At 48.4% G+C, this 71,461-nt stretch overlaps 3 protein-coding genes across 5 annotated transcripts; all 3 read right to left on the bottom strand.

Moving 5' to 3' along the window:
* Positions 1–1,795: 1,795 nt before the first annotated feature.
* LOC119951231 (zinc finger protein 239-like) lies at positions 1,796–4,891 on the bottom strand. Its single transcript, XM_038774282.1, has 2 exons — positions 4,734–4,891; positions 1,796–3,186 (listed from the first exon to the last, which is right to left on the bottom strand). Exon 2 carries the CDS (start codon positions 2,828–2,830, stop codon positions 1,991–1,993), a length of 840 nt encoding a protein of 279 aa, XP_038630210.1. The 5' UTR covers positions 2,831–3,186; positions 4,734–4,891; the 3' UTR covers positions 1,796–1,990.
* A 33,006-nt stretch (positions 4,892–37,897) lies between these two features.
* On the bottom strand, positions 37,898–39,509 carry LOC119951255 (zinc finger protein 239-like). The gene has a single exon (XM_038774314.1). The coding sequence runs from the start codon at positions 39,420–39,422 to the stop codon at positions 38,913–38,915; it is 510 nt and encodes a 169-aa protein (XP_038630242.1). The 5' UTR covers positions 39,423–39,509; the 3' UTR covers positions 37,898–38,912.
* A 15,564-nt stretch (positions 39,510–55,073) lies between these two features.
* Positions 55,074–58,969, bottom strand: LOC119951206 (zinc finger protein 135-like). Of its 3 annotated transcripts, none has more exons than XM_038774235.1 (2): positions 58,710–58,969; positions 55,074–57,469 (listed from the first exon to the last, which is right to left on the bottom strand). In XM_038774235.1, exon 2 carries the CDS (start codon positions 57,342–57,344, stop codon positions 55,998–56,000), a length of 1,347 nt encoding a protein of 448 aa, XP_038630163.1. In that variant the 5' UTR covers positions 57,345–57,469; positions 58,710–58,969; the 3' UTR covers positions 55,074–55,997. The 3 variants fall into 3 exon arrangements, 2 of the variants coding, with proteins under 2 accessions (XP_038630163.1, XP_038630164.1); XM_038774236.1 differs by lacking the exon at positions 58,710–58,969 and adding an exon at positions 58,104–58,674; XR_005457542.1 differs by lacking the exon at positions 55,074–57,469 and adding an exon at positions 57,902–58,114 and having other exon boundaries at positions 58,710–58,842.
* Positions 58,970–71,461: the final 12,492 nt, after the last annotated feature.

Here is a 71,461-nt window from a genome sequence, read left to right as displayed (position 1 = left end):
CATAGCTCCTTGTAGGTGGAGTTGCAGGTGGACAGGGCGGTGAAGAAGGCAGTCAGTATGCTCAGTTTTATTGGTTAGAATATTGAATACAGGAGTTGGGATGTCTTATTGAAGTTGGACAAGATATTGGTAAAACCGCACATGGAATTCTGTGTTCAGTTCTGGTCACCCGATTCTGGGAAGAATATTGTTAAACTAGAAAGAGCGCAGAGATTTACCAGGATGCTGCCAGGACTTGATGGTCTGAGTTATACGGAGAGGCTGGGTGGGCTGGGACTTTTTTCCCTGGAGCGTAGGGGGTTAGGGATGATCCTATAGAGGTCCATAAAATAATGAGAAGCATAGATAAGGTATATAGTTGACATCTTTTCCCAAAGGTAGAGGAATCTAGAACTAGAGGGCATAGGTTTACGGTGAGAGGAGAGAGATACAAAAGAGAGCATAGGGTAAATTTCTTCACAAAGAGGGTGGTGAGCATCTGGAATGGTTGCCAGAGGCAGTGGTAGAGGCGGGTACAATTTTGTCCTTTAAAAAGCAGTTAGACAGTTACATGGGCAGGGTGGGTATAGAGGGATATGGGCTAAATCCTGTCAAGTGGGACTAGCTTAGTGATAGAAACTGGGCGGCATGGACAAGCTGGGCCGAAGGGCCTGGTTCCATGCTGTAAACATCTATGACTCCTTAAATGCTAGTGATTACCTGTCTATCATCAGACGTTTTATTGCAATTTCCCAATCTGCCACAGACAACTTGCCCCTCGACAGTTTCCTTCTGTGTGATAAATTAAACAAAAGAACCACATAACCACCAGGAGTATCTCCATGGCAACATGGCATTCATTGGGGTGTTGCAACAGAAATGTGGACTAAATATCTTCAAACTTCCAAAGACTCTTTCACGCTGTGATCCTTGTGAAATTTGAAACCAGGTATTTGCAACAAGGCTCAAAGAGCATCAGCCCACTGGAGGCAAAGTCATGAGACCGGCCAGTCCAGCAGAAAGAAACCCTCCCACCATCCCCATTGACCAACTGACAGAATGGACACAATGCAGTCCTGGGGGGAACGGAGAGCAGAAACAATAACAGCAGAATATGTAGCCATCTAAGATGGCCACCTACAAAGGACCATGGGAATTATGGCTAACCCAGGACTCACACAGATACAGAGCTTAGGTGTATGTGAGACACAGGTAACCAGACCTGATCGAAACCCCCGCTCGTTTGCATTCTAATGGCCCATTTTCCCAGGACAATAGAACTTCAATCAAGAAACTGGTACAGCTACAGATTGATCGGCACCACTCCCCTTACTCAGAGAGCCCAACTGCCAAGGTCAATGACCGCGAAGGACCCGCCCAGGTGCAAGGCACCCGCCCCTTTACTGGCCGAAATCAAAGGCAGTGATCGAAGCCCTGACGAATTATTTGGTCCAAGATTAAGGACCGCCCCAAAGAGCGCAAAATCCCAGAGGGATAAAAAGAGACACAGCCATGTGTTCTGCCGCTTTTGGATCCGGCCTGTGCCAGCCCAACTGCAGCAGAACAACCAGACAGCCAAGTTCAAGACCAACAATCGCTACCTGATGGATGAGCCCAGCAGAGACAGAGCCGCCTCTTCAAACCAGCCACGTGATCAAGATAAAGGCCTTATCCACTTGCACAGTGCCGCTCGCTTGAAGTTAAGTACAGGTTAATGTAGTTGATAGGTGTAGTTTAACTTGTAGTACATTGTGCTTGCATGTCGAAGTAACCCTTGTGAGTAAATAAACCATCTTTGAACTTGAACTGACTAACTGGTTGTGTGATCATTTGACCGATATACGGGAAAGCCTTGTGGTTCAGTGAGAGAAATAGAAACACCCACAGTACTGGCGACGCTGTTGGGACATAACATCATATTATAAATAGAACATATCATGAAGAGCAACATTATTGACGACTCAGGCAGGATAGTATTCCATTAAATTGGCAACAAATCCAACCCCTGCAATCAATTGTGAATTTGTTGGTGACTCAGAAGATGTGATGAATCACGAAATCGCTTCCCACACTGAGAGCAGATGAATGGCTTCTCCCCAGTGTGGACTCGCTGGTGTCTCCGCAGGTGGGATGTACTACTGAATCCCTTCCCACATGCAGAGCAGCTGAATGGCCGCTCCCCAGTGTGAACCCGCCGGTGTGTTCGCAGGCTGGATGAAACACTGAATCCTTTACCACAATCAGAGCAAGTGAATGGCCTCTCCCCGGTGTGAACCCTCCGGTGTGTCCTCAGACTGGATGAATCGCTGAATCCTTTACCACAATCAGAGCAGGTGAATGGCCTCTCCCCAGTGTGAACACGCCGGTGTGTCCGCAAGGTGGTTGAATCACCGAATCCTTTACCACATAGAGAGCAGGAGAACGGCCTCTCCCCAGTGTGAACTCGTTGGTGCCTCCGCAGGGAGGTTGAATCACGGAATCCCTTGTCACACTCAGAGCATATAAATGGCTTTTCCCCAGTGTGAACGCGCTGGTGTGTCTGCAGGTTGAATGACTGAATAAATCCCTTCCCACACTGAGAGCAGGTGAATGGCTTCTTCCCCGTGTGAATTCGCTGATGTCTCAACAGGTGGGATACGCGAGTGAATCCGTTCCCACACTGAGAGCAGGTGAACGGCCTCTCCCCAGTGTGAACTCGCTGGTGTATCTGCAGGGTGGATGAATCACGAAATCCCTTCCCGCACTGAGAGCAGGTGAACGGCCTCTCCCCAGTGTGAAGGCGTCGGTGAGTTTCCAGCTCTGACGGGGACCTGTATCTCTTCCCACAGTCCTCACATTTCCATGGTTTCATTGTGTTTTACGTCTCCCCGTATCTCAGGGGAAGATCAGTTGAAGCCTCATTCACACACAGAACACGTGTACGGTCTCTCCCTGCTGTGAATGGTGTGATGTTTTTTCAGGCTGTGTAACTGGTTAAAGCTCTTTCCACAGTCAGTGCCCTGGAACACTCTCACTCGGGTGTGTGTGTCTCGGTGCTTTTCCAGTCACACTGATGTTTAAAATCTTTTGAAGCCGACAGAAAAGACAAACATTTCTCCTTCTAGATTCAAAGGCTGATGATATTCAGTTCCAAGGAATTGAGAGACGCAGTCAGATTGAGACGTGACATTTGAGATTTCTGTCTCTAATTCCTCTTCTTCTAATATCCTGTAAAAACAATTTACAAAAGACATCACTGTCAGTACAGGATAGAAATTCAGAACAGACAATTTGAGTTTGTATGGAGCATTCTTTCATAGAATCATAGAACTTACAGTGTGGAAGGAGGACATTCGGCCCATCGAGTCTGCATCAGCCCTTGAAAAGAGAACCCTACCTAAGCCTATACTTCACCCTATCCCCACACCTCTATCCTATCCCCGTAACCCCTCCCAACCCTTTTTGGACACTAAGGGCAATTTAGCACATCCAATCCGCCTAACCTGCATTTTTGGCTGTAAGAGGAAACCAGAGCACCCGGAGGAAACCCACACAGACATGGGGAGAATGTGCAGCTTCCGAACAGACAGTGACCCAAGCCGGGAATCGAACCTGGGGCCCTGGAGCTGTCAAGCAACTGTGCTAGCCACTTTGCCATAGTGCTGCCCCTAACATTTCCTCTCACATTCCCCAAAAGCTGTAAATCCCCATCCCACACACTCTCCCTCCAATCTCACTCTGCTGTATCTAATATTCACCCTCCCAATTCTGAAGGTGCTGATTCAGGCTGATTGACAGATCCATGCTCAGTTCTTCCTGTGCTGAACACAGTGGCCATAACAAATCAGAGCTGCAGTCAGCCATTCGGCCCATCAAGCTTGTTCAAGCATTCAGTGAGATCATTGGCCTATCTACCTCAGCACGCTTTTCTCATACTATCCCCCATATCCCTTAATATCTGCTAGTCTAGAAACCTATCAATTTCTGTCTTGAAAATATTTGATGACTGAGGCGCCACAGTTCTCTCGTGTTGAGGATTCCAAAGTTTCACCACATCCTCGAGTGAGGAAATCCCTCCCCATCTCAGCTTACTCTCCAATTTCCTGCCGATTCCCCATAACCCTCGACTCCCTTGCCAATCAGAAATCTGTCCAACACATCCGTGAATATATTCAGTGACTCCCAGACTCCGTAACAATCTCCCCGAACAGGCGCCGGAATGTGGCGACTAGGGGATTTTCACAGTAACTTCATTTGAAGCCTACTCATGACAATAAGCGATTTTCATTTTCATTTCATTTCACTGGTCCCTGTGGAAGAAAAATCCAGAGACTAACAACCCTCTGAGGGAGGAGATGACTGGAAATATACAACATAGCTACAGCACAATATTACACAACTGGAAATAATAAATCTTCCTTTCAGAACCATCAATAATATATCTAATATGTATCATATAACAACACAAGCCATATCTCTGTCCGATCTTAAATTTACCATCCCCTTAAATGTCAGCCATCTCCTGGATAAAGCAGCCTGTTAATTGTGAACATTAGGAAAGAGACCATTCTTTTAGCCAGACAAATAAATGAGTCAAGCTGAGGGAACAAAGGATGTCAATGTCTTTAAGAGAGAGAGAGACCTGGGCCAAGCTTTCCAGAGTCTGCACCCTCCCTGGATTCACTTCCTTTCCCTTCAGTTGCTGCAAGTGACCAATTGAAGGTGAGAATGAGAAAAGAAATGGAAAGGGGGAGAAAAGAAAGTGTTTTACTCACAGATGTTGGAGACAGGAGGAAGTTTCAGATTGTGTGAAGCTCAATCTTCATTCACACAAAGCCCGCGCTCTGATTGGCTGGAGGATACGAGTCCTTCCGGTGCTCCAATTCTACTCATTGGTCAACACTTCAACCGGAAGGTTAGGGGGCGGGCTCTTCTTCGCACATGCGCTGGTTTCGGTGTTTGGAGCATGCGCATTGGCATTGATGCTCGTTTTGGAGAAGCAGAGGGAAAGTCAGGAGTTGGGTGCTGGGATTTTAAAACGCTTGGTGGGCCCCCAGACCCTCAAGAATAATTGTCAGCTGCCTGGTCCGCAACTGCGGGGCTTCTCGCTCCCGGGACCAGGACCAGATGAACGACCGCCATCTTGGTTGCCCGAGCTGGGATGAAAACAAACAATGCCGGTAAGCTCCGCCCCCTGTTCACTCCGATTGGCTGTCACAGTACTCCAGCCCCGCCCCCTCCGTCCCATTGGTGCAGATTGGGAACGGGAACGACCAACCAGAACGGACGCCGCCCCTCATTCACTCTGATTGGCTGGAGGACCAGGTGCCTGTCTCAGTCCTCCGGCTCCGCCCCCCATTGTTCCGGATGGGGGAGGGGAACAATGTATCAGAGGTTCCACTTTGGGTTCACGTTAATGAGGATTTTTTGAATTAAGAGAACCCAATTTTTTTTTCAATTAAGGGGCAATTTAGCGTGGCCAATCTACCTAACCTTGCACATCTTTGGGTTGTGGGTGTGGGACCCACGCACACGGGGAGAATGTACAAACTCCACACGGACAGCGACCCAGAGCCGGTATCGAACCTGGGACTTGTGAGGTAGCAGTGCTAACCCACTGTGCCACCGTGCTGCCTATCAATGAGGAATCTGATCTCTGGGAAGGAAGGAAACCCTGGGAGGTGGGCGGGGAGGTATCACAGACACCCGCTCGACTCACACCCACAAACTCTCCAATTAGATGGTAGCCATGATGTGGAGATGCCGGCGTTGGATTGGGGTGAGCATAGTAGGAAGTCTTACAACACCAGGTTACAGTCCAACAGGGCAGTGCGTGAAACAAACCTGTTGGACTTTAACCTGGTGTAAGACTTCTTACTGTCCCAATTAGAGTCATTGCTTTTATTGTCAGTTTACAGGCAGAAGCTGGAGAACTCAGGGAGGGAGGGAGAAAACTGGGAGTGGAGGAAGGAGATGGTGAGATGAGTTTGGATTTCAGCCCAGGGAGGACGGAGAGTGTGGGATGAAGATTTATAGCTTTGGGGGAAAAGAGGAAAAATGTTCCATCGAAAGTAGAATTGTCAGTTCTGAATTTCAATATGGGACAGCAATGATTTTTGTAAACTCCTTTTACAGGATATTACAAGGGGAAGATTTACAGATGGAAAACTCAAATCAAATCTCTCATCAACATTTAACAGATTCACTCCTTCATCACAACCTGAATATTATTGGCCTGTAAATGTGAAAGGAGAAATTTTTTTGTCTGTGTGAAAGATTTTAAATATTCGTGTGGCTGGAAAAGTACCGAGACACTCACACCAGAGTGAGTGTTTCAGAGCACTGACTGGAAAGAGCGTTAACCAGTTACACAGCCTGAAAAAACATCACACCATTCACAGCGGGGAGTGACCATTGACATGTTTTGTGTGTGGACAAGATTTTAACTGATTGTCAAATCTGTAGAGACACAAGGACACCACCAACATGCTGAAACTGGAAATGTGGGGACTGTGGGAAGGGATTCAGCTCCCCACGTGAACTGGTGATTCATCACCATAGTCACACTGATGAGAGACCATTCACCTGTTCTGAGTCTGGGAAGGGATTCGCTCAGTTATCCATCCTGCAAAACCACCAGCGAGTTCACAACAGAGACAGGCCGCTTTCCTACTCAGAGTGTGGGAAGATGTTCAGTGATTCATCAGCCCTATGGAAACACCAGAGAGTTCAGACAGGCAATAGGCTATTCACCTGTACTGAGTATAGGAAGGGGTTCACTCAGTCACCCAACTTGCTGAGACACCAGCGCAGTCACGCCAATGAGAAACCTTTCAGTGCTGATTGTGGTGGTGTCTTTGAAACCTCCATGGATCTCATGATCCACCAGTGCATTCACACAAGGGAGAGGCTTTTCAGCTGTTCATATTGTCCCAAGAGGTTTAGAAGGTCATCCCACCTACTGACACACCAGCGAGTTCACAAATGATTACAGGGATTGGATTAAACATAGAACATAGAACAGTACAGCACAGAACAGGCCCTTCGGCCCTCAATGTTGTGCCGAGCCATGATCACCCTACTCAAACCCACGTATCCACCCTACACCCGTAAATGATCCACAAAGGCTGAGAAAAGACATTTATTTTATCCTGGATAGTAAATAGTGTTTTTCTACCTCTGCAGGTTGATCTAAAATAATACATTTGTCTCTGTTCCATTGAGTCTACAGCACAGGGCCAGGCCAGTCGGCTCAATTGGTCTCTGTCAGTATTTATGCTCCACATGAGCCTCCACCCACCCCTCTTCATCTCCCTCCATCAGCATCTCCTTCTGTTCCTTTCTCCCTCATGTCTGTATCCAGCTTCCCCTTCAATGTATTCATGCTGTTCACCTCAACCACTCGCTGTGGGAGTGAGTTCCACATTCTCACCACTCACTGGGTAAAGAGGTTACTCATCAAATCCCTATTGGATTATTGAACCCCTTCATCATCTTAAAGACTTCCCTCAGGTCACCCTTCAGTCTTCTCTTTTCTAGAGAAAAGCAGCCCCAGCCTTTCCTGGTTCTGAACAAGTTGAACACAACCTGCCTGCTTTTCAATTCTATCCCTCTAGCTTGGAACCCTATATATGGGCCCCACACTTCAGGAGAAATGTGAAGTTGTCAGAGAGGGTGCGGGGGAGATTTACAAGAATGGTACCAGGGATGAGGGACCTCAGTGAGTTGAAGAACCTGGAGCAACTGAAATTGTTCACTTTCGATCAGAGTAATCAGGTCAGAAAAGGAGGCCATTCAGCCCATCAATTCCCTGTTGGCTGGGTCAACCAGTCAGTCCCAGTGCCCCGTTCTATTCCTCTAGCCCTGCAATTTAGTTCCCTCAAATGCCGATCCAATTTCCGTTCAAAATCCTCCATTGTCTTCATTTCCACCTCCCACACAGGCAGCGAGTTCCAGGTCATTACCATTCGCTGGATCAAAATGTTCCCCCTCACTGCGATCCCCCCCTCGTCTCTCACCCAAATCCTGAAATCTGTGACCCCCTCGTCCTTGTCCCATCAGCGAATGGGAACAGCTTTTCTTTATCCATCTTACCTAAACCTGTCATAATCTTGTCCACCTCTCTCAAATCTCCCCTTGACCTCCTTTGCTCCAAGGTGAACAATCCCAGCCTGACCTGAAGAAACAAACAGAATATGTTAATACCTGGGATCGGACGGGAATGTTTAATTTCTGTTTGAAAGATACTGGGAATATTGTCCTGGACAATAAATGATTGGAATATTTACCTTGGGTGTGGTTGAATGGAATATATCAATCTGGTATCCACCTACGTTCTAGTGAAAGTCTGGAATGTGTAGATAGGATGAATAAATTGATCACTTTCTCTTGGACATATTTACATCCTGGCCCATCTACTTTGTTGCAAAGAATTCCACATTTGAAAGCTCGGCCACGACATTAAATATCAGCACCATAACAGGGCAGATAAGACAGACACTCACTTTGATCTTTTCATCTGAGAGTTAAGAATATGTGACATGACTTTGGGATCCCGGTGTGGGTGTGCAGTTGTGATTTGTTACATGTGAAAAATAACAAGCCTAAATTCATGGTGAAATGGACTGAAGGCCGGGTCCCAAACACACACAGCTACTGGAGACACAGCAGGAGATGAAATGGTTAATGTGGCCAGGGGATTGAGACACCATTGTGACATCATCAAGACATTGACACACACTCCAGAGAGAAACTGACTTTAAAATAGAATTTTTGTTGTGATTATGCTCTTACTCCATAACGCCACCTAACCTTCGGATTTGGATTAGATTTATTGTCACGTGTACCGAGGTACAGTGAAAAGAATTGTTCTGCGTACAGTCCAGACAGATCGTTCCATACATAAATACACAATGTAAATACATAGACACAAGCATCAAGTGAAGCACACGGAGTGCAGTACTACACAGTAGAGAAGATGTGTGGAGAGATCAGTTCAGTCCATAAGAGGGTCATTCAGGAGTCTGATAACAGCAGGAAAGAAACTGTTTTTGAATCTGTTAGTGCGTGTTCTCAGACTTTTGTATCTCTTGCCCGATAGAAGAGGTTGGAAGAGAGAATAATCCATGTGGGAGGGGTCTTTGATTCTGCTGCCTGCTTTCCCAAGGCAGCTGGAGGTGTAGACCGAGTCAATGGATGGGATGTGGTTTTGCGCGATGGACTGGGCTGTGTTCACTACTCTCTAGTTCCTTACAGTCTTGGGCTGTGCAGTTGCCATTCCAGGCTGTGATGCAGCCAGATAGGATGCTTTCTATGGTGCATCTATAAAAATTGGGAAGAGTCAGTGTGGACATGCCAAATTTCCTTAGTTTTCTGAGAGAGTATAGGAGCTGTTGTGCTTTCTTGGTCGCAGCATCGATGTGGGTGGACCAGGACAGATTGTTGGTGATGTGCACACCTAGGAATTTGAAGCTGTCAAACATCTCCACCTGAGACACCATTGATGCAGACAGGGGTGTGGACGATACTTTGCTTCCTGAACTCAATGACCAGCTCTTTAGTTTTGCTGACATTGAGGGAGAGATTGTTGTTGTTGTACCACACCACAAAGTTATCTATCTTCCTCCTGTATTCTGACTCGTCGTTATTCGAGATCCGACGCACTACGGTTGTGTCATCAGCAAACTTGTAGATGGAGCTGGAGCCAAATTTTTCCACACAGTTATGTGAGTATAGGGAGTATAGTAGGGGGCTAAGTATGGAGCCTTGTGTGGCCCCAGTATTTGGGGATTATCGTGGAGGAGATGTGATTGTTTATCCTTACTGATTATGGTCTATGGGTCAGGAAGCCGAGGATCCAGTTGCAGAGGGAGGAGCCAAGTCTTAGGTTTTAGAGTTTTGATATGAGCTTGGATGGGATTATGGAGTTGAAGGCGGAGCTGTAGTCAATGAATAGGAGTCTGACGTAGGAGTCCTTGTTGTCGAGTAGGGTGAGGGCAATGGCGTCTTCTGTGGACTGGTTGTGGCAGTATGCAAATTGCAGTGGATCTAGGCATTCTGGAAGCATGGAGTTGATGTATCTCATGGCCAACCTCTCGAAGCATTTCATAATGATCCATGTCAAGGCCACTGGATGGTAGTCATTGAGGCACGTTGCCAGGTTCTTCTTTGGCACCATATGATGGTGGTCTTCTTGAAGCAGGTGGGAACCTAGGAATGGACTAGGGAGAGGTTGAAGATGGCCGTGAACATATCGGACAGCTGGTCTGCGCAGCATCTGAGTGGACGACCAGGGACTCCGTCAGGACCTGTTGCTTTCTGAGGGTTCAATCTTAAGACGGCCGATCTGACTTCAGAAGCTGTGACGGTGGGTATGGGTGTGTCCGAGGCTGTGGGGCAGTTGACAGCGGTTTGATAGTTTCCTGTTCGAAACGGGCATCGCATGGATTGAGTTGATCAGTTAGGGGTGCACTGCTGTCGGAGAGTCTACACGGCTTTGCCTTGCAGCCCGTTATGTTGTTTAAGCCTCGCCACAACAGGGCAGCATGTTGGCACAGTGCTTAGCACTGTACCTCACGGCGCTGATGACACGGGTTCGATAATGGCCCTGGGTCATTTTCCCTGTGGTGTTTGCACATTCTCACCCTGTCAGCGTGGGTTTCACCTAAGATGTGACGGGTAGGTGGATTGACCATGCTAAGTTGCCCCTTGATTCGGAAAATAAAAGAATTGGGCACTTTAAAGTTATTGAACGTTTTTCTTAAAAAGCTTTGCCATAACCGACGAGAGTCCGTGTCGTTGGTCTGTGACTCTTAGCTTCCCTGGTGGCTTTGCAGAGGTCATACCTGGATTTCTTGTATAGGTCAGGGTCACCTGTCTTGAACTCCTCACACCTGGCCTTCAGTACGGAGTGAATCTGATTAAACCATGGTTTCTGGACACGAAGGGGCAATTTAGTATGGCCAATCCACCTAACCCAATGTTTCCAAACTTTTTTGCCCGGGACCCATTTTTACCAACTGGCCGTGCTTCGTGACCCATGCCATCTGACCTTCGCGACCCACCATTCGCACTGACCTTGAATGTGACAGGTGAGCCTGCTTGGTCCTCCCGATCCCACTTGCTTTGTTGTTCAATGCTACGTTCCTGACAATGACTTCAGCTGGCGATTTAAGATCTCACAGCATCCGTTGAAAAAAATAAAGAGATTTGCCCTCAAACTCACCATGTTTAATGTTCAAATATCTTTGAAGTTTTGAGGCATTTAAACCTCCATTGTTTCTCTTGGAGTGAATTCGGGCCGTGCAGACCCTCCTGCATGATTTTTCCCTTGGCCCTGTCATGACTCATGGCCCAGCTTTGTTCCTATCCGAGATGATGGCAGCACGGTAGCATTGTGGATAGCACAATCGCTTCGCAGCTCCACGGTCCCAGGTTCGATTCCGGCTTGGGTCACTGTCTGTGTGGAGTCTGCACGTCCTCCCCGTGTGTGCGTGGGTTTCCTCCGGGTGCTCCGGTTTCCTCCCACAGTCCAAAGATGTGCAGGTTAGGTGGATTGGCCATGATAAATTGCCCTTAGTGTCCAAAATTGCCCTTAGTGTTGGGTGAGGTTACTGGGTTATTGGGATAGGGTGGAGGTGTTAACCTTGGGTAGGGTGCTCTTTCCAAGAGCCGGTGCAGACTCGATGGGCCGAATGGCCTCTGCGCTGTAAATTCTATGTAATGAGCCTGGGGGTTGTATATTCTGCTGTTTGTGTGAAGACATGGTTTCTGCACAGCATTTGTCCTTTGAAAATGGAATATATCCTTTCCAATTCTTGTCCAGATTGTTCCATTTTTTTCGTTCGGCTGATGAGTTGCAATAACTTACATTATAAGTTAATGTAATGACTTGTGCGAAACTCGTATCTCCCTCCCCTGAACAGGCGCCGGAATGTGGCCACTAGGGGCTTTTCACAGTATCTTCATTGAAGCCTACTTGTGACAATAAGCGATTATTATTATTAGGTGCTTCCCTTCATATAACACACATGAACTTTGAATCCTTATTCGCAGTGGAACAATTATTGACTCACACCTCAAGTATTCATCTTTATGCTGATTTGTTCCTGTTTTCAGTTCCTTCTTCATGGGTTGTTCACCAGAGGCCCTGGAGTTCACACCAGCACTGCTGGCAGCTACACGGGGCACGTGACCAGCTCTCTGCTACTGCTCTCGGTGGGTGGACTCGGTCATTTTCTGAAAAAAACTATCCCTGGACAACGCGCTGTTGCTAGGAGGAGGCGATCCACCTCACTAGGCTCCGGGCCTACGCACTGCTTGATCCAACATGCACATGTGGGAAGACCAGCAATCTCAAAGGCCCATTGCTGCCAGCATTTGTAAAGGCCGATCGCGGCTGTCGGGCGTTCCTCCCGCATTCAGGAATGCCGTGGCCAAGCGCTGCCACCCTCCTGATACCCGCCCGCGACCCACCCACGGGTCGTGACCCTGTGTTTGAGAACCGCTGACCTAACCTGCACATCTCAAAATGAGATGAAAATCACTTATTGTCACCAGTAGGCTTCAAATGAAGTTACTGTGAAACGTCCCAAGTCACCACATTCCGGAGCCTGTTCGGGGGGGCTGGTACGGGAATTGAACCCACGCTGCTGGCCTGCCTTGGAAAGCCAGCTATTTAGCCCGGTGCTAAACCAGCCCCTTCTTTGGACTGCGGGAGGAAACAAGAGCTCCCGGAGGAAACCCACGGAGACACGGGGAGAACATGCAAACTCCACACTGTGATCTGGGGCAGCACGGTAGCATGGTGGTTAGCATAAATGCTTCACAGCTCCAGGGTCCCAGGTTCGGTTCCCGGCTGGGTCACTGTCCGTGCGGAGTCTGCACGTCCTCCCCGTGTGTGCGTGGGTTTCCTCCGGGTGCTCCGGTTTCCTCCCACAGTCCAAAGATGTGCGGGTTAGGTGGATTGGCCATGCTAAATTGCCCGTAGTGTCCTAAAAAGTAAGGTTAAGGGGGGGGTTGTTGGGTTACGGGTATAGGGTGGATACGTGGGTTTGAGTAGGGTGATCATGGCTCGGCACAACATCGAGGGCGGAAGGGCCTGTTCTGTGCTGTACTGTTCTATGTTCTATGTTCTATGATCGGAGATCGGGAATCAAACCCAGGTCCCTGGCGCTGTGAGACAGCAGCGCTAAGCACTGTGCCACCGTGCCACCCCGATTTCAAACAGTGACCCTTAGTTCTAGTCTCTGCCACAAGGGGAAACATCCTCAGCATCTCCCTGTCAATTCCATTCGGGATCTCGTGTGTTTCAACAAGATAATTTCTCATTGACTTCTGAGGGCGGCCGTGGAGTGAGTGGTCGCACATTGGGCAGCTCCAGCTCAAAGGCATTGATTTGAGCCTTTTTTTTACCCAAAAGCGGGGGGATTTCAACAGGAAAGTGTAGCTGAAGAAGTTCTGGAGGAGAAGTGCCCCCCCCCCCCCCCCCCCCCCCCCCCCCCCCCCCGGGAGTGGCATATCTGCTGGTTATCAGAAGGTTCAAGGAACTGGCCAAGGAATTGGAGGAGATATGTGGTGCAATAGCAACTGGGCAGCTGATGAAGGGGGAAGGGTTGTCGTAAGCTGGAAACCTCCAGATGGAGTAGCGGATGGCGTTCTCGAGGGAAGAGTTCCACCAGCAGTGGAAATGCACGAGGATGGGTCGAAGGCCATCGAGGGAGTGGGAAGGCCCCTGAAAGGGTTGATGGAGAGAGTGGAGAAATGCCTGGAGGCACAGGGCTCGCAGATCCGGGAGATGGAGAAGTTGATGGTCTGACCATTGTAATCGGGTGATGGCATTGGAGGCGGAGATGGGGCTCCTGGGGGGCCCTTTGCAAGTCGCTAAGGGCAAAGATAGAGGAGCAGGAGAACAGATCCAGAAGGCCGAACCTGAGCATCGTTGGCTTGCCCGAGGGTGTGGAATGAAAATGAAAATCGCTTGTTGTAGACTTCAAATGAAGTTACTGTGAAAAGTCCCTAGTCGTGACATTCCGGTGCCTGTCCGGGGAGGCTGGTACGGGAATTGAACCGTGCTGCGGGCCTGCCTGGGTCTGCTTTCAAAGCCAGCGATTTAGCCCAGTGTGCCAAACCAGCCCCAGGAAGGCACCAGTGCCACGAGATACGTCTCGAGGATGGTGGCAGGGCTGGTGGTGGAAGGGGTGCTGGACAAGGTCCCGGAGGTGGATAGGGCCCACAGTGCCCCAAGGCAGAAGGTGACAATGGGGATGCTGCCGCTGGCGGTGATTGTGAGGCTCCATATGTTTGGAGAGAAAGAGAAGAGATCCTGTGGTGGGCCAGGGAGGGGAATAAGGTCCGAACATATTGGGGCAGCACGGTAGCATGGTGGTTAGCATAAATGCTTCACAGCTCCAGGGTCCCAGGTTCGGTTCCCGGCTGGGTCACTGTCTGTGTGGAGTCTGCACGTCCTCCCCGTGTCTGCGTGGGTTTCCTCCGGGTGCTCCGGTTTCCTCCCACAGTCCAAAGATGTGCGGGTTAGGTGGATTGGCCATGCTAAATTGCCCGTAGTGTCCTAAAAAAAAAAGTAAGGTTGAGGGGGTGTTGTTGGGTTACGGGTATAGGGTGGATACGTGGGTTTGAGTAGGGTGATCATTGCTCGGCAGAACATCGAGGGCCGAAGGGCCTGTTCTGTGCTGTACTGTTCTATGTTCTATGTTCTATATCAGGGCGTTGGAGCAGAGCTGCCGAAAAGGCCCGCCAGGTTCAACAAGACCAAAATGGTTCTATACTGAAGACGGATCCGGTTTGGGGTGCTGTAGCCGGCAAAACTGTGGGTGACTTTTGAAGGCCGGGAGGACTATTTTGAAACCCCAGAGGAGGCCGATGACTTCATCAGAGATCATAAACTGGGGAAGAACTGAATGCTGATGGGGGGAGGAGGAGCTGGAACAACAGAGATTGGAAGATGCGGGTACTGTGGGGGGCTGGAGGGTGGGGGGCTTTCTCTCGGGTGGGATGATTTTAAATGTACTTTATTCCAAATATGTATAAACATGAACAATAATAAATCCAGAAAAACAATCAACAACATACAGTTTGTACAATTTTAGCTCGTTTTACCCGTAACCCGCTCCCTCCTCCTCCCCCGCATGTTCTTCAAACATTGCCAGGAACAATCCCCACCGTGTCTCGAATCCTTCCTCCGACCCCCTTCAGTCAAATTTGATCTTTTCCAAACGTAGAAAGTCATACAGGCCCCCAAGCCAGGCTGCCACTCCTGGTGGCGTTTCTACCTTCCAATTTGGCGAAATCCTCCACCGGGTGTTTAGAGAAGCAAAGGCAATAACATCGACCCTTTTCCCTTCCATCAGCTCCGGTACCCCCAATGTCACGATATGCAGACACATAATGATACACAGAGAAGCAGCTAATGGACACAGAGAACAAGACATGACCAATAAGCAGGCAGAACACTCGGGGGTGGGATCTGACTATAAAAGACACGTGGCGCTCACACTCCGCCTCTTTCCACTGATGAACATCTAAAGAGTCAGTCAAGGGTGTTGTTACAATCTCACACCTCCACCACGTGGCTAAGAGCTAGTCTGGTTCAGTCAGACAGAGTAACCACACTTCAGTTAGCAGAGAGTCGAACTCACAGAGAACTGTGCTATCTGTGCTATTAGTTCAATAAACCTGATTGAACTAACTTCAAGATCTGGGGTATCTTTCTGATCTAAGCTGCATCCAGTTGCAGCCAGTGTTAGACCAGTGTCACGAACACGACACCCGAGACTCCAAAAATCGCCGCCATTGGGTCTGGCCTGACCTCTACTCCTATAATTTTGGGGAACGTCCCCAGCACCACTTGCTAGTACCTTGCCAGCTTCTCGCACCTCCCCAGAACATGTGCACGTGGTTCGCTGAGCCTCGCTCACATTTTTCACACCCGCCAATCACCCCACGAAAGAAGCCGCTCAGTCGTGCGCAAGTCATAGAACATATAGAACAGTACAGCACAGAACAGGCCCTTCGGCCCTCGATGTTGTGCCGAGCAATGATCACCCTACTCAAACTCACGTATCCACCCTATACCCGTAACCCAACAACCCCCCCTTAACCTTACATTTTAGGACACTACGGGCAATTTAGCATGGCCAATCCACCCAACCCGCACATCTTTGGACTGTGGGAGGAAACCGGAGCACCCGGAGGAAACCCACGCACACACGGGGAGGATGTGCAGACTCCGCACAGACAGTGACCCAAGCCGGAATCGAACCTGGGACCCTGGAGCTGTGAAGCCATTGTGCTATCCACAATGCTACCCTGCTGCCAGAAATGGTGTTTACCCTATGCTTAGCTTCGCACCACAGACCCCAATCTATTTCCTCCACCACCTCCTCCTCTCACACACCATTTAATCTTCAACACTTGCAACCCATATGTGTCCCCAATCTTGCCCTTCCAGGCTCGTCTGCGAGTATCAATTGCTCCAGCAGAGTACACCCAGGCAGCATGAGGAACACCCTCCACTCTTTTCTTACAAAGTCCCGTACCTGCATGTACCTAAACTCACTCCCTCTTGGCAACCCAAACCTTTCCCTTGACTCATCTAAACTGGTGAATTGCCCATCCAGGTACAGGTCCCTCACCTTCTCCAGTCCCACCTCCCTCTATCTTCTGTACATCCTGCCGTGTTAGGCACATTAATCCCACTTTTCGGGATTAATGTCATCAGCATTTGTGTTAATATCTCCGGTAGCTCTCCCTTCTCCACAACGCCATTAAACATCCCCAACAAGTGTGGAGCCAATTCTGTCACAAACTCCTTGTAGAACTCCGTTGGAAAGCCATCAGGCCCCCGGTTCTTTCCCTGACTTCATTCCCCTAATACTTTCAAACACCTCTCTCAGGCTCAATGGCTGTTCCAATGTTTGCCTCTTCTCCCCCTCCAGCCTCGGGAATTCCAAACTATCTAGGAAATTTCCCATGTCCCCTCCCGTTCCATCTGCTGCTGCCCTATATAATTTTCCGTAGTATCTCCGGAACGCATCATTTATTTCCCCCGGTTCTGATACTCCCTCCCCCACTGCTGTTCTTGCTTTTGAGATTTCTCTGGACACAGCCTGTTTCCTTAGCTGGTGGGCCAGCATACGGCTCACCTTCTCCCCATACTCGTACCGCACCCCACTCGCCCTTCATAAGAACATAAGAACTAGGAGCAGGAGTAGGCCATCTGGCCCCTCGAGCCTGCTCCGCCATTCAATTAGATCATGGCTGATCTTTTGTGGACTCAGCTCCACTTTCCGGCCCGAACACCATAACCCTTAATCCCTTTATTCTTCAAAAAACTATCTATCTTTACCTTAAAAACATTTAATGAAGGAGCCTCAACTGCTTCACTGGGCAAGGAATTCCATAGATTCACAACCCTTTGGGTGAAGAAGTTCCTCCTAAACTCAGTCCTAAATCTACTTCCCCTTATTTTGAGGCTATGCCCCCTAGTTCTGCTGTCACCCGCCAGTGGAAACAACCTGCCCGCATCTATCCTATCTATTCCCTTCATAATTTTAAATGTTTCTATAAGATCCCCCCTCATCCTTCTAAATTCCAACGAGTACAGTCCCAGTCTACTCAACCTCTCCTCATAATCCAACCGCTTCAGCTCTGGGATTAACCTAGTGAATCTCCTCTGCACACCCTCCAGTGCCAGTACGTCCTTTCTCAAGTAAGGAGACCAAAACTGAACACAATACTCCAGGTGTGGCCGCAATAACACCTTATACAGTTGCAACATAACCTCCCTAGTCTTAAACTCCATCCCTCTAGCAATGAAGGACAAAATTCCATTTGCCTTCTTAATCACCTGTTGCACTTGTAAACCAACCTTCTGTGACTCATGCACTAGCACACCCAAGTCTCTCTGAACAGCGGCATGCTTTAATATTTTATCGTTTAAATAATAATCCCGTTTGCTGTTATTCCTACCAAAATGGATAACCTCACATTTGTCAACATTGTATTCCATCTGCCAGACCCGAGCCCATTCACTTAACCTATCCAAATCCCTCTGCAGACTTCCAGTATCCTCTGCACTTTTCGCTTTACCACTCATCTTAGTGTCATCTGCAAACTTGGACACATTGCCCTTGGTCCCCAACTCCAAATCATCAATGTAAATTGTGAACAATTGTGGGCCCAACACGGATCCCTGAGGGACACCACTAGCTACTGATTGCCAACCAGAGAAACACCCATTTATCCCAACTCTTTGCTTTCTATTAATTAACCAATCCTCTATCCATGCTACTACTTTACCCTTAATGCCATGCATCTTTATCTTATGCAGCAACCTTTTGTGTGGCACCTTGTCAAAGGCTTTCTGGAAATCCAGATATACCACATCCATCGGCTCCCCGTTATCTACTGCACTGGTAATGTCCTCAAAAAATTCCACTAAATTAGTTAGGCATGACCTGCCTTTAACGAACCCATGCTGCGTCTGCCCAATGGGACAATTTCTATCCAGATGCCTCGCAATTTCTTCCTTGATGATAGATTCCAGCATCTTCCCTATTACCGAAGTTAAACTCACTGGCCTATAATTTCCTGCTTTCTGCCTACCTCCTTTTTTAAACAGTGGCGTCACGTTTGCTAATTTCCAATCCACCGGGACCACCCCAGAGTCTAGTGAATTTCGGTAAATTATCACTAGTGCATCTGCAATTTCCCTAGCCATCTCTTTTAGCACTCTGGGATGCATTCCATCAGGGCCAGGAGACTTGTCTACCTTTAGCCCCATTAGCTTGCCCATCACTCCCTCCTTAGTGATAATCCTCTCAAAGTCCTCACCTGTCATAGCCTCATTTCTATCAGTCGCTGGCATGTTATTTGTGTCTTCCACTGTGAAGACCGACCCAAAAAACCTGTTCAGTTCCTCAGCCATTTCCTCATTTCCCATTATTAAAACTCCCTTCTCATCCTCTAAAGGACCAATATTTACCTTAGCCACTCTTTTTTGTCTTATATATTTGTAAAAACTTTTACTGTCTGTTTTTATATTCTGAGCAAGTTTACTCTCATACTCTATCTTACTCTTCTTTATAGCTTTTTTAGTAGCTTTCTGTTGCCCCCTAAAGATTTCCCAGTCCTCTAATCTCCCAGCAATCTTTGCCACTTTATATGCTTTTTCCTTCAATTTGATACTCTCCCTTATTTCCTTAGATATCCACGGTCGATTTTCCCTCTTTCTTCCGTCCTTCCTTTTTGTTGGTATAAACCTTTGCTGAGCACTGTGAAAAATCGCTTGGAAGGTTCTCCACTGTTCCTCAACTGTTCCACCATAAAGTCTTAGCTCCCAGTCTACCTTAGCTAGTTCTTCTCTCATCCCCTTGTAATCTCCTTTGTTTAAACACAAAACACTAGTATTTGATTTTACTTTCTCACCCTCCATCTGTATTTTAAATTCCACCATATTGTGATCACTCCTTCTGAGAGGATCCCTAACTATGAGATCATGAATCAATCCTGTCTCATTACACAGGACAAGATCTAGGACCGCTTGTTCCCTCGTAGGTTCCATTACATACTGTTCTAGGAAACTATCGCGGATACATTCTATAAACTCCTCCTCACGGTTGCCTTGACCGACCTGGTTAAACCAATCGACATGTAGATTAAAATCCCCCATGATAACTGCTGTACCATTTCTACATGCATCAGTTATTTCTTTGTTTATTGCCTGCCCCACCATCTCGTTACTATTTGGTGGCCGATAGACTACTCCTATCAGTGACTTTTTCGCCTTACTATTCCTGATTTCCACCCAAATGGATTCAACCTTATCCTCCATAGCACCGATGTCATCCCTTACTATTGCCCGGATGTCATCCTTAAATAACAGAGCAACACCACCTCCCTTACCATCCACTCTGTCCTTCCGAATAGTTTGATACCCTCGGATATTTAACTCCCAGTCGTGACCATCCTTTAACCATGTTTCAGTAATGGCCACTAAATCATAGTCATTTACGATGATTTGTGCCACCAACTCATTTACTTTATTCCGAATACTACGAGCATTCAGGTAAAGTACACTTATGTTGGTTTTTTTACCTCTGTTTTGAATCTTAACATCTCCAGTTTTATTCCTTTTGTTATTACTGGGCCTATTCACTGTGCTCCCCTCAGTCACTGTACCTTGTACTGTCACCCTTATGGATTTCTGACTATGTCTTCTCTGCCTTGCACTTTTCCCCTTACTTCCTTTTGTTTCTGTCCCTGTTTTACTACCTTCCAACTTCCAGCATTGATTCCCACCCCCCTTCTTAACTGCCCGACTCCCTTCCCCATCATCAGCGCATCAAACTTCCCCTGAAACCTCTTTTTCACTGCCAGCAGCTCCTTTGTGGGGCCCTTGCAAATCTCTTGTCCACCTCAACTATCTCCTCCAACAACCGTCCATACCCTTCCCTCCGCCTCCTGTCCCTGTGAGCTTCAAATTAAATAACCTCTCCTCGGACCACTGCCTTCCACACCTTCCAAAATGTGGCCGCTGACACCTCCCCCATTCTGGCTAACACTCCTCAATCGCCGGCCTCCCCTTCTCACAAAAACCCTTGTTTGCCAAAAGCCTCGAGTCAAACCTCCAACCAGGCCTCTGCACTCGCCTCTCACTGAGTCTCACCTCCATCCAGTGTGGCGCATGGTCGGATATAATGATCCCCGCATACTCCACCTCCACCATCCCCAACAACACCGCCCGGCTCACCACAGAGAAATCAATCCTCCCGTATGCCTGACGTGCGCGTGAGAAGAAGGGATACAAAGGTCAACCATTCCCATTCGTTCCATAAACCCTCCCAGCTCCTTTGCCATCTTCAGCTTTTCCATTGTCTTGGGGCACGGCCTGCCCACCCTCGGCTCCCTCACACAATTGGAATCTCTGCCCAGAATAAATTGGCGTGTATCTAGGTTTATGATCACACCCAGCAGGCTCCTCATAAACTCCACAACATCCCAATTTGGTGCATATACGTCAACTAGCACCGCTGACATCCCCTCCACCATTCCACTCACTATTATATACCTCCCACCCGGGTCCTGTATCCCCCTAGCTCCCATAAACCCCATTCTCTCATTTATCAAAATGGCCTCCCCACCCCCTCCCCCGTGCCTTCGAGTCAAACCCCGCATGGAATACTTGTCCCATGCATCCCTTCCTCAGCCTAATCTGATCCTTAACTCGGAGGTGTGTCTTCTGTAGGAAGATCACCTCTGTCTTCAAACTCCTCAAAGAACAAAGAAAAGTACAGCACAGGAACAGGCCCTTCGGCCCTCCAAGCCCGTGCCGACCATGCTGCCCGTCTAAACTAAAATCTTCTACACTTCCTGGGTCCATATCCCTCTATTCCCATTCTATTCATGTATTTGTCAAGATGCCCCTTAAATGTCACTATCGCCCCTGCTTCCACCACCTCCTCTGGCAGCGAGTTCCAGGCACCCACTACCCTCTGTGTAAAAAAACTTGCCTCGTACATCTCCTCTAAACCTTGCCCCTCGCACCTTAAACCTATGCCCCCTAGTAATTGACCCCACTACCCTGGGAAAAGGCCTCTGACTATCCACTCTGTCTACGCCACTCATAATTTTGTAGACCTCTATCAGGTCGCCCCTCAACCTCCGTCGTTCCAGTGAGAATAAACCAAGTTTATTCAACCTCTCCTCGTAGCTAATGCCCTCCATACCAGGCAACATCCTGGTAAATCTCTTCTGCACCCTCTCTAAAGCCTCCACATCCTTCTGGTAGCGTGGCGACCAGAATTGAACACTATACTCAGGTGTGCAAAGGCCCGGGATCTCTTAATCAGCCTATTTAGCCCACTGACATTCCACAAAACAAATCTGGTTGGGGGTTTACTCCTCCGTTCTCCTCTATCATCTGCCATCATCCTCAATCGGCCCCGTCTCTCCTAATACCGCCCTATATCGGGCCCATCCAAGATGGCCGCCCTCCATGACCATGTGTCCATGACCATGCTTGATCTCCACCTCTGTCACGTCGCAATTTTCCCTCTCAAATTGTCCCACCCCCGTTTAACAGATCATATACGGCCATGATCATACTGAATGGTGATGCAGGCTCGAATGGCCTATTCCTGCCCCTATTTATGTTTCTATGAAGTGAGACGCCGTGGGTTTGTGAAGGGGTTGCTGGTGAAGTGGCAGTACATGTCTGAGGTACTGGGGAGGTTTGGGTTTGAGCCGAGATTTGTGGAGTGGGTGCTGTCATAATAAACACCAGTATATCATGGTGCAGACACACACTGATGGACACACACAGGGACCAATCAACATACACAAACACCGCAGCCAATCACCAGTTAGAACACACACACTATAAAGGCAGAGGGCACCACGGTTCCCGCTTATTCTGGGTGCTGCCTCTGAGTGTAACAAGAACTTATCCATCCCAGCACAGACTCACACCAAGTGCTGAATCAACTGGTTCGGACAAGGGTTAGGTCTCTAGTTTAAGTTAGCATCATTTAGACCCACAGTCACCGTGTGTTAGTTAGTTAGAAATTAGTTAATAAAATTGAGTTGAACCTTCATCAGTGTTGGAAGTGTCTGTTCATCTCTCAAGTCTACACGAGCCAACACTTCAGGTGCGTCTGCTTTACGCGGTCCCGGTGGCAAGTGTACAGACAAACAAGATAGTTCCATGGAGCTTTGGGTTGCGTAGGGGAATGAGGCAGGTGTGCCCGCTGGTGCTGCTGCTGTTCGCGCTGGTGATTGAGCCCTTGGCGATAGCCCTGAGGGGGTCAGTAGAGTGGCAGGAGATTGTGTGGAGTAGCAGGGAACATTGGGTGTCACTGTATGCAGACGGCCTGCTGCTGTTCGTATCGGACCCATCGGGAGAGTATGGGAGAATAATGGACGTACTAGAGAGGTTCAGGGCCTTCTTGGGCTTAGAAACTGAATATCGGAAAGAGTGAGGTGTGGGTGAATGTGGGTGTCCATGTACATAGATCCCTGAAAGTTGCCACCCAGGTTGAGAGGGTTGTTAAGAAGGCATACGGTGTGTTAGCTTTTATTGGTAGAGGGATTGAGTTTTGGAGCCATGAGGTCATGTTGCAGCTGTACAAAACTCTGGTGCGGCCGCATTTGGAGTATTGCGTGCAGTTCTGGTCGCCACATTATAGGAAGGATGTGGAAGCATTGGAAAGGGTGCAGAGGAGGTTTACCAGGATGTTGCCTGGTATGGAGGGAAGATCTTATGAGGGAAAGCTGAGGGACTTGAGGTTGTTTTCGTTAGAGAGAAGAAGGTTAAGATTTGACTTAATAGAGGCATACAAGATGATCAGAGGAATAGATAGGGTGGACAGTGAGAGCCTTTTTCCTCAGATGGTGATGGCTAGCACGAGGGGACATAGCTTTAAATTGAGGGGAGATAGATATAGGACAGATGTCAGAGGTAGGTTCTTTACTCAGAGAGTAGTAAGGGTGTGGAATGCCCTGCCTGCAGCAGTAGTGAACTCGCCAACACTAAGGGCATTTAAATGATCATTGGATAGGCATATGGATGATAAGGGAATAGTGTAGATGGGCTTTAGAGTGGTTTCACAGGTCGGCGCAACATCGAGGGCCGAAGGGCCTGTACTGCGCTGTAATGTTCTATTCTACTGTGGCAGGTCGGGGGAGCCAGTTTGGGGGTGTTGCCATATCAGGTGGCCGAGGACTGGTTTAGGTATTTGGGGGTTCAGGTGATGGGAAAGTGGGTGGCGATGCACAAATGGAACCTGACAAAGTTGGTGGAGGAGGTAAGGCAGGGCTTTAGGAGATGGGATACGTTATACCTGACACTGGCCGGGAGGGTCCAGGTGGTAAAAATGAACATTCTGCCACGGTTCCTGTTTGTATTCCTGACCTTCCCTATCCTCATCCCTATCCTTTTCCAGACTCGATGCAGCGATTTTGGAGTTTATCTGGGCGGGGAAGGTAGCTGGGGTGACGAGGACCCTGCTACAGAGGCAGAGGCAGAAAGCGGGATTGAGGCTATCAAATCTGCTGCACTATTATTGGGCGGCGAATGCAAAGGTGAGGCAGTGGTGGGAAAGAGAGGGGTTAGAGTGGGTTAGGGTGGTAGGGGGTCCAGCCTGAGGGCCACGGTGACGGTGGTGCTTCCACTGGCACCTAGGAAGTACACAGAGCCCAGTGATTAGGGTGTGGAACCAGTTGGAAGACACTTTACGATGCTCACAACGTTGTGTGGGAACCATGGGCTGAAGCCGGGGGAGATGGGTTGTGGTAGTATGACTAGAGCTACTACGATACCTGGAAGTGTGAGCTGCTATTGGTGTAGAAGGCTCACTGCCCATTGGCCCAAGTGTTGTCTTCTCATTGGTCGAGAGGAAGGTAGCTCCACCTACGAGACGGAGTATAAGAACCCATGTTTCCCAGCATCCAATGTCATTTCTGTACTCCTGCTGCTGGGCACACTTAAGAACATAGAACATAAACAGTACAGCACAGAACAGGCCCTTCGGCCCTCGATGTTGTGCCGAGCAATGATCACTCTACTCAAACCCACGTATCCACCCTATACCCGTAACCCAACAACCCCCCCCCCCCAACCTTACTTTTTAGGACACTACGGGCAATTTATCATGGCCAATCCACCTAACCCGCACATCTTTGGACTGTGGGAGGAAACCGGAGCACCCGGAGGAAACCCACGCACACACGGGGAGGACGTGCAGACTCCACACAGACAGTGACCTTACACTTCTTGTAGATTACAGCCTTCGATTCGGGCTACTCCTTCGTTTCTGTGTTCATTGATTGCGCATCACGGGTATTGTGTACAGGAGGTGGAGGGACGTGGGGGCGGGTGAGGGATTTTAAGTGTGGAGGAGAGGTTCACAAGTCTGGAAGAGCTGCAGGAGATGGTGGAGTTGCTAAAGAGAAGCAAGTTCAGGTGCATGCAAGTGAGGGACTTGGCACGGAAGGAATGGATAGGATTTCCCAGGCTGCCGAAGTGTGCCCTGTTGGAGCGGTTGCTGCTCCCGGATGTGGAAGGGGAGGGTCGGATTGGGGATATATACGGGCGTCTGGAGGAGCAGGGGGGAGTGCAGGTGGTGAGGATTAAGGAGAAATGGGAGGAGGAGTTCGGGGGGGTGGGAGAGAGGATGGGAAATGCGATGTGCAGAGTGAATTTGACCTCCTCGTGCGCGGCAATGAGTTTGATTCAGTTTAAGGTGGTGCACACAAAGTGCACATGACTCGGGCGAGGATGAGTGGGTTCTTCCAGGGAGTGGCCGACGAGTGTGAGAAGTGTAGGCCAGGGCCAGCAAACCTCGCACATCCGTCCTGGGGCTGTGAGACGTTGGAGAGATACTGAGAGGGGGTGTTTCGGACGTGATGAAGCATTGTGGGGGTAGAGGCCGGGCCAGACCCTATGGTGGCGATATTTTGGGGGGTTGGAAATGCCGGAGCTGATGGAGGGACGGACGGCCGACGTTTTGGCCTTTGCCTCTCTAGTTGCCCAGGGAAGGATTCTGTTGGAATGTCGGTCGGCAGCACCACTGATGTAGCAGCCTGGCTGGGGGACCTGTCCAACTTTCTCCAGCTGGAACATGTTGGGCAGGATTCTCCTGAGACAAAGTGTTGACTCCAGGGCAGGATTCATGGACTTTCACGACAGCAAAACTGGCGTCGAACCTGGATCAATTGAGCGACAGTGGAGGGGCCAGCACCGGCGCCACGTGGAACACAATCCATTCCAATGAGAAACGGTGCCGGATTCGCCGGGTCCGTGATTGACACTCGGGAGGCTGACAAGCTGCAGCCGCACATACACATTACACTCCCCACACACACTCATCCCAGCCAACAAGGTGGCACTGGTTGCGCTGGAGCGCGCCCATGCAGCTGATGGGTCGGCTGGGGCCAGAGGGCACCCAGGGGAGTGCCCTGGGGAAACACCCATACGACCCGCACCCTAGGTTCACAGTGGGCAGTCAGCCGTGTGCATGGCTGCGGCAATGGTGTTCTGTTCCCGTCCACCCCGACCCCAAAGCTCACCTCCTGGCCACCCCCCCCCACTAATCCCCGGCCCTGGCAGAAGCCTCCCAGCCATCAGCACAACTATCAGCAAACCGTGGCGGTGTTGGCCGCTTTCCGTAGCCCCCGTCTCTCCCTCAGCAGCCACGACACTGGTTTAATGTTTTTTAAAAGCACAAGTGAAACTCGCCATTGGGAATTCGGCCCATCGGAGGCGGAGAATGGTGGAGGCCCCGGAGAATACGGGGTCTGGCCCGCTAATGACATGCAAATAGTGTTTACCGTACGTGCGTTCTGGAACCCATTGACGCCTCTATCGAGGCAACGGAGAATTGCGATTTAGTGTGAAATGGGCGCCCACCACGATTTCAGCGTCGGAACCGATTCTTCACCCGATCGCGTTCCGCGATTTCGGCGTCGGCCTGTCAGAGAATCCCAGCCATGAAGTTCGAATCGAGGGGCTCAGCGGAGGGCTTTGAGACACGGTGGGGACTGTTCATCACCTTGTTTGAGGAATTGTTCATCACGGGCGGGGCGGGGGGGGGGGGGGGGGGGGGGAGAAGAAAGGGACTGAAAAGGGGGGGGGATCAAACTGAACCGTGAGGTGTGGAGAATGCTCTTTGATTTATTGGTGTGTTTGTACCTCTCAAAATGTTTGGAATAAAATATGTTTTCAAAAAAATAAAATCATCTCTCATTCTTCTAAACTGCAATGGATACAGGCCCAGCCTGTCAAACCTTTCCTCAGAGGATAACCCCCTCATTCCAGGAATCCGGTGGGTAAACCTTTACTGAACTGCTTATGTCCTAAGTAAGGAGACCCAAACTGTACACAGTGCTCTAAATCTGGTCTCACCAAGGCCCTGTGTAACTGCAGCAAAACATCCCGACTCTTATACTCCGGTCCCTTTGCAACAACAATATTCCATTGGCCTTCCTGATTACTGGCTGTACCTGCAAACTAACTTGTGAGTCCTGTACCCAGATCCCTCTGTACCTCCGAGTTCTTCAACCTCTCTGTATTTATAGTATTGTTTTATTTAATTCTTCCTCCCAGAGTGAACGATGTCACATTTCCCCACGTTGTGCTCGATCTGTCCACTCACTTAACCTATTTGTTGTCCCCGAGACTCCCTATGTCCACTTCACAATTTACTTTCCTACCTGTCTTTGTGCCATCAGCAAATTTAGCCGCCATAAATTCAATCCCGCATCCAACTCATTAATATAGATTGTAAATACCTGTAGTTGAGGGCCCAGCACTGATCCTTGTAACACTCCACTTGTCACATCTTACCAACCCAAACATGACCCATTTATACCTACTCTCTGCTTCCTGAGAGCTAACCAATGCTCTATCCCTGCTGAAATGTTAACCCCCTAAACCATAGCACCTTTGGAAATACCTTCATGAAATCAAAATAAACCGTATCTACCGGTTCCCCTTTATTGACATCTCGTTACTTCCTGAAATAACCTTGATAAATTAATCAGTCAAGATTGACTCCCTGAACCTCATTTTCCAACATTGTGTGTCAAAAGAAAAATCAAATCTCTTCCACTCCCTTTCTGTTAAAGACCCTGCCAACCCCACTCAGAAAAAGACCAGCACAAATCGAACATTTTTAATGAGACAAGTTTATTCATGAAACAGAACTTTGTTTTTTTCAAACAGAAAGTGATTTGAGGATCAAGGACAACCAGAGTAAAAGGGATGTTTCACAATGTTCAGGACCCAAATGTTTCTCTTTGGTTCCTCTTACCCTGTTCCCGGTACTTTGGACACAGACACTGAACCCCACGGATCACAGCACCATCAGCCCCTAGTCGCCCACCTCCCATGCCTCGATTTCCCATTCGGTCCTCCAGCACCTTCGTGTGTCAGTTAGTGTGACGCCTATAGCAGTTTCCACAACTAGTAGACAGGCCCTGTTATGGTCAGATACATTCAGCTCTCAGTTCCACCACCTGGCTGTCATTGACATGAGCAATAGAGACAGGATCTTGACCAATTGGGCCAGTGGGCCGATGAATGGCAGATGGAGTTTAATTTGGATAAATGTGAGGTGATGCATTTTGGTAGCTCAAATCAGGGCAGGACCTACTCAGTTAATGGGAGGGAGTTGGGGAGAGTTACAGAACAAAGAGATCCAGGAGTTCAGGTTCATAGCTCCTTGTAGGTGGAGTTGCAGGTGGACAGGGTGGTGGAGAAGGCAGTCAGTATGCTCAGTTGTATTGGTTAGAATATTGAATACAGGAGTTGGGACGTCTTGTTGAAGTTGGACAAGACATTGGTAAGACCGCACATGGAATACTGTGTTCAGTTCTGGTCACCCTATTATGGGAAGAATATTGTTAAACTAGAAAGAGTGCAGAAGAGATTTACCAGGATGCTGCCAGGACTTGATGGTCTGAGTTATAAGGAGAGGCTGGGTGGGCTGGGACTTTTTTCCCTGGAGCCTAGGAGGCTTAGTGGTGATCTTATAGAGGTCCATAAAATAATTAGGAGCATAGATAAGGAATATAGTCAACATTTTTTCCCAAAGGTAGAGGAGTCTAGAACTAGAGGGCATAGGTTTAAGGTGAGAGGAGAGAGATACAAAAGAGATCAGAGGGTAACTTTCTTCACACAGAAGGTGGTGAGCATCTGGAATGGCTGCCAGAGGCAGTGGTAGAGACGGGCACAATTTTGTCCTTTAAAAAGCAGTTAGACAGTTACATGGGCAGGGTGGGTATCGAGGGATCTGGGCTAAATCCTGGCAAGTGGGACTAGCTTAGTGATAGAAACTGGGCGGCATGGACAAGCTGGGCTGAAGGGCCTGGTTCCAAGCTGTAAACATCTATGACTCTTTGACAGAAAGGTGCTAGAGGCTCAAGTCGAACTCAAACCTTGCGGATTAGGATCTCTGTGAAGACCAGTAATTTCTAAAAAATAAAGGGCTGTATTCTCCCCCCCCTCCTCCCTACGGGGTGGGAGAATCGCTGGGGCGCCGCACAAAGCACGCCACGCCGCCCCGCCACCCACACGTGATTCTCCTACTCTGGTGGCTGCCTGCTTTCTCAGCTGGTGTGCCAACAGGCGGCTGGCTTTGTCTCCGTGTTCGTATAGGGACCCCGGTGCCTGGCGGAGTTGATGCACTGCTTTCCTGGTGGAGAGCAGATCAAAGTTCCTTTGTAATTCTTTCCTCTCTGCCAGAAGCTCCAAGGTCAGGGCCTCGGAGTATTTACGGTCTACCTCCAGTATGGAGTCGACCAGCTGCTGCCTAGCCACCCTTTCCTCCTTATCTCTTTGCGCTTTGAAAGCGATGATTTCCCCTCTTAGTACGGCCATTAGCGCTTCCCAGAACGTGGAGGGTGAGACCTCCCCATTGTGGTTGTTCTCCGTGTACTCTGCTATGGCCCGCACTATCCTTTCGTTGAAGGCCTTGTCAGCTAGTAAGGCACCGTCCAACCTCCATGTGGGGCGTTGGGCCCTGCCTGTCTCCAGCCGCACGTCCATGTAGTGTGGGGCGTGGTCCAGTATCACAATTGCGGAGTATTCCACCTTGTCTATCCCTGGAAGCACCATTTTCCCCACCACAAAGAAGTCAATTCTGGTGTATACGTTGTGTACTGGGGAGAAGAAAGAGAATTCTTTCTCCCCCGGGTGGGCGAACCTCCAGGGGTCCACAGCTCCCATCTGCTCCATAAAGTGACTGAGTTCCCTTACCATGCTTGAGGTTTTCCCCGTTTTGGGGTTTGATCTGTCCATCTTTGGATCCTGTACACAGTTGAAGTCCCCCCCCCATGATTAGTCGATGCGTCGCTATGTCCGGGATTTCTGCCATGGTCTTTTTGATTAAGCTCGTGTCATCCTAGTTGGGCGCATACACGTTGACTAGTACCACCGGCGCCCCATCCAGGGCCCCGCTGACCATGAAGTACCGTCCCCCCAGGTCCGTAACCGTCTTTGTCGCCCTAAACATTGTCCTCTTGCCGATCAGTATCGCCACCCCCCTGGCCCTCGGTCCCATAGCAGGAATGGTAGGTTTGTCCCACCCAGCCCTTTCTTACCCGCAGTCGGTCCTGCTCCCTCAGGTGCGTCTCTTGGAGGAAGACTATGTCGGCCCTCATGTTTCTGAGGTGGGTGAGGACTCTGGATCTCTTCACTGGGCCGTTGAGTCCTCTTACATTCCAGGTGACTATCCTGGTGGGGGGCTTGTTTACCTGCTGGTGCTCCCTCAGTGCCTCGGTAAAGGCTGCCTTCCAATTCCAGCTCCCCCCTGGCCCCGGGAGAGAGGGCACCTGTCTGTCCAGCTCTTTTTGATGCGGCGATACATCCGTTCTGTCGCTTTGTGCGCTGATTCGCTCGTCTGGACTGGCTCGCCCATTGCCCCATCTGCCTTTGGTGTCCCTTCTCCCTCTGCTTTGGCTCCCTTCTGGCATTTCTTTCTCCCCCTTCCCTTTCTTCTCCCCTTGTTTTCTTTTCCCCCCTTTTCCGCACCCAATTTTTTTTTTGTTTCTTCCCTTTTTCTTCCCTCCTCCCCTCTTTACCACTTTATTTTTTCTCTTTTATAGAACTCTTCTCAGGTGGGCTTGTTTTGGGTGAGAGAAAAAGAGTGGAAAAAGAGAAAAAAATATATATATATTTCCCCCCCCCCCCCCCCCCCTTTAAAAGTTTTCTTTTCAGAGTTTTGTTTTTGCAAAAGATCTTTTTCCCTTCCTTTTCCCTCACTCACCCAGGGTCGAGAGAGAGAGGCCTCCTTGTTCTTGCCTTGTGGTGGTCACTGCCGGTTTGGGGGGGGGGGGGTTTGGGTCGGTCCCCGCTGCTCTGTCCGGGCCGCCACTCGTCGCACCCCGCGCTCTCCTGGTTGGGGTCGCTGGTCGCTCCTCCGTTCCCTCCTCTCCGCAGGCTCAGCCCCGCTTCGGTCCGGGCAGCTGCTGCTCCGATCCTGGCCTGCGCTCTGGTGCCGTGGGGGTGGGGGGTGGATTTGTTGCTGCTGCTGCTGGCTCCGGATCGCTCCGCTGCCGAGGGCCCCGTTCCCCTGCCACCAATTTCGCGGGGGTTTGAATCTCCCCCCCCCTCCCTCCCTCCCTCCTCCCGTTGCGGAGACCCCCCAAAAAAGAGCCCCGACCTCGCTGACCTGCAGGAGCCCCTTTAAGACGCGTCGCCTGGTCTCTGACGCCACGCCGAGGCCCTGCCCCCATAAATCGTGCGACGCCCCTGCTAGCCCCACGGAGGGGGGAGAATAGGGGTCTGGGAAGGGGAGCCGACGCCAGAGTAAAACACTCCTGTTTTTACTCCGGCGTCAGCACTTAGACTTCCTTTGGGAAAACCCCGCCCAAAATTCCCAGTCAACAAATTAAAGGTTCCCCGACACGATATCACGTTTTATGCCTTTTACTGCAATAAACAATCAAGAAAGAACATTAACTAAACACTATTTTTATAGGAGGCCTGCACATTAAAGTATAAAATAGAATGTATCCCTTTTACACAATCTAAAATCCCACTCCACAATTATACTTTACTCTATCCCAGAAGTCGAAACTGAATTTCTCAGAACCAGTCCAAAGTGACGATTCATTCCTGAGGGTTTACTGCCTTCTTTTCTTTTCCCAATCTGGCAACCTTTAACCCCAGAACTGTCTTTCACAGTGAATGATAGTCCAGCTACTTGAAAACCAAGAGTAGGCATAAATAAGTTATTTTCTGGTTGGCAAGATGAAACGAGTGGTGCGTCACAGGGATCAGTGTTCGAGTCTTAACGTTTTACAATTTATATCAATTACTTGTATGACAGGATCGAAGGTATGGCCGTTACGTTTGCTGATGACGGCACAGTGATTAGCACTGCTGGCTCACAGCTCCAGGGCCCCGGGTTCAATTTCAGTCTCGGGTGACTGTGTGGAGTTTGCACTTTCTCCTCGCGACTGCCTGTGTTCCCTCCGGGAGCTCCGGTTTCCTCCCACGGTCCAAAGGTGTGCAGGTGAGGGAGATCAGCCACGCTAAATCTGTGTCCAAAAGATTAGGTGGGGTTACTGGGTTACTGAAATAGGGTGGAGGCTTGGGCCTCCATCTGCACTGTAAATGTTATGAATAATACAGTGATGCAGGCACAGAGGAAAAAGAGGTGGTGATGCACCGATAATAAGAGAGGCCATCAGTACATTCGTGAGGGAGGATCTCAGATCAGGGATGCAAAATGTGGAACCTGTTTGGGTGGAGCTAAGAAACAGCACGGGGCAGCAAACATTGGTAAGAGTTGTTTATAGACCACCAAACAGTTGTGGTAGTGGTGGGGCATGGGATTAATCAGGCGATTAGAGAAGCTTGTAGCATGGGTAAAACAGTTATCATGGGTGACTTCAATCTGCATATAGACTGTGTAAATCTAATGAGCACTGATGCTGTGGAGGACAAGTTTCTGGAGTGTGTAGGGACTGTTTTCTAGAACAGTAAGTTGAGGACCCGGCTAGAGAACCAGCTGTCTTAGATCCAGTATTAAGGAACGAGAAAGGGCTCATTAATAAACTTGCTGTAAAAGAACCTTTAAGGATGAGAGACCACTATACGATAGAATTTTACAATAAGTTTGAACGTGAGGTATTTTAATCTGTTAAATTTGAACTAAGGAAATGATGACGGATGAGGGACAAGTTGGCTGAGGTGGATTGGGGAAAATACATGAGAGGTGTGACAGTACTCAGGAAATGGAGAGACTTTATAGAATTATTACACAGTTTACATTCCTTCAAGGCACAAGAACCTCAAAAAGTCAGTCAACTGTGGCTAACAGAGGACGTTAAGTAATGTATAAGATTAAGGCCTGTAAAATTACCAGAAATAGTAAACCTGAGGATTGGGAGGATTTTAGAATACAGCAAAGGAGAGCCAAGACGGTAGCATTGTGGTTAGCACAATCGCTTCACAGCTCCAGGGTCCCAGGTTCGATTCCGGCTTGGGTCACTGTCTGTGCGGAGTCTGCACATCCTCCCCGTGTGTGCGTGGGTTTCCTCCGGGTGCTCCAGTTTCCTCCCACAGTCCAAAGATGTGCAGGTTAGGTGGATTGGACATGATAAATTGCCCTTAGTGTCCAAAATTGCCCTTAGTGTTGGGTGGGGTTACTGGGTTATGGGGATAGGGTGGAGGTCTTGACCTTGGGTAGGGTGCTCTTTCCAGGAGCCGGTGCAGACTCGATGGGCCGAATGGCCTCCTTCTGCACTGTAAATTCTATGTATGTAAGACACTGATAAAGGGAAAATACAATATGAATGTAAATAGGGCAGCATAGTAGTGCAGTGGTTAGCACTACTGTCTCACGGTGCCGAGGACCCGGGTGTTCAATCCTGGCTCCGGGTCACTGATATTGTCAAAAGTAGGCTCAAATGAAGTTACTGTGAAAAGCCACATTCCGGCGCCTGTTCGGGGAGGCTGGTACGGGAATTGAACCCGTGCTGCTGGCCTGCCCTGGCCTGCTTTCAAAGCCAGCGATGCTAGTGTGCTAAACCAGCCCATGTTGCTGTGTGCGTGTGGCTCACCCCCACAACCCAAGAAAATGTGCGGGTTAGGTGGTTTGGGGGGAAAAAATTGGGTACTCTAATTTTATTGTTTTAAAAAAAGAGTATGAATGTGAAGTAGCGAAAGACATAAAAATGCCGGCAAAAGCTTCTATAGGTGCGTAAAAAGGAAATGTTTGGCTAAGACAGGGTCAGTTACAGGGAGAGACAGGAGAATTTATAATGCGGAATAGAGAAATGGCAGGGAATCTAAATGATCACTTTGTGTCTGTCTTCACTGAGGAAGATGCAGAAAATCTCCCAGAATTAGAGATCCAAGGAACTTGGGAGAATGAGGAACTGATGGAAATTAGTATCAGTAAGAGAGGCTGGATTGGAGAAATTAATAGGGCCTGATATTCCACATCCAAGAGTGCTGGAAGAGGTTGCTATAGAGATAGTGGATGCATTGGTGATCATCTTCCACAATTCTATCAATTCTGGAATGGTTCCTGCAGATTGAATGTAGTGTGGTGAATGTAATATATCGCTTATCTTTTGTCGTTTGTCTTAGCCAGCTTCTTCCCCACTGTCACCAGACTCCTAAATGACCCTTTTATGGACTGTCCTCATTAACACTACACCCATGTCTGCTTCATCCGATGCCAATGCTTATGTAGTACATTGTATATATTGTGTTGCCCTATTATGTATTCTCATGTATTTTCTTGAATTCTGTTCAATTCCCTTTTCTTCCCATGTACTGAATGATCTGTTGAGCTGCTTGCAGAAAAATACTTTTCACTGTACCTCGGTACACGTGACAATAAACAAATCCAATCCAATCCAATCCAATATATAGATATATATATGATAATTCACAGTCTTTGTAAGCGCAGTAGCGCTATCCTACCACTAGGGGGAGTAGCTCTGGGAGTACTCAGGAACGTGTACTGGGCTCCACCCTTGGCTCTGCCCATGACCCCTCCCCCTAGTGCAGCTGTATAAATACCCTTGTCCAGAGTCAGCCTGAGTTCACTAAGAGTTCATCAACGGGTAACAGGCTAGCTCTGAAGTAAGTCGATTAAAGCCTAGATTCATATCGGAAACACGTGTCTGGTGAATTGATGGTTCCATCAGGTAGCAAATGTCACCCCGCTGTTCAGGAAGGGAGGGAGAGAGAAAATGGTGAACTACAGACCTGTTAGCCCGGCATCAGTGTTGGGAAAATACCAGAATCTATTATAAAGGATGTGATAAATGGACACCTGGATAAGAATTAACATGGATTTAGGAATAGGAAATCATGTTTGACAAACCTTTTGGAGTTTTGAGGATGTTATTAACAGAATTGATAAAGGGGAGTCTGTGGATATGGCACACTTAGATTTTCAGAAGTTTATGATAAACACCCCACAGGAGGTTAGTCAGCAAAATGAAAACACATGGGAGAGGAGGTAATATACTGGCATGGACTGAGGATTGGCTAACAGGCAGAAAACAGAGAGGAGGAATAAATGGGTCATTCTCACCTTGGCAGGTTGGGACTAGTGGGTACCACAAGGATCAGTACTTAGGCCCCAGCTGCTCACAGTTTATACAATGATTTGGATGTGGGGCCAAATGTAATATTTCCAAGTTCACAGATGACACAAAGCTCGGTGGGAATGTGTGTTGTGAGGAAGATGTAAAACGGCTACAGGAGGATTTGGACAGACTCAGTGAGTGGGCAAGGACATGGCAGATGGAATATAATGTGGAAAAATGTAAGATTATCATTTTGTTCGGAGGAACAGATGAGCAGAGTATTTCTGAAATGGTCAGAGATTAGAAAGTATAGATGTACAAAGGGACCTGGGTGTCCTGTCAATAAGTCATTGAAGGCTAACATACAGGTGCAGCAAGTTATTAGGAAGACTGATGGGATGTTGGCCTTTATCACAAGCGGATTTGAGTACAGGAGTAGTGAAGACTTGCTTCAATAGTATAGAACCTTGGTTAGACCACAGCTGGAGTATTGTGTGCAGTTTTACTGCCCTTACCTTAGAAAAGGTATTATTGCCACAGAGGGAGGGCAATGAAGGTTCACCAGACTTGTTCCGGGGATTGGAGGACTGTCCTATGAAGAGGGATTGGGGACTGGGCCTGTATTCTCTAGATTATTGAAGAATGAGATTGAAACCTACAAAATCCATAAAGGAATAGACAGGGTGGATGCAGGTGAGATGTTTCCCCGGGTTGGAGAGTCTGGAACCAGGGGACACAATTTCAAAATAAGGAGGAAGCCACTTAGGACGGGTCTCGGAGGAGGCATTTCTTTACTCAGAGGGTTGTGAATCTTTAGAATTCTCTACCCCAGAGGGCTGTGGGAGCTCAGTCACTGAGTGTGTCTAAAGCAGAGACTGACAGGTTTCTAAATCCCAATAACACAAAGGGATATGGGGACTGTGTGGGGAAAAAGGCATTAAAGTGGATGTTCAGTCGTGATCATCAAGGGCAGCACGGTAGCACAAGTGAACAGCATTGTGGCTCCACAGCGCCAGGGTCCCAGGTTCCATTCCCCGCTTGGTCACTGTCTGTGTGGAGTCTGCACGTTCTCCCCGTGTCTGCGTGGGTTTCCTCCGGGTGCTCCGGTTTCACCCCACAGTCCAAAGACGTGCAGGTTAGGTGGATTGGCCATGCTAAATTGCCCTTCGTGTCAAGAAAGGTTAGGAGATTATTGGGTTACGGGGATAGGGTGGAAGTGAGGGCTTAAATGGGTCGGTGCAGGCTCAATGGGCTGAATGGCCTCCTTCTCCACTGTATGTTCTATGATCGTATTGAATGGTGGAGCAGGCTTGATGGGCTGAATGGCCAACTCCTGCTCCTGTGTTCCAATGATACAAAGATAGGTAGGAAGTAAATTCTGAAGAATCATAGAATCATAGAATTTACAGTGCAGAAGGAGGCCATTTGGCCCATCGAGTCTGCACCGGCTCTTGGAAAGAGCACCCTACCCAAGGTCAACACCTCCACCCTATCCCCATAACCCAGTAACCCCACCCAACACTAAGGGCAATTTTGGACACTAAGGGCAATTTATCATGGCCAATCCACCTAACCTGCACATCTTTGAACTGTGGGAGGAAACTGGAGCACCTGGAGGAAACCCACACACACACGGGGAGGATGTGCAGACTCCGCACAATGACCCAAGCCGGAATCGAACCTGGGACCCTGGAGCTGTGAAGCGATTGTGCTTTCCACAATGCTACCGTGCTGCCCTTAAGGAGATTACAAAGGGACATAGATAGGTTAGTGAGTGAGAAAAGATCTGCCACATGGAGAATAATGTGGGAAATGTGTAATTGTCCATTTTGGCCAGAAGAATAAAAAACTCATTATCTAAATGGTGAGAGATTGCAGAGCTCTGAGACTCAGAGGGATCTGGGTGCAACAACATAAGAACTAGGAGCAGGAGTAGGCCACCTGACCCCTCGAGCCTGCTCCGCCATTCAATGAGATCATGGCTGATCTTTTGTGGACTCAGCCCCACTTTCCGGCCCGAACCCCATAACCCTTAATCCCTTTATTCTTCAAAAAACTATCTATCTTTGTCTTGAAAACATTTAATGAAGGAGCCTCAACTGCTTCACTGGGAAAGGAATTCCATAGATTCACAACCCTTTGGGTGAAGAAGTTCCTCCTAAACTCAGTCCTAAATCTGCTTCCCCTTATTTTGAGGCTATGCCCCCAAGTTCTGCTTTCACCTGCCAGTGGAAACAACCTCCCCACATCTATCCTATCTATTCCCTTCTTAATTGTATATGTTTCTATAAGATTCCCCCTCATCCTTCTAAATTCCAATGAGTACAGTCCCAGTCTACTCAACCTCTCCTCGTAATCCAACCCCTTCAACTCTGGGATTAACCTAGTGAATCTTCTCTGCACGCCCTCCAGCGCCAGTACGTCCTTTCTCAGGTAAGGAGACCAAAACTGAACACAATACTCCAGGTGTGGCCTCACTAACACCTTCTACAGTTGCAGCATAACCCATCTTAAACTCCATCCCTCCAGCAATGAAGAACAAAATTCCATTTGCCTTCTTAATCACCTGTTGCACCTGTAAACCAACTTTTTGCGACTCATTCTCAAAAGGTGAGTGTACAGGTACAGCAAGTAATTAGGAAAGCTAATAGAATGTTATTGTTTATTGTGAGGGGAATTGAATACAAAAGTAGGGAGGTTATGCTTCAGTTATACAGGACATTGGTGGGACCACATCTGGAGCACTGTGTACAGTATTGCTCTCATTTAAGGAATGATGTCAATGTGTTGGAAGCAGTTCAGAGAAGGTTTACTGGACTCATACCTGGAATTGGAGGCTGGTCTTATGAGGAATGATTGGACAGGCTGGGCTTGTGTCCGATGGAGTTTAGGTGACTTGATTGAACCGTATAAGATCCTGAGGGGCCTCGACAGGGTGGATGTGGAAAGGATGTTTCCTCTTGTGGGAGAATCTAGAAATTGGGGTCACTTTAAAAGTCACTTGTCCATTTCAGACAGGGAAGAACTTTTGTCTCTATTTTGGCCACTTTATGAGCCTCTTCCTTTAATCTAACAGAATCTTTTACATTTTCTTGTTAGCCACAGTTGCATCACTTTTCATGTTGGATTTTTGATCATTAAATATAATCTAGATTTGTTGTATAAATGTGAAATGAAAGTCACCAAAGTCTCAGAGGACCATAGACTGCGTTCCCCTTTAAGAGATAGAGAGCTGACTGGTGGTGATTTAATCTGAGGGTCACCACATCTCAGGCCAGGGGCAATGTGGAGAAGGCGGGGCCTTCATGGATAACTTCAGCCAGCATGGGAGTTAAACCCATACTGTTGACGCCGCTCTGAACCAACTGAACTAACTAGCCCCCTTGTAAATATGCAATAATTCCTTAAAGATTAGCTCTTCCCTGTTTACCATGAGATTCCCAGTCCACCTCAGACAACTTGCCCCTCATATCCTGATAGTTTTATTCTGTGATGAACACCCAGATCAATTAAACAAACAAAATGGAACCACTGTAGCCCATCTCCATGGCAACATGGCGTGCTTTTGAGGTTCCAAACAGAAATGGGAATTAAATATCTTCAAATGTCCAAACATCCATTCACTCTGTGATCCTCGTATTCACAACAATGCTTAAACCGCATCTGTCCACTGGAGGCAAAGACCGGCCAGTCCAGCAGAAAGAATCCCTCCAACCATCCCCATTGACCAGATGTCAGAATGAACGAAATGCAGACCTGGATGTAATTAAGAGCAGGATATAACAGCAGAATCCAACCCCTGTAACCACTTGTGAACTTGTTGGTGTCTCAGCAGGCGCGATGAATCAGTTTCTCTTCCCACACTGCGAGCAGGTAAACGGCCTCTACCCAGTGTGAACTCGCTGGTGTGACTTCAAGCTGGATAGTACAGTGTATCCCTTCCCACACTGAGAGCAGGTGAACGGCCTCTCCCCAGTGTGAACGCGCTGGTGTATCCGCAGGCTGGATAACTCAGTGAATCCCTTTTCACAGTGAGTGCAGATAAACGGTTTCTCCCCAGTGTGGACTCGCTGGTGTCTCTGCAGGTTAGCTGAAACATTGAATCCTTTCCCACAAATGGAGCAAATAAACGGCTTTTCCCTAGTGTGAACCCACTGGTGTCTCTTCAGGTTGGATAACTCAGTGAATCCCTTCCCACACTGAGAGCAGGTGAATGGCCTCTCCCCAGTGTGAACTCGCTGGTGTTTCTTGAGGTCGGATAACTGACTGAATCCCTTCTCACACTGAAAGCAGGTGAACGGCCTCTCCCCAGTGTGACTGTGTCGATGCGCGTCTAGCTCTGATGGGAATCTGTATCCTTTCCCACACTCTGAACACTTCCATGGTTTCTCCATGTTTTAAGTCTCCTCGTGTCTCTCCACGTCGGACAATCAGTTGAAGCCTCGTCCACACACAGAACACGTCTCTCCGCACTGTGAATGGTGTGATGTTTTTCAGGCTGTGTAACTGGTTAAAGCTCTTTCCACAGTCAGTGCTCTGGAACACTCTCACTCGGGTGTGTGTGTGTCTCGGTGCTTTTCCAGTCACACTAATATTTTAAATCTTTTGATGCTGACAGATTGGGCAAACATTTCTCCTTCTCGACTCAAAGTCTTAAGGAATTGAGTGACTCTGTCAAACTGAGATGTGACGTTTGAGATTTCTGTCTGTAATTCCTCCTCTTGTAATATCTGTGAAAGGAGTTTACAAAAGTCAACACTCAGTACAGGATAGAAATTCAGAACAGATAATTCTAGTTTCTATGGAACATTCCTTCCTCTCATTCCTCAATCCCTCGTCTCCAATATCTATTCCCCAAACCTAGTCTCTAGGGAGCGGACTCGGAGGGACGAAGTTTCGGAGCTGTGAGGACAGAAACCTTATCTCGGGGATTCACAGCCGAGTCTCCAGGGAGCGGGCTCGGAAGGACGGAGTTTCGGAGCTGTGAGGACAGAAACCTTATCTCAGGGATTCACAGCCGAGTCTCCAGGGAGCGGACTCGGAGGGGCAGGGTATCGGAGCAGTGACTGTAGGAAGGATGAGCTGGCTGACCACTGCACCCTGGTACAGGAGGCTATTCAAGCGGGGGGGAGGAAGTGGTAGTTGTCGGGGATTCTATAATTAGGGGAACTGATAACATCCTTTGGAAGCAGGACCGAGAGTCCCACAGGGTATGTTGCCTGCCCGGTGCCAGGGTGAGGGGCATCTCTAACCCGCTTGAAAGGATATTGGAGAGGGAGGGGGAGGATCCAGTTGTTATGGTCCACAATGGGACAAACAACATCAGCAAGACGAGGAAAGAGGACCTGTTTGGGAATATCCGGAACTAGCAACAAAATTTAAGAACAGGTCCCAAGGGTTATAATCTCTGAGCTACGTGCAAATTGGTATATTTTTATTTTTCCAATTGATGGACAATTTGGCCTGGCCAATCCACCTACTCTACACATCTTTGGGTTATGGGGGTGAGACCCAAGCAGACACGGGGAGAATGTGCAAACACCACACAGGCAATGACCTGGGGCCAGGATCGAACCCGGTTTCTCGGCGCCGTGAGGCTGCAGTGCTAACCGCTGTGCCACCGTGGCACCCCGAAATGACAGACATGTTAAACAATTACTTTGCCTCGGTATTTACGGTTGAAAAGGAGAATAACTTGCCGTAAGTCGCGAACAAATCAATAGTCAGACAGGTTTGTTTCGAATCACTAGCTTTCGGAGCACTGCTCCTTCCTCAGGTGAATGGACAGGTATGTTCCAGAAACATAGATATAAACAAAGTCAAAGATGCAAGACGATACTTTTGAATGCGAGTCTTTGCAGGTAATTAAGTCTTTCCAGGTCCGGACCTGTAAAGACTTAATTACCTGCAAAGACTCGCAATCAAAGTATCGTCTTGCATCTTTGACTTTGTCTATATATGTGTTTCTGGAACCCACCTCTTCATTCACCTGAGGAAGGAGCTGCGCTCCGAAAGCTAGTGATTCGAAACAAACCTGTTGGACTTTAACCTGGCGTTGTAAGACTTCATACTGTGATCACCCCAGTCTAACGCCGGTATCTCCACATCAAATTATTAGTCGACAAAGAACAGGGACTTAACACAATTTAGGTAACTACAGCTTCACTAATTAGGAAATTAATGGATCTAAAGAGTGACAAATCCCCAGGACCTGACGGTTTCCATCCGAGGGTATTAAAGGAAGTCGGGGAGCACATTGTAGATGCCCTAATTAGAATCTCCCTGATTTCCCTAGATTCAGGACAGTCCCTCTTGATTGGAAAGTTCACTTGTCGCTTTTTAAGAAAACCAGGGAATTATCGACCAGTAAGCCGAACATCTGTGGTGGGTAAACTGCTGGAATCTACAATCAGGGATGGGGGTAACTGAACACCTTGAAAGATTTCAGTCCATCAGGGAGAGCCAGCAGGGATTTGTGAAGGGAAGCTCATGCCTGACTAATCTTATTGAATTTTTGAAGAGGTGACCAAGTTAGTGGATTGGATTGTTTATTGTCACTGTACCAAGGTACAGTGAAAAGTAATTTTCTGCGAGCAGCTCGAACATATCATTTAGTACATAGAACATAGAACAGTACAGCACAGAACAGGCCCTTCGGCCCTCGATGTTGTGCCGAACAATGATCACCCTACTTAAACCCACGTATCCACCCTATACCCGTAACCCAACAACCCCCCCTTAACCTTACACTACGGGCAATTTAGCCTGGCCAATCCACCTAACCCGCACATCTTTGGACTGTGGGAGGAAACCGGAGCACCCGGAGGAAACCCACGCACACACGGGGAGGACGTGCAGACTCCACACAGACAGTGACCCAGCCGGGAATCGAACCTGGGACCCTGGAGCTGTGAAGCATTGATGCTAACCACCATGCTACCGTGAGGCCCCTTATGCGGGAGGTCCAGAGATGCGGGAGGTTGACTCATCCGACCTAGACTCTAACATGGAGACCTTGTCTACAGCAGTCGAAACGGGTCCAGCAGCGACCGCCGGGCCAAGCACAGTGGAACCACCCAGGCGTTCCCCCCCCAAAAGAGGCAACCCCCCCGATTTGTTATACCCGTGGGATCCAGAACAGCGGATGTTCGGGAGACAACCACGAGCATGGAGGACAAAGGATCTCCCCCTACCTTCGAGATGGAACATGTATCGGACTTTGGGGGGGGAGGGTGTTATAACCTGACGGTATGCGAAAGGATCTGCACCCTCAGAGTTCCCAGGGCCTCACCCGAGTACAGTCTACCTAGATGAGGGGGGGCGGGGAAGAGCTAGCGTCTTAATCCAGAGGCCCCTGGAACATAATACCCTGGCCCAAGTGTGGGCCGGGGACAAGAGACCATTCAGGGAAAAGGAGGAGTAACTTTTTAAAACAGAAATTTGGACAACCCAATTATTTCTTTCCAACTAAGGAGGAATCTAGTGTGGCTAATTCACCTACCCTGCACATCTTTTTGGGGTTGTGGGGGTGAGACCCACGCAGACACAGGGCGAATGCGCAAACTCTGCACAGATAGTGACCCGGGGCTGGGATTGAACCCAGGCCCTTGGCATCATAGGCAGCAGTGCTAACCACTGCACTACCGCACCACCCAGGAGATATAATAGGTATAATAAATATTTGAGTTTCCTACAGTCATCACTTCTGAGTGGGCGTTGGCCTGGGACATTACACCCACACCAACCCCCATATCCCTCAGTATCTTCAATATTGATAAACCTATCAATCTCTGTATTGAAAATACTCGATGACTGAGGCTCCACAGTCCTCTGGGTTGGCGAATTCCAAAGCTTCACCACATCCTCCAGTGAAGAAATCCCTCCTCCTCTCAGCTTTCTCTCCATTTTCCTGCCGGTTTCCCATAATCCTCGACTCCCTCATCAATCAGAAATCTGTCTTCGGGGGGGGGGGGGGGGGGGGGGGGGGCATGTAAAGCGGGCACGGGAGTAGCTGCTTTTCCGCAGGTTCTGATGCCACTCGCCTAGAATTCATCATTTATCCTGATTTCCCAACTCTCATCTACCTAATCCTTGAATTAATAATAATTGTCATCATGTCCCTTAAAGACTTTGGGATTGGGTTTGGTAAGATTATGCTGAAAAAGTCAAGCAATCTGTCGATAAAAGAGCACAGGCGGATTCAGTCGGGCTTGAACCACCTTTTCAACATGGCGGCCTGACCCTCAGGAGGTCTCTCGACCCCGCGCGACTCTCGACCCCGCGCGACTCTCGACCCCGCGTTCTCCGGGACTCTCTCGGAGGCGGTGAAGATGGTGACTGCCGACATTCTCCGTGTTATTGACCTGAGGCTGAGTGAGCTGACTCAATATCTCTGAGCTCATGAGGCCGAGCTGTAAAACACCATGAAGTGTCTCAATGATCCGGAGGAATCCTAAATATTGAGCAAGATGCCTCCTAGGCAGAGGGAACAATTCAATCCTTGGAAAACCGGCTGAGCGGGTTGGGGGGGGGGGGGGGGGGGGGGGGGTGGTCCTGGAGAACTTGGAGAACCGAGGGTCAGAGAAAGAACTCCCAAGTAGACGGCCTGCCAGAAGGTGTGGAGGGTGAGGCTCCCGTTAGGTTCTTCGAGGACCGGCTGCCACGTTTTCTCAAGCTGGATGTGAAGCCTGGGTGTTTTAAATTAGAAAGGGCATCGGATCCTATCTTTGAGGCCGAGGGATAGTTTTCATCCCAGGCCTGGAATCATTCACTTCCACAACTTGAAAGATCAGCAGAAGGTCCTGGAGACGAGTAAGGTGAGGTGGGACCTGGCTCCATGAGGGAATGAGGATTTCCTTCTTCCAGGACATTTCGGCAGCCACACAAACGAAGCATCGAGGCTTCGATGAAATTTGAAGGGAACTCAAGGCTGCGGGAGTGAATTATGTCGCTTTATCCTGCGACCCTGAAAATTGTGTCCGACAACTCGGTCAAGTCTTTCAATAATCCGACTACTGCCTCGGCCTTTGTTAAATTCACGAAGGGCAAGGATCTGGAGGGATGGTTTGCAGCTCAGACTAACTCAGGCTCTAATCTGGACTCTTTCCCTATCATGGTGTTGTTGTCTGAATTTGTTAACTTTTATCCTGTTGAAGGGAGCTGTTATTCTGTGAGCGCCGACTGAATGTCTTCTTCTCCTCGAAAGTTATAGGAACTCATATTAACTTATCTCAGTTCAGTTATGGTCGATTGCCGTGTGCTTATTATCCGTCATCTTTCGCCACACAGTCGGTTTGGGCAGCACGGTAGCACAGTGGTTAGCACTGTGGCTTCACACCGCCAGGGTCCCAGGTTCAATTCCCGGCTGGGTCACTGTCTGTGTGGAGTTTACACATCCTCCCCGTGTCTGCGTGGGTTTCCTCCGGGTGCTCCGGTTTCCTCCCACAGTCCAAAGACATGCAGGTTAGGTGGATTGGCCAGGCTAAATTGCCCTTAGTGACCAAGAAAAGGTTAGGAGGGGTGATTGGGTTCCGGGGATAGGATGGAAGTGAGGGCTTAAGTGGGTCGGTGCAGACTCGATGGGCCAAATGGCCTCCTTCTGCGCTGTATGTTCTATGTTCTTCTATTGAGGAATGTCCCCTTGGATCTATTGTGGTGGTGATTCTTTTGTATTTTGGTTATTATGGGAGGGTTTATGTGTTGTGGACTTTATCCTACTCTGGTACAGACGGGGCTTTTATCCATGAAAGGAGCAGTTTGGGGAAACTTTGGTGCCTCTGGTGCAAAGTGAGTTGGAGGAGGGGGTAATGGCCCACGCCCGATTGTGGTGTGAAAATCTGTTTCTGTTCTCTCTGTTGCCTAACCAATGGCAGCAGTTAATCTGCAAATTTTCTCAGGGAATGTACGGGGATCCATCACCCTATCAAAAGGAAAAAGATCCTCTCCTTTCTTCCGGAGCAAGTCGACATGGCTTTATTACAGGAAACTCATCTGGATGAAACTCATTTGGGGCTGCACAGTGGTTAGCACGGTTGCCTCATAGCGCCTTGGCCCCAGGTTCAATTCCAGCCTCAGGTGACTGTTTGTGTGGAGTTTGCACTTCCTCCCCATGTGTGCTTGGGTTTCCTCCAGGTGCTCCGGCTTCCTCTCATACTCCAAAGACGTGCAAGTTAGGTAGATTGGTCATGCTAAATTGCCCCTCGTGCCCAAAAGGGTAAGTAGGGTTACTTGGTAACAGGGATAAGGCGGAGGCATGGTCTTAAGTAGGTGCTCATTCCAAGAGGCAGTGCAGACTCGATGGGCTGAATGGCCTCCTTCCGCGCTGCTAATTGTATGATACCTTCGTGCAAAGGGATGTACAGGTTCGGTTCCAGAGATAGGGCAGGGGGGGGGCCCTAGGTAGGGTGCTCTTTCAGAGTGTCGGTGTAGATGTGATGGGCTGAATGGCCTCCTTCTGCCCACTTTAAATTGAGGTGGGATTGGGTGGGGCAGGTTTTTTCACCTCCTTTTCATCAAGTAGCAGGGGTGTGGCAATTCTTATCAATAAAATATCCCATTTCAATTTAAATGTGTACCAAGGACAAAGGAGCTGGATATGTGATCATTAGAGGTTCGGTGCATGGAAATGTTGTTTCAATAATGAACGTTTATGGATCCCCGAATTACTCCCCGGAGTTCATTACGAAGGTTTTTGTGGATTTTGCAGTTATCTTTGACTAACACTTTTGCGGTTGGTGATTTCAACGGCTACTTAAATCCTCTGTTAGATAAGCTCCCGGTTACCAGGGAGCAAACTAGGGGGTTGGCCTCGGCTAATGAGGAGGTGGGTTATGTGGATGTTTGGAGAACTTTGCGCCTGAGGGGCAGAGATTTTACCTTCTTTCCAGCCTCGCATCAATGTCAGACTAGAATTGATGAGCTCTTTGTGCCGAGGATGATCCTACACCTGATGTCCTCTTGCACCAAAGAGAGCATCGTAATCGCGGACCGTACCCCCCCATTTGTCTGGAGTTGTTGCTCGAGGGCTCACCCCTCCAGGTCAAGAATGTGAAGGTTTGATGCCTCCCTGATCAGAGATACTTCATTTCCTACACGTTTTAAGAAAGAATTTGAGATCTTCCTTTTGTTTAACTTGGTCCCTATTATTCTCCCTCCAGATGTGTGAAGTTCATGCCAGGGTGATGATCATTTCTTGCCACTGGGCCTTTCACACCTCTTCCATAGAGAGAGGAGCAATAAGTGCCTCACTCCGGTTTTCTGAGGTCTCCGGGAGCTTCAAGGAACAGAAATAATGCTCCATCCTCACCAACACATCACCAGACTGCTCAGACTTGTATAATCCTGCATAGAGTTCTCCCTTTAGTTTAACTTGGTTAATAAAAGGTACAGGATGCTAGAGTGGGGTGATCATTGCTTGGCACAACATCGAGGGCCGAAGGGCCTGTTCTGTGCTGTACTGTTCTATGCTCTATGTTCTAACCAATGATGTCTGGAGGTTTGTTTGGAGAAGGCCGAGGAGAATTTAAAAAAGCCCCAGTAAGCTATCGCTGAAGGAGGTTAACACGGCAAGAGTGGCTTTGGACTCCCTGTTGACTCAGCAGGTCGTGAAAAGTTGAGAGTTTGCAGTGCTGAGGTTGTACGAGTTTGGGAATAAGCTGAGCAAATACTTGGCCTGTTTGAGGCCAAAAGGCTGACTTGAGGGTGATTCCCTCAGTGCGGCTTGGGAGAGAGCAAAGGGTGACAAAGACATAAATAAATGGGGATTTTGGGAATTCTATGCAGGATTATACAAGTCTGAGCAGACTGGTGATGTGTTGGTGAGGATGGAGAATTATTTCTCTTCCCTGAAGCTCCCGGAGACCTCAGAAAGCCAAGGTGAGACTCTTATTGCTCCCCTTTCTATGGAAGAGGCGTCGTCAAAGGCCCAGTGGCAGTGGATGGTTTCTGGTTGTCGTATTTGAGCTTCAGAGAATGTCTCAACAAATCAATATGTCAAGCTGAGGGAGCAAAGGATGTCAATGTCTTCAAGAGAGAGAGACCTGGGCCAAGCTTTGCAGAGTCTGCACCCTCCCTGGATTCACTTCCTTTCCCTTCAGTTGCTGCAAGTGACCAATTGAAGGTGAGAATGAGAAAAGAAAGGGAAAGGAGGAGAAAAGAAAGTGTTTTACTCACAGATGCAGGAGACAGGAGGAGGTTTCAGTCTGTGTGAACTGACACAAGCTCTGCAGTGGCTGGAGGACCAGACTCCTTCCGGTCCTCCAAGTCTTCCCATTGGTTACTCCCTCAGCAGGGAGTCAGGAAGGAGGTTCGCCATCGCACATGCGCAATCCCTGGCCGGGTGGGGGGAGGGGGAGACAGCCGAGCGGCTTCTGTCAGCCGACTGCCTGGAAACCTTGTCTCGAGGTGCTGGGGGGAACAAAGGGTGGGGGTGGGGCTCCCGGGCCTGAGCACTGGCGACGTCACCGCGGTGACAGTGCTTTCTATTGGCTGAGTCCGCCAGGGCCCCATTGTGACCTCACAATGCAGACGTTGGAGGATAAGGCTCAAAGAAATATCAGTCACCCCCTGGGAAAGCCGCTTCCATTGTGACAAAGAGAGAACTGGGCTTCCCCCTCCCCCATCCTGGGGACAAGGTTTCCAGGCAACCGGCTGCCAGCTTCACACAGACTGAAACCTCCTTCTGTCTCCAATATCTGGGAGGAAAACACTTTCTCTTCTCCCCCTTTCCATTTCTTTTCTCAGTAAAAAGCCTGACATCGCCAGGTTAAAGTCCAACAGGTTTGTTTCGAATCACTAGCTTTTGGAACACAGTTCCTTCCTCAGATGAATGAAGAGGTAGGTTCCAGAAACATGTCTATGGACAAAGTCAAAGATGCAAGACGATACCTTGAATGGGAGCATTTGCAGGTAATTAAGTCGACACAGATCTAGAGAGAGGATCTCCTATGAGGAAGGAGCAGTGCTCCGAAAGCTAGTGATTTGAAACAAACCTGTTGGACTTTATGAAATGAAAATCGCTTATTGTCACGAGTTGGCTTCAATGAAGTTACTGTGAAAAGCCCCTAGTCGCCACATTCCGGCGCCTGTCCGGGGAGGCTGGTACGGGAATCGAACCGTGCTGCTGGCCTGCCTTGATCTGCTTTAAAAGCCAGCGATTTAGCCGAGTGAGCTAAACCAGCCCCTTTAACCTGGTGTTGTAAGACTTCTCACTGTGCCAACCCAGTCCAACGCCGGCATCTCCACATCATTTATTTCCTCATTCTGACCTTCAATAGGGGTGGCATGGTAGCATAGTGGTTAGTACTGTTGTTAATTGTTTCTGCTCTCAATTACACCCAGGACTGCAATTCATTCATTTCTGATAGTTGGTCGATGGGATGGTTTGGTTGGAGGGTTTCTTTCTGCTGGACTGGCCGGTCTCACGACTTAGCTTTCAGTGGGCTCATGCTCTTTGAAACTTGTTGCAATTGCCTGGTTCCAAGTTTGACTCGGGTCACAGAGTGAATGGGAGCGTTGGGACATTGCAGGATATTTTGGTCTAATTTCTGTTTGGAACTCCCACAAAGCATGCCACGCTGCCATGGAAATGGGGTGTGGTTATTTTGACAGATCTGGGTGTTTCTCACAGAAGGAAATTCATGGTATGAGGGGAAAGTTGTCTGTGGTAGATTTGGAAATTACAATAAAGGTTAAGAAAATTATTACATTTTTGCATAAAAGTTCAGAAACAAAAATTCCAACAGCAAAAGTGATGCAACCATGGCTGTTGCGGAGAAAAGTACAGCGATTCGACTAATGTACACCCGCCTTCCATGCACGAAAAAACAAAGACTCTTAGAGTTAAAACGTGACCTTTATTACAATGCCACAGCAACTGGCTGGTGTCATCCCAAGAGGGTTGCCAAAGAACCCTGATTCAAGAATGGTACAGATAGATATTCTTCGGTTACAAGAATTTAGAATTTTCCATTCATTCGTTACTAGTTATGCATGTACGAACATAACTTTTGATTAAGGTTACATCATGCATAGTATATCAGAACAAATGTCCGCAGACATAATTAAACTATCCATCACTACAAAAGCGCATATGTTGTCTTGCAATTAGTGATATTAATGAAATGAAATGAAAATCGATTATTGTCACGAGTAGGCTTCAATGAAGTTACTGTGAAAAGCCCCTAGTCGCCACATTCCGGCGCCTGTCCGGGGAGGCTGGTACGGGAATAGAACCGTGCTGCTGGCCTGCTTGGTCTGCTTTAAAAGCCAGTGATTTAGCCCTGTGAGCTATGATCTGGCGTGTAGCTTTCAATCACCTTCCTCCCTATTTAATGGCTCCTCTCGAGATCTGGATGCTATCCTCACTCCTCCCTGTCATTATCGGCAGACACACTGGAGAAAGAGCAAATGGTAGACTGTCCCATATTGTTACACAGACCTGGCGTTTTAACAGCTTCAGAGTTTCTGCCTGGAAGTTGGCCCCACTGACAGATTGATCTTGCGGCATCTTTTTGCAATTGGAAACTTTGCCTCTCACGGTCAGACCTGAAGATTTTAACTTCTCCAGTAAATGATGGAACGGGAGTTTTTAAACTGGTTGCAGTGAAATATCTAAAGTGGCACAAATTGCCACCTTCCGTCTCTCTCGTTTGGGTTTACCCAATCGGGACAATTGTTACTTTGTTTGGCCTGAATGGTTTCTTGAGGGTAACGGCCATCGACTGATGTCAATTACTTGTGGGACCATCCCTCTCATTAAAGTTTGTTACTTCTTACTAAGGTATTGGGCTGCTAAATATAACACAGTGCGTTCAGTAATTTGAAGAACTGAAGAATTACAAAAGCTGATTGTCTTGTTATGCTCTTGACGTAGCATAAGCTGCTTCCTTGTGGTGCACTTGACAAAGGAAGGTTCAGACGTGGAGATAACTTCAACACGTTTATTAAACTATATACACTTCTATAACTTGGGTTCGACACTACTGCTAATCCTACTATAGCTACCCAGACTGACTAACCAGACTGCTACAATCCACGTGGTGGGGGTGATAGCAAATCAACCCTGTGTCTCTACTCACTCACTGTCTCCACTGGAAAGAGGCAGATCATGTGTGTGGTGTCCTTTATATATGGGTTGGTGTAATGCCCTCCTGTGGTAGTGTCACCTCTGTGTGTATCGTGAATGCCCATTGCTCATGTCCTATCTAACTGATCTATTGGTTGAGTGTGTGTGATGTCTCTGGTGCGCCCTCTAGTGTTTAGCGAGTCTACATGTATTTACATTAACCCCTTGTGTATTTACAGTGATGCACATCACCACACTGATCACAGAACTTAATCCTAAACTTACAAATGTGTGCAAAGTGTAAAAATAAAGTGGCTTTCCTGAAACAACACAAGTTAAACTGCACTAATTCGGGCTGAATGTTGACCGAGGAGCTGAAGCAAAAGTGGGAGGAGGATCTGGGGGGGTGGGGGCGAGATAGAGGAGGGCCTCTGGGCGGACGCATTGAGTAGAGTCAAAGCGACCGCAACATGTGCCAGGCTCAGCCTGATCCATTTTAAGGTGGCGCACCGGGCTCATGTGACAGTGGCCCGGATGAGCAGATTCTTTGGAGTGGAAAACAAGTGTGCAAAACGTGCGGGAGGACCAGCGAACCCTGTCCACATGTTCTGGGCCTGTCCGAAGCTGAGAGGATTTTAGCAGGGGTTTGCCGACGTCATGTCCAAGGTATTAAATACAAGGGTGGCATTTTCGGGGTGTCGCAGGATCCGGGAATCCAGGAGGAGAAAGAGGCGGATGTTCTGGCCTTTGCTTCCCTGGGAGCCCAGAGGAGGAAAGTACTAGCATGGAGGAACTCAAAGCCCCCAAATTCACACGACTCAATTGGATTCTGCCATTAGAATTCACCACCTCGCTCTCAGGCTCACATTCCTGTCCTCGGCCTGCTGCAATGTTCCGGAGAAGCCCAACACAAGCTGGACAAACAGCCCCTCATCTTCCCATGAGGCACTTTACAGCCTTCTGGGCTCAACATTGAGTTCAACAACTTCACACCCTGAACTCTCTCCTCCATTTTGATTTGTTTTTTTGCCGAGTGCCCGTCTGCATCTTGTTTTCATGTTTTTTTGCTTCCAGACAGAGCTGTCCTTTATTCTGCCATTAACACTTACTCTGGACCAATGCTTTGTTTCTTTACCACAACCATTACCTCTCCCTTTGCCTTTTGTTCTAGGACATTTTTGTCATTTCATAGAATCCCTAAAGAACAGAAAGAGGCCACTCGGCCCATTGAGCCTGCACAAGCTCTTTGAAAGACCACCCCACCTAGCCCCTGCCTTGTAAAGTCACCCTAAGGGGCAATTTAGCACGGCCAATCCACCTAACCTGCACATCACATCTTTGGACTGTGGGAGAAAACCGGAGAACCCGGTTTGAAATAGCTGGGGCCTTAACAGACATCTTTGCAGCATCCTTGAGCACGGGTGAGGTTCCGGAGGACTGGGGAATTGCTAATGTTGTCCCTTTGTTTAAGAAGGGTAGCAGGGATAATCCAGGGAATTATAGACCTGTGAGCTTGACGTCAGTGGTAGGCAAACTGTTGGAGAAGATACTGTGGGATAGGATCTATTCACATCTGGAAGAAAATAGACTTATCAGTGATAGGCAGCATGGTTTTGTGCAGGGAAGGTCATGTCTTACAAACCTAATAGAATTCTTTGAGGAAGTGACAAAGTTAATTGATGAGGGAAGGGCTGTAGATGTCATATACATGGACTTTAGTAAGGCGTTTGATAAGGTTTCACATGGCAGGTTGATGGAAAAAGTGAAGTCGTATGGGGTTCAGGGTGTACTAGCTAGATGGATAAAGAACTGGCTGGGCAACAGGAGACAGAGAGTAGTGGTGGAAGGGAGTGTCTCAAAATGGAGACGGGTGACTAGTGTGTTCCACAGGGATCCGTGCTTGGACCACTGCTGTTTGTGATCTACATAAATGACTTGGAGGAAGGTATAGGTGGTCTGATTAGCAAGTTTGCAGATGATACTAAGGTTGGTGGAGTTGCAGATAGCGAGGCGGACTGTCAGAGAATACAACAAAATATAGATAGATTGGAGAGTTGGGCAGAGAAATGGCAGATGGAGTTCAATCCAGGCAAATGCAAGGTGATGCATTTTGGAAGATCAAATTCAAGAGCGGACTATATGGGCAATGGAAGAGTCCTGGGGAAAATTGATGTACAGAGAGATCTGGGAGTTCAGGTCCATTGTACCCTGAAGGTGGCAACACAGGTTAATAGAGTGGTCAAGAAGGCATACAGCATGCTTGCCTTCATCGGACGGGGTATTGAGTACAAGAGGTGGCAGGTCATGTTACAGTTGTATATGACTTTGGTTAGGCCACATTTGGAATACTGTGTGCAGTTCTGGTCGCCACATTACCAGAAGGATGTGGATGCTTTGGAGAGGGTGCAGAGGAGGTTCACCAGGATGTTGCCTGGTATGGAGGGTTCTAGCTATGAAGAAAGGTTGAGTAGATTAGGATTGTTTTCGTTGGAAAGACGGAGGTTGAGGGGGACCTGATTGAGGTCTACAAAATTATGAGAGGTATGGACTGGGTGGATAGCAACAAGCTTTTCCCATGAGTGGGGGTGTCAGTTACAAGGGGTCACGATTTCAAGGTGAGAGGGGGAAAGTTTAAGGGAGATGTGCGTGGAAAGTTTTTTACGCAGAGGGTGGTGGGTGCCTGGAACGCTTTACCAGCGGAGGTGGTAGAGGCGGGCACGATAGCATCATTTAAGAGGCATCTAGACAGGTATATGAACGGGCGGGAACAGAGGGAAGTAGACCTTGGAAAATAGGAGACAGGTTTAGATAAAGGATCTGGATCGGCGCAGGCTGGGAGGGCCGAAAGGCCTGTCCTGTGCTGTAGTTTTCCTTGTTCTTTAACCTGGAGGAAATCCACGTACACACGGGGAGAAAAGTGCAAACTCCACATAGTCAGCCAAGGCTAGAATTGAACCCGTATCCCTGGTGCTGTGAGGCAGCAGTGCTAACCACTGCACCACCCCCAATTAAGGGGCAATTTAGCGTTGCTAATGCACCGAATCTGCATATATGGGTTGTGGAGGATGAAACCCACGCAGACACGGGGAGAATGTGCAAACTCCACACGCATAGTGACCCAGAGCCGGGATTCGAACCCGGATCCCTGGTGCCGTGAGTCTGCACCGACCCTTCGAATGAGCACTCCTCCCTTTAACCCATAACCTAACCTGCACAACCATGGACACCAAGGGGCAATTCATCACGGCCAATCCACCTAACCTGCACGTCTTTGGACTGTGGGAGGAAACCGGAGCACCCGGAGGAAACCCACCTGAGTGGTTGGGTGGGTGATTTAATCTCACCCACCCTCTAACCAATCCCTAACTTTCCCTTTTGCTCTACCTGATCCTCCCTCTTACTCACCAGCACCAAACCCATCATATTTCTCCCTCTCTTTAGTTCTGAAGCAGAGTTACATTGGACGTGAAACATTAACTCTGTTTCTCTCTCCACAGATGCTGCCAGACCTGCTGCGTTTTTCCAGTTCTTTCTGTGTTTATTTCAGATCTGCCTGTAGTGGGGCAAAATCACTATTTACCACCCAGGATAAAATACAGGTCCTTCAGCAGCTTTTGTGGATCATTTCAGTGGAAATGTGCTCTCCCAGGCTCAAAGAGCATCAGCCCACTGGAAGCAAAGTGGTGAGACCGGCCAATCCAGCAGAGAGAAACCCTCTGACCCTCCCACTTCACCAAGTGTCAGAATGAACATGGTTCAGTCCTGGATGTGATTAAATCTAAATATTTGAAAAACGATGTGAAAGCTTTAAATGTGGCGCCCACCTGCAATGCGAATGTAGTCGACCAATATACCCCACAAATCCCGAATGGAAATCCTTTCTCTGTGATTAAGAATCGCTGCAGCTTCACCAGGCCCCACGATTGTTATCAATACACGAGGCACTGAGCAAAAGCAGCACGTTAGCTCTGACAAGGATAGTGACGGAAGTGACACATCTAGTGACAACAGAAATGACCTTCCTAATGTCATGCCTACTCCTAGTGTCAGCCCGACTGTTATCCAGCCCCCAAACTAGCCCCGTTGCGCACCAAACGAGTTAAAGTCGAAACGTTGGAAACAACCGATGTTAATAACGTATCGACTGCTGGTTTGGAGGATAGGTCTTGTGAAGAAAGGTTGAGGAAGCTAGGGCTTTTCTCTTTGGAGCGGAGGAGGATGAAAGGCGACTTAATAGAGGTTTATAAGATGATGAGGGGGATAGATAGAGTGGACGTTCAGAGACTATTTCCTCGGGTGGATGTTGCTGTTACAAGGGGGCAGAACTATAAGATTCAGGGTGGGAGGGATGTCCGAGGTAGGTTCTTTACTCAGAGAGTGGTTAGGGTGTGGAATGGACTGCCTGCTGTGATAATGGAGTCGGACACTTTAGGAACTTTCAAGCGGTTATTGGACAGGCACATGGAGCACACCAGAATGACAGGGAGTGGGATAGCTTGATCTTGGTTTCGGACAATGCTCGGCACAACATCGAGGGCCAAAGGGCCTGTTCTGTGCTGTACTGTTCTATGTTCTATTGTTATGAACCTTGGGCTAGTGCACGGTCAATTCCAGCCCTACATGACCCAGAGTGGCTACACAATTGAAATTGACCAATTAATTCTTAGAAAATACCCAAAGTGCCTCTGTAGTTATTGGGCAGCCAAACACCAGTCAGTAGGATTGTAAAGTTAAACACAATTAATCTTTATTAATAACAATAACTATGAGTAAATAGGCAGCAAATACAACTGGTTAACTATAATAATAATAATCATCTCCATTGTCACAAGTAGGCTGACATTAACACTGCAATGAAGTTACTGTGAGAATCCCCCAGTCGCCACATTCCGGCGCCTGTCCGGGTCACAGAGGGAGAATTCAGAATGTCCAATTCACCTAACCTGCACGTCTTTGGACTGTGGGAGGAAACCGGAGCACCCGGAGGAAACCCACGCTGACACGGGGAGAACGTGCAGACCCCGCACAGACAGTGACCCAAGCCGGGAATCGAACCTGGGACCCTGGCGCTGTGAAGCAACAGTGCTAACCACTGTGCTACCGTTTCTAACGCTCACCCTTCCAAGCACACACAAGACAGAGAAACACAAGAGGGAAAAGAGGCGTGTGAAGCAAAATAAAAGGGATAAAAGTCTTTGTTTCAGATGGAAATCTTCCAGTGTACCCTTCTTCAGTCTCGGCCTTCGGTTGAATGTTTTTTGCTTTCAGTATGTAACGGTTTTCACTGTAGATTCATCAAGGTCTCAAACTTCCCTGCAGGTTCACAAAACAGCAGATATGTAGTATTTCTGGAAAAGTGGAGAGATAGACAGGGAGAGAGAGAGAGTCAGAGAGAGAGAGAGAGTCAGAGAGAGAGACAGAGACAAAGACACTGACAGAGAGAGGGAGAGAGACAGACAGCCAGAGAGGGACAGACTGAAAGAGAGACACAGCGAGACAGACAGCCCTTCACAGCTGTACCTCTCAGCATCCAGGACCATACTGTCCCTTCCTGGGTTCTCTGAAAACCATCCTAAATGGTTGGGACCCAATCACCGCCTGTCACTGGGCAGACTATCATTTTTTGCCAATTCATTGGCCACCAGCCAACCAATCGAATCCCTCTGATCTCTTGGGTGGCAGAAAGTCTGCACTCTGCTATTTAAAAGCTAAATCTCCAATAGAACAGTGTATTTTGCAACTTTGGAGTTCCTCATTTCCTCTGCTCGACTTAAAGTTAAATGTCCACTGGATATCCATGGATCAAAAATGATAACCACAAAGTAAAAGAAATGGGAAATAAAGGAATCAAAGCAAGGACCCTTACGTTAACAGCAGCAATAACAACAGAATCCAATCCTTGTAATCAATTGTGAACTTGCTGATGTCTCAGCAAGTGGTATGAATCACGAAACCCCTTCCCGCATTGAGAGCAGATGAACGGCCTCTCCCCAGTATGAACTTGACGGTGACTCCGCAGGTGGGATGGATCACTGAATCCCTTCTCACACACAGGGCAGGTGAATGGTCTCTCCCCAGTGTGAACTCTCTGGTGTAGCCGCAGGGTGGACGATGTTCGAAACTTCTTTGTGCAGTGGGGGCAGCTGAACGGTCTCTCCTCGGTGTGAATGCGCTGGTGGATCATCAGTACCTGAGAGCTTTTGAAGCTGCTCCCACAGTCAGAGCATTTAAAAGGTCTCTCATTGGTGTGAGTGACTTTGTGTCTGAGCAGGCTGGATAAATGAGTGAATCCCTTCCCACACTCAGTGCAGGTGAATGGCCTCTCCCCGGTATGAACTCGCTGGTGTGACCGCAGGGTGGATAACTGAGTAAATCCCTTCTCACACACAGAGCAGGTGAACGGCCTCTCCCCAGTGTGAATTCGCTGGTGTGTCTGCAGGTGGGGTAACTGAGTAAATCCTTTCCCACACTGAGAGCAGGTGAACGGCCTCTCCCTAGTGTGAATACGTTGATGTGTCCGGAGATGGGATAATGTTCTAAAGCTCTTCGCACAGACAGAGCAATTGAACGGTCTCTCCCCTGTGTGAATGTTTTGGTGAGTGGTCAATCCCTGAGAGCTTTTGAAGCCACTTCCACAGTCAGAACATTTAAAGGGCCTCTCGTTGGTGCGAGTGATGTGGTGGGTTAGCAGGTGGGATGACTGAGTGATTCTTTTTCCACGCACAGGACCAGTGACCGGCCTCTCTCTGGTGTGAATTGGCTGGTGTACCTGCAGCCTTGATAACCGAGTGAATGCCTTCCCACAAACGGAGCAGGTGAATGGTCTCTCCCCGGTGTGAATGCGCTGGTGCAGTAGCAGATTGCACGACTGAATGAAACTCTTCCCACACACAAAGCATTTGAATGGTTTCTCGCCCATGTGAATGCGCTGATGTGTCAGCAGGTGGGCTGACTGAGTGAATCCCTTCCCACACTGAGAGCAGGTGAACGGCCTCTCCCCAGTGTGGACTCGCTGGTGTGTCCGCAAATTGGATAACTGAGTGAATCCCTTCCCACACTCAGTGCAGGTGAACGGCCTCTCCCTGGTGTGAACTCGCTGGTGTCTCCGCAGTGTGGATGAATCACTGAATCCCTTCCCACACAGAGAGCAGCAGAATGGCCTCGCCCCAGTGTGGGTGCGGCGATGAGTTTCCACTGCAGATGGGAATCGAAATCTCTTCCCGCAGTCCGCACATTTCCACCGTTTCTCCATGGTACAGATATCCTTGTGTGTCTACAGTTAGACAATCAATCTAACACTGTCTCTCCCCGCCGTGACTGGTGCGATATTTTTTCGAGATTGTGCAACGGATTAAAGCTCTTTCCAAAGTTTAAAACCTACAGAAGCAGACAGAACAGCAACATTTATCCATCTCGCTTTGAAGGCTGATAATATTCAGGTTCGCTTTTCCCCAAGGTGGCAAAGTCTATTACCAGGGGACATAGGTTTAATGTGAGAGGGGCAAGGTGATGTGCAAGGCACGTTTTCTACAAAGGATGGCAAGCGCCTAGAATGCACTGTCGGGGGAGGTGGTGGAAGCAGATATGAAATGAAATGAAAATCGGTTATTGTCACGAGTAGGCTTCAATTAAGTTACTGTGAAAAGCCCCTAGTCGCCACATTCCGGCACCTGTTCGGGGAGGCTGATACAGGAATCGAACTGTGCTGCTGGCCTGCCTTGGTCTGCTTTCAAAGCCAGCAGTTTAGCCCTGTGCTAAACAGCCCCTATATAACAGTGACATTTAAGAGGCACCTTGACAAATATAGTGTGGGAATAGAGGGATATGGACTACGGAAGTGCAGCAGGTTTTAGTTTAGATAGGCATCATAATCGGCACAGGCTTGGAGGGCCGAAGGGCCTGTTCCTGTGCTGGACTGTCCTTTGTATTCTTTGTCGGTTCCAATGAATCGAGTGACTGTCAAGATTTTGATGTGAAGTTTGATTTGAGAATTCTGTCTGCTTATCCTCACCTTCTGAAATCCTGTAAAAGGAGGTTACAAAAGCCATCACTGTCAGAGACTTAAGATCTTCATGCAGGTTGCCAGACAGATACATGTCCATATTGCTGGACTAAAAATGTGCTCAATGAACAGGATGGTTTCAGTTGGTGAAGATGCAGCAGAATTTTCCTGCAAGTCAACAACTGAAGGTCAGAATGAGAAAAGAAATGGAAAGGGGGAGAAAAAAGAAAGTGTTTTATTCACAGATGTTGGTGACAGGGGGAAATTTTTATCTGTGTGTAGCTGACTCTTCATTCATCGAGAAGAGCATCAGCAGCTTTGTTGGGCAGTCCAGCAGATTAACAAATTCATTGTCCAGCTTCCGCATTCAGACAATGGAGCAGCTCTGATTGGCTGGAGGAGCAGTCCTTCCGGTCGCCCCGGTTTCTGATTGGCCATCCCCCCACGCTGACAGCCAATGAGGGGCGGGACCCCACGTGGGGGGTGGGAGAGACTTTTCCCTCCAGCCGCGCTGAGCTGGTGTCCAATGGGAAAGGCTGGGAGACCCGGATGGTCAGTGTGCCGCTGTCCCGCGCCCCGCCTCACCTCACCCCCCCCCCGCACATGCGCATGTACCTGAAAACCTGCACATGCGCATTCCTCCCGAAAGCCTTGCGGCTCACAACCGATTCACGGCTCCGACCAATGAATCAGCCAATTCACCCAAGGATCCACATCATCAGCCAATAGGAATCACTCTGCTCCGCGGTGACGTCTCCAGGTTCCAGTGCGTGGACCCGACTCGCGGACACCCATTGTTTTGACACCCTCCACCCCCCCAGGCAACCGGCTGACGGCTCCCGCTAGCGCGAAAAGCCGCTCAGTGACCTCCCCCTTCCCTGGGACTGTGCATGTGCGGCTGAGAGCCCGCCCCCTGACCTTCCGGCTGATGTATTGACCAATAGGAAGATTGGAGGACCGGAAGGACTTAGGACCGCCAGCCAATAAGCGCGGGCTTTGTGGGACTAAAGAGCTTCACACGGACTGAAACCTCCTCCTGTCTCCAACATCTGTCAGTAAAACACTTTCTTTTCTCCCCCTTTCCATTTCTTTTCTCATTCTCACCTTCAATTGGTCACTTGCAGCGACTGAAGGGAAAGGAAGTGAATCCAGGGAGGGTGCAGACTCTGCAAAGCTTGGCCCAGGTCTCTCTCTCTCTTAAAGACACTGACATCCTTTGCTCCCTCAGCTTGACACATTTATTTGTCTGGCTAAAAGGATGGTCTCTTTCCCAATGTTCATAATTAAAGGGCAGGTTTTCCCAGGAGATGGCTGACATTTAAGGGGACAGTCAATTAATATTGGACAGAGACATGTCTAGTGTTGTTATGTGGTACAGATTAGACATATTATTTGTGGTCCAGTAATGAAGTACATTGATTTGTATTTTTAGTCTTGTAATATAATAGTGTAGCGACTTTATATATTTCTGCTTATAGAATCATTGGGCACAGAAAGAATTGCTTTGATAACTCGTCCATGCCGACTCTGTTGAGCGATTCAGTCAGTCCTATATGAAAATGAAATGAAAGTCGCTTATTGTCACAAGTTGGCTTCAAATGAAGTTACTGTGAAAAGACCATAGTCTCCACATTCCGGCACCTGTTTGGCGAGGCTGATACGGGAATTGAACCCATCCTCTAGCCTGCCTTGGTCTGCTTTAAAACTAGCTATTTAGCCCAGTGTGCTAAACCAGCCCCTGTATCCCAGTTTCCCTGCAAGTGTATTTCCTGCAAATGCCCATCTAATTACATTTGATCATTTTTGTTTCCAGCAGCATACAGCAATGAGTTGTCACCACTTGCTACTTAAATTTCTCCCTCAATCGCCCTGTATCTCAATGATACAATCCTCTATATTATTCACATTCTGAGTCCAGTTGTAGAAGCGGCGATCACGGCAGTACAGTGGTTAGCACGGTTCCTTCACAGCTCCAGAGTCCCAGATTCGATTTCCGGCTTGGGTTACTGTCTGTGTGGAGTCTGCACTTTCTCCTGTGTCTGCGTCGGTTTCCTCCGATTGCTCCAGGTTCCTCTCACAGTCCAAAGATGTGCAGGTTAGGTGGATTGGCCATGCTAAATTGCCCTTAGTGTCCAAAACAAAGGTTAGGTGGGGTTACTGGGTTGCAGGGATAGGGTGGAGGTGTGGGCTTATGTAGGATGCTCTTTCCAAGGGCCGGTGCAGACTTGATGGGGGTGAATGGCCTCCTTCTGCACTGTAAATTCTATAATTCTATGAAATAGGTTTAGCTTCCAGGCTGCATGCAGGTTTTTCTGCCTCGTGTCTTGGGCAGGAACCGGTAAGCAAGGGTCTGTCGATTAGCCTGAATCCGAACCTTCAAGAAAATTGGGCGGGTTAATATTATATACAGCAGAGTGAGATTGGAGGGAGAGTGTGTGGGACGGAGATTTACAGCTTTGGGGGATCGAGAAGGGAGAGACTGTTCCATTGAAACTAGAATTGTCTGTTCTGAATTTCTAACCTGTATTGACTGGTTATTTTTGGAAATTCCTTTTGCAGGACGATTAAAGAGGAAGATTTACACAGAAATCTTACACCAGACATCGTGTTAGGATCTGACAGAGTCACTCAATTTCACAGGGCCTAAATATCACTGGCCTTTGTGTCTGAAGGGAGATATGGTTGTTCTGTCCAGTTCAGAAGATTTTAACCATCAGTGTGACTGGAAAAGCACCGAGACACACACACCCGAGTGAGAGTGTTCCAGAGCACTGACTGTGGAAAGAGCTTTAACCAGTTACACAGCCTGAAAAGACATCACACCATTCACAGCGGGGAGAGACCGTACACCTGTTCTGTGTGTGGATGAGACCTCAACTGGGCGGTGAACCTGGAGAGACACAAGGACACCCGCACCATGGAGAAACCGTGGAAATGTGGAGAATGTGGGAATGGATTCAAAGCCCCATCTGAGTTGGAAATTCATCTACGCACTCACACTGGGGAGAAGCCGTTCACCTGCCCTGACTGTGGGAAGGGATTCACTCGGTTATTCCACCTGCAGACACATCAGCCAATTCACACTGGGGAGAGGCCTTTCACCTGCACTCAGTGTGGGAAAGGATTCATTATGTCATCCAATCTGAAGTTACACCAGAGGGTTCACACTGGAGAGAGGCCATATACCTGCTCTCACTGTGGGAGGGGATTTATTGATTCATCCACTCTCCAGAAACATCAGCAAGTTCACACTGGGGAGAAACCTTTCACCTGCTCTCAATGTGGGAAGGGATTCACTCGGTTATCCCACCTGCTGACACACCAGCGAATTCACACTGGGGAGAGGCCCTTCACCTGCTCCATGTGTGAGAAGGGATTCATTGATTCATCCACCCTGCTGAGACACCAGCGAGCTCACACTGGGGAGAGACCATTCATCTGCTTTCAGTGTGGGAAGGGATTCACTCAGTCCTACCACTTGCTGACACATCAGCGGATTCACAACGGGGAGCGGCCTTTTATCTGTTCGAAGTGTGGGAAGGGATTCACTCAGTCATCCCACCTGCAGACACACCAGCGAGTTCACACTGGGGAGAGGCCGTTCACCTGCTCTCAGTGTGGGATGGGATTCACATGTTCATCTGAGCTGCTGAGACACCAGGACACTCACACTGATTAGAGACATTTCAGATGCTCTGACTGTGGCGTTAATTGTATCTGTTGGGTTTCAGTGTCCACAGTATTGATTGGATGGTTACTTGAGCAAATATAAAGAGCCATTCTTCATTCCCGGTGGGCACTACGGGGGTTGGGCTGCATCATTGACTCACAAGATCAACATTTTAGTTTCAAGTTTTACAACTTAACTTTGGTAATTTTGTTTTTGTTTCACTGCCCGTTCAAGGAGCCCCCCCCCCCCTGGATTTTATAATGGTATATTTTAAAGGAGGATTAGATGGTGTCAGTTGATATATAAATGTAACATTTCACTGTGACCAAATCCAGACCAAATAAAGATTGACTCCGCCCGAAGGCTGGTTTTGAGCTCTCACCAAACTGAAAGGTGAGGGCAAATACGCCACCTCTTATAAAGGGGGAGATCAGAAATGAAAAACTCCATTCTGTTTACAGATCGGCAGTGAGAGGTGAAATCAGGGCTGTTTAAATTACTTCCCCTCCTGTCTGTAACAAGAGACACTGACTGACGTGGAGTTGGGTCAGGAGGTATCTACCTGTAATGTTTCACTCTGTGAATAAATCTATACCAAGTACAGATTGGCTCCAGCTTCTTCCTTCACCATAAAGCTCTCAGCATTATAACATGGAAATCGAGAATGCTTGTCCAAACTCCACACGGACAGTTACCCACAGCCAGGATCGAACTTGGACCTCAGCGCCGTAGGCAGCAGTTCTAACCACTGTGCCACCATGCTGCCTTGCTTGGTCTCATCTTTAAACAATTCTCAGTCTGTCAATTTCCCCTAATCCCATTCAGATTAGATTCCATTGAATCTTTTCTGAGCAACATCAACCACCTCCTCGTTTTGGATCTTACATTTTCTTTCTGATACTTTTGAATCTTCCACATTTATCATAGAATTTACAGTGCAGAAGGAGGCCAGTCGGCCCATCGAGTCTGCACCGGCTCTTGGAAAGAGCACCCTACCCAAGTCAACACCTCCACCCTATCCCCATAACCCAGTAACCCCACCCAACACTAAGGGCAATTTTGGACACTACGGGCAATTTAGCATGGCCAATCCACCTAACCTGCACATCTTTGGACTGTGGGAGGAAACCGGAGAACCCGGAGGAAACTCACGCACACACGGGGAGGATGTGCAGACTCCGCACAGACAGTGACCCAAGCCGGGAATCGAACCTGGGACCCTGGAGCTGTGAAGCAATTGTGCTAACCACTATGCTACCGTGCTGCCCAAACAGTTTGAGGTTGTGACTGGTCTTTTGATCTCAGTCCAGTGGTTTGGATTTTTTCCAGCTGTATCCTGTATCTCACTAACAGGACCATTTAGTTCAGTGTTAATGACCATTAACTCTTTCTGCTCATTCTGAGATCTGGATGGTAGGTGCTGTTAAAATGAATGTCTTGTTTTTTGCACAAGTAAAATCAAACAGCCAAGTACTTTGTCAACCATGTCTGGGCAGCAACTAAGAGAACAGAAGGAACAGGAAAGAATAGGGAACAGGCTGTTCTTTGACTATTAAATGTCTCAATTGCAGAGTGCTGTGAGCCAGGAAGCAGGCGGGTCACAGATGAGGTGTTGAAGAATCAAGTAAGAGAGATAGTGAGGGGAAGCCATCCACAGGAAACAGCTCAGCTACAGATGAAGTGCTGCAGACAAAAGGCCAGTTTGTGCAAAGGATCATTTTCTTTGTTAAAAGGATGACCATTCCCAAGTCCTGGTCACTTTGGCCTTACCGTGTGGTAGTCATGTTAACGTGCCGAAGTATAAGATTGTTCTTTGTAATGTTTCATTATCTTTCATCTACTTTACTGAAGACTTTTATTGTTGTTTAATGAAAGAGGGTTGAGTTCTCACTGTTTCCACAGACCTTTCTCACTGATATACGAAAAAACAAGCCACCACACAAACCAGTGTTTCAGGTTGGAACACTCTCCCACTTCCACGGGGTTTCAGATCAGCTTTCAGGCCTTTCTGTGCCGGAGTTTGATTTGGAAATTCTGCAAAACCTTCCGTCGCCTCTTTAGTGTCCGTCCCTAGAATTGTTCCCTCGGTGTGACAGGTAAGTGAAGAATCACAGATAAGTGAAGGATATTTTGAAAAACCTCTTTACCCAGCGAGTGGTGACGATGTGGAACTCGCTACCACAGAGAGTGGTACAGCATGAAGACATTGAAGGGGAAGCTAGATACAGACATGAGGGAGAAAGGAATAGAAGGGGCAGCACGGTAGCATGGTGGTTAGCATAAATGCTTCACAGCTCCAGGGTCCCAGGTTCGATTCCCGGCTGGGTCACTGTCTGTGTGGAGTCTGCACGTCCTCCCCATGTGTGCGTGGGTTTCCTCCGGGTGCTCCGGTTTCCTCCCACAGTCCAAAGATGTGCGGGTTAGGTGGATTGGCCATGCTAAATTGCCCGTAGTGTCCTAAAAAGTAAGGTTAAGGCGGGGGGTTGTTGGGTTACGGGTATAGGGTGGATACGTGGGTTTGAGTAGGGTGATAATTGCTCGGCACAACATCGAGGGCCGAAGGGCCTGTTCTGTGCTGTACTGTTCTAGGGGATGCTGATGGGGGGAGATGAAGGCTCATGGGGTGGGTGGAGGCTCATGTGGAGCATTAATACTACAATTGAGCCGACTGGCCTGGCCCTGTGCTGTAGACTCAGTGGAACAGGGCTTCATTGCAGTGTTAATGTAAGCCTACTTGTGACACTTAATAAAGATTATTATTACAGAACTATGAATAAAAAAATGTCCCCACATTAGACATCTCTCTGACCTATATTGTCCTGGGTCACAACCAAAGGTAAAAGAAATAAGGCACACTTCAACCACGGGACGAGGGGTGGTTGGTGGAATGCGGGTGTCCGAGAGGGTGGGGTGGGGGTTGAGTTTCAATATGAAAGGAGGTGCGATGGAGGGTTTTTTAGACAATACCTATTGGAGGAATGGGGTTTCAAAATCAACAAAGCTTCACAACTGATCTTGTTCAGTCACAACATTATTATCTCTGCTAGCAACTCACTCACCTGCAGTCCCACTCGAAACACCTTGGAAAACCCTGGGACCAGATTCCCACATTATCTGTATGCCGAACTGCCGAGTGGATGATCCATCTCGGTCTCCTCCAGAAGTCCCCAGCACTACTCCACTGATATCAAGAAACAGCTGTAGGCACTGGATCCTGCGAAGGTTATGGGCCCCTGACAATGTTCTGGCAATAGTACTGAAGACTTGTGTCCCAGAACTTGCCGCACCCCTAGCCAAGCTGTTCCAGTACAGTGACAACACTGGCATCTACCCAGCAATGTGGAAAATTACCCCAGGTGTGTCCTGTACACAAGAAACGGGACAAATCCAATTACCGCCCTATCAGTCTACTCTCTTATCAGCAAAGTGATGGAAGGAGTCATCAACAGTGCTGTCAAGGTTTTGGGCATGCCCTAAGCTTAGGGGGTACTGGGAGGGATTTGCGGGCGTCATGTCCCGGTGCTAAAAACAAGGGTGGCGATGGGTCCAGGGGTGGCAATTTTTGGGGTTTCGGAAGACCCGGGAGTCCAGGGGGAGAAAGAGGCCGATGTTTTGGCCTTTGCTTCCCTGATAGCCCGGCGACGAATACTATTGGCGTGGAGGGACTCAAAGCCCCCATGTCGAGTTTCCTGGGTATGGGAAAAAATTAAGTTCGCCTTGAGGGGATCTGTACAGGGGTTCGCCCGGAGGTGGCAACCATTTATTGCCTTCTTTGCGGGAGAGTGAGCGTCGGGGGGGGGGGGGAGAGTAGAGTAGGAGGGATAAAATGGCAGGTAGTACCGGTGGGAGAGGAGCGGGCTTGTGCAGTGTGTTACAATTGAAGTATTGAAACTACATGGATGTTTGCACTTTTTTGCTTTCTTTCTGTTGATGTCTGTATCTGTTTACAAAGCCAAAAACTACCTCAATAAAATTGTTTATTAAAAAAAAACAGTGCTATCAAGCAACACTTACTCAGCAATACCTTGCTCACAGACACTAAGTTTGGGTTCTGCCCAGGTCACTCAGCTCCTGACCTCAATACAGCCTTGGTTCAAACATGGACAAAAGAGCTGAATGCCAGAGGTGAGGTGAGAGTGACTGCCCTTGACATCAAGGCAGCATTTGACCGAGTATGGCATCAAGGAGCCCCAGCTAAACTGGAGTCAATGGGAATCAGGGGGCAAACTCCCTGCTGGTTGAAGTTATACCTGGCACAAAGGAAGATGGTTGTGGTGATTGGAGGTCAATCATCTCAACTCCAGGAAATCACTGCAGGAATTCCTCAGAGTAGTGCCCTAGACCCAACCACCTTCAGCTGCTTCATCAATGATCTCCCTTCATCATAAGGTCAGAAGTGGGGATGTTTGTGAATGACTGCACAATGTTCAGCATCATTTGTGACTCCTCAGATAATGAAGCAGTCCATGTTCAAATGCGACAAGAGCTGGACAATATCGGCGCTTGGGCTGACAAGTGTCAAGTTACAATCGTGTCACACAAGTGCCAGGCAATGACCATCTCTGTGGGCAGCATGGTAGCACAAGTGGATAACACTGTGGCTTCACAGCGCCAGGGTCAATTCCCCGCTGGTTTACTGTCTGTGTGGAGTCTGCACGTTCTCCCCATGTCTGCGTGGGTTTCCTCCCACAGTCCAAAGACGTGCAGGTTAGGTGGATTGGACATGATAAATTGCCCTTAGTGTTCAAAAAAAGGTGAGGAGGGGTTATTGGGTTACGGGCATCGGGTGGAAGTGAGGGTTTAAGTGGGTTGGTGCAGACTCAATGGGCTGAATGGCCTCCTTCTGCACTGTATGTTCTATGTTCTACAAAAGAGGATCTGACGACATTGCCAAAGAGAGGATCCTATCCGGCTGCATCACAGCCTGGTATGGCAACTGCCTGGCCCAAGATTGCACGAAACTGCAGAGTGTGGTGATCTCAGCCCAGCGCATCACACAAGCTTGCCACCCCCCACATTGATTCTGTCTACACCCCCCGCTGCGTCAGGAAGGCAGACAGCATTATCAGAGACCCCTCCCACCAAGGCATTGCCTTCCAGACCCTTCCATCAGGCAGAAGGTACAGAAGTCTGAAGGCCCGCACATCCAGACAAAAGAACAGCTTCCTCCCCATTGCTACTGGACTCCTCAACCACTCCCTCTCGGACTGATCTGTTCCCTGTAAGAACACTATTCACAATGCCCTATGCTGCTCTTGCTCATGTATTTGCTTTGTTTCGCTCTTCTTCTGCACTGTAACCAATCACTGTCTGTCGATGTAACATTTGTCAATGTACTCTGTCGATTATTCTTTTTGTCTTGTACATACGTACTGTGTACATTCTCTTCGCTGCAGAAAAATGCTTTACGCTGTACTTCGGTACATGTGACAATAAATCAAATCAAATCAAAGGCATTCCATTGCTGAATCCCCCACTGTCAACATCCTGGAGGTTACCATTGATCAGAAACTGACCTGGACTAGCCATATTAATACTTGGCTCCCAGGGCAGGTCAAAGACCAGGAATCCTACAGCGAGTAACTCACCTCCTGACCCCCCAAAGCCTGAATACCATCTACAAGGCACAAGTCAGGAGTGTAATGGAATACTCTCCACTTGCCTGGATGAGTGCAGCTCCAACAACACTCAAGAAGCTCAACACAATCCAGGACAAAGCAGCCCCGCTTTATTATTCCCCGTTCCACAAATATTCAAACCCTCCAATGATGAATAGTAACAGCCATCTTCAAGATGCAATGCAGTAACTCATCAAGGTTCCTGAGACAGAACCTTCCAAACCCAGGACCACCACCATCTAGAAGGACAAGAGCAGCAGATACCTGGGAGCCCCACCGCCTGGAGATTCCTCTCCAAGTCACTCCCCACCCTGTCTTGGAAATATATCGCCGTTCCTTCACTGTCGCAGGGGCAACATCCTGGAACTCCCTCTCTCACAGAACAGTGGGTGTATCTACACCTCAAGGACTGCAGCAGTTCAAGAAGGCAAATCACTACCACCTTCTGAAGGGCAACTAGAGATGGGCAAGAAATGCTGGCCATCCCATAAATGAATAAAAGAAAAGGCCTAGGTATACTAGAGGAAAGGCAAAATAAGGAGCAACTCTTTAAAGTACTGAACAGTTAATCAACCTGATATTGGCCCTTTTAATGCCTGCCATCTCCTGGGGAAATCAGCCCTTTAACTGTGAACATTAGGAAAGAGACCATCCTTTTAGCCAGACAAATAAATGTGTCAAGCTGAGGGAGCAAAGGATGTCAATGTCTTTAAGAGAGAGACCTGGGCCAAGCTTTGCAGAGTCTGCACCCTCCCTGGATTCACTTCCTTTCCCTTCAGTTGCTGCAAGTGACCAATTGAAGGTGAGAATGAGAAAAGAAATGGAAAGGGGGAGAAAAGAATGTATTTTAGAGTCTGCACCCTCCCTGGATTCACTTCCTTTCCCTTCAGTTGCTGCAAGTGACCAATTGAAGGTGAGAATGAGAAAAGAAATGGAAAGGGGGAGAAAAGAATGTATTTTATTCACAGAGGTTGGCGACAGGAGGAGGTTTCAGTCTGTGCGACGCTCAATCTTCATCCACAGACAGAAGTAGCAGCTTTGCTCATTGTCCAGCTTCCGCATTCAGACAATGGAGCAGCTCTGATTGGCTGGAGGAGCAGAGTCCTTCCGGTCCTCCTGGTTTCCCATTGGTCAACCGTCCCGCTGACAGCCAATGAGGGGCGGGACCCCACGTGGGGGGTGGGGGAGACTTTTCTCTCCAGCTGCGCTGAGCTGGTGTCCAATGGGAAAGGCTGGAAGACCCGGATGGTCAGTGCGCCGCCTTGTCCCGGTCACTGCCTCACCACTGCACATGCGCATTTCCCCGATAGCTGCACATGCGCACTTCCGACTCGCATCTCCTCAACACCACCGCCCACAGAGAAAAGGTGGAGCACCGGAAGGACTCGTGTCTTCCAGCCAATCAGAGCGCGGCTTTGTGTGAATGAAGATTGAGCTTCACACACGCTGAAACATCCTCCTGTCTCCAACATCTGTGAGTAAAACACTTTCTTTTCTCCCCTTTCCATTTCCTTTCTCATTCCCACCATCAATTGGTCACTTGCAGCAACTGAAGGGAAAGGAAGTGAATCCAGTCTGTATATTACACACATTTCCTGTCCAGTAATGTAGACATATCTCCGTCTGGCAGCCTCTGCTGGAAGATTTTCAGGTCTTTGTGTCCAGCAGCTTCAGGAGGGAGGCAATTACATTGTGGGATTGTCACTGCAACTGGTAATGCAGAGATCAGGACAATACTCTGGGACCGAATCTGAGCACAATAGATGCTGAATTCAATAAAAATCTGGAATTAATCGTCTAATGATAAGAATGAAGTAAGAAGTCTTACAACACCAGGTTAAAGTCCAACAGGTTTGTTTCAAACACGAGCTTTCGGAGCAAGCCTTTCCATTCACCTGAAGAAGGAGCCGTGCTCCGAAAGCTCGTGTTTGAAACAAACCTGTTGGACTTTAACCTGGTGTTGTAAGACTTCTTACTGTGCTCACCCCAGTCCAACGCCGGCATCTCCACATCATGGATAAGAATGAAATGATTGCCGATTATTGTAAAATCCCAACTGGTTCGCTGATGTGAGCATCCTTGCCTGGTCTGGCCTACATGTGACTCCAGATCCTTAGCAATGTGGTTGACTCTGAAATAAAACATTCTGTGCAGAAGGCCATTCGGCCCACTGAGTCTGCACCGACACACTTAAGCCCTCACTTCCACCCTATCCCCGTAACCCAATAACCCCTCCTAACCTTGGCAATTTATCATGGCCAATCCACCTAACCTGCACGTCTTTGGACTGTGGGAGGAAACCGGAGCACCCGGAGGAAACCCATGCAGACGTGAGGAGAACGTGCAGACTCCGCACAGACAGTGACCCAGCGGGGAATCGAACCTGGGACCCTGCTGCTGTGAAGCAACAGTGCTAACCACTTGTGCTATCCAGCGAGCAAACCACACAGATGGGAAATTCCGGTAGGGTACTAAGTGCTGGTCCATGAACAAAGTTTTTAAAAAAGGAGAACTGGGGGGTTGTATGTTAGATAGAGAAGATTAAGAATAGAATCACAAAACACTACAGTGCAGAAGAGGCCCTTAGCCCCTTCCAGTCTGCAGCAATGCATGGAAGGCTCTGACCTGCCCATCTAATCCTACCGAGGCTTCCCAGTGTCAGACTTGCATAGTATACTTTCTTATTAAATTACGCCTTCCAAATTGTATCACCGCACACTCTTTGTGGTTAAATTCCATCTGCCATTTATCCACCCATTTGACCATCCCGTCTGTATCTTCCTGTAACCCGAGATACTCAATCTCACTGTTTTATTTTGTAAATTTAGAATACCCAATTTTTTTTCCAATTAAGGGGCAATTTAGCGTGGCCAATCCACCTAGCCTGCACATCTTTGGATTGTGGGAGTGAAACCCACGCAAACATGGGGAGAATGTGCAAACTCCACATGGAAAGTGACCCAGAGCCGGGATCGAACCTGGGACCTCAGCATCGTGAGGCAGCAGTGCTAACCCACTGTGCCACCGTGCTGCCTCTGAACCGTAATGTTAACCATCCGGCCAAACTTTGTGTCATCTGCAAACTTACTGATCCTATCCCCACATAGTCCTTTATGTCACTTATATAAATGAAACGAAATGAATGAAAATCGCTTAATGTCACAAGTAGGCTTCAAATGAAGTTACTGTGAAAAGCCCCTCGTCACCATATTCCGGCGCCTGTTCGGGGAGGCTGGTACGGGAATTGAACCGTGCTGTTGGCCTGCCTTGGTCTGCTTTCAAAGCCAGCAATTTAGCCCTGTGCTAAACCAGCCCCTGACAACAGTAAGGGGCCCAGCATGGGCCCTGTGGTACACCACTGGTCGCTGGCTTCGAGAAACTAAGGCAGCTATCTATCATCACCCTCTGTGTCCTACAGCTAAGCCAATTATGAATCCTCCATATCAAATCACCCTGTATTCCAGATGCATTTGCCTTCTTAATAAATCTCCCAAGTGGGACCTTGTCAAAGTCTTTGCTGCAATCATGTAAAAAGAGAGTGGAGAGGCAGTGTGTGGGACAGACATTCGCAGCTTTTGGTGGATGAGAGAGGAAAGAATGTTCCATAACTATTAGAATTCTCTGTTCTGAATTTCTATCCTGTACTGACAGTGATGAATTTTCTAAATTCCTTTTATAGGAAATCAGAAGGTAAGGATTCACAGACAGAAATATCAAACTAAACATCTGACAACATCGCTTAATTCATTGGTATCTGAATATTATCGGCCTTTCAACCTAGGAGAAATGATTATCAGAAGGCCTTAAACATCATTGTGACTGGAAAAGCACCGAGACACACACACCCGAGTGAGAGTGTTCCAGAGCACTGACCGTGGAAAGAGCTTTAACCAGTTACACAGCCTGAAAAAACATCACACTGTTCACAGCAGGGAGAGACCGTACACGTGTTCTGTGTGTGGCTTTAACTGATTGTTGATAGTCAGAAGAACACCCGCATCATGGAGAAACGGTGGAAATGTGGGGACTGTGGGAAGAGACTTAGGTACCCATCCGAGCTGGAAATTCATCGACGCAGT

The sequence above is a fragment of the Scyliorhinus canicula genome, chromosome 17 (assembly GCF_902713615.1).
Source record: "Scyliorhinus canicula chromosome 17, sScyCan1.1, whole genome shotgun sequence".
Classification (NCBI taxonomy): domain Eukaryota; kingdom Metazoa; phylum Chordata; class Chondrichthyes; order Carcharhiniformes; family Scyliorhinidae; genus Scyliorhinus; species Scyliorhinus canicula.
This window is presented reverse-complemented; position numbering and strand designations above follow the sequence as displayed.

Bases quoted from the DNA above. Each gene is read 5' to 3' on its own strand.
- LOC119951231 (XM_038774282.1), bottom strand. From the start codon at position 2,830: ATGAAACCATGGAAATGTGAGGACTGTGGGAAGAGATACAGGTCCCCG.
- LOC119951255 (XM_038774314.1), bottom strand. From the start codon at position 39,422: ATGGAGAAACCATGGAAGTGTTCAGAGTGTGGGAAAGGATACAGATTC.
- LOC119951206 (XM_038774235.1), bottom strand. From the start codon at position 57,344: ATGGAGAAACGGTGGAAATGTGCGGACTGCGGGAAGAGATTTCGATTC.